This window comes from Corapipo altera, unplaced genomic scaffold, assembly GCF_003945725.1.
Source record: "Corapipo altera isolate COAL_440 unplaced genomic scaffold, ASM394572v1 255, whole genome shotgun sequence".
In the NCBI taxonomy this organism is placed as follows: domain Eukaryota; kingdom Metazoa; phylum Chordata; class Aves; order Passeriformes; family Pipridae; genus Corapipo; species Corapipo altera.
In genome coordinates, this window is record NW_020884929.1 from 735,641 (window position 1) to 807,053 (window position 71,413).

Here is a 71,413-nt window from a genome sequence, read left to right on the forward strand (position 1 = left end):
CCCCGTTATTACTCCCAGCAAACCTAAAGACTCCCCATTCCCACAGCCAGCCTGTATCCCCACTGGAAGCAATGCTACCCACCCCCAAGGAGAAAGAAAGGATGGATCCCATTTGAATACAAACAGTTTTTCTGATTTGTATTATTATCAACAAAATAGAAGAGAGTTTGCCTAAAAATCTGAATTCCCTGGAAGAAAGAGAACCCAGCTAAAAAATATGGTGGTGTGAGCCCTTGAGGACTGACCTCCATCCAGGCTGCTGCAGTGCTGTGAGCAATCCTGCTACTCAAGCTGCTCAGACGAGGCTCTTCCTGCTGTGCCAGCAGTTCCCGGGCCATGCATCACTGAGCTTTCACAAGGGATGTTTTTGTTGGTTTAATGTGGACCATTTGGAAACAAGGAGAACTTAAGGAATGCCATATGCATCATTTTTTCCCCTATCCTGCACACAACCAGTTGTGCTTAGAGTGCAGCTATATCTATAATTTCCTATTAACTTCACTAACACTTTTTTTAGTAACTATACAACAGTAAGAAAAGTTTCTGGACCTTATATTAATGTGAATAGCTCAGGAGTGGACAAAAAATTAAAAAGAATAAAACATTTTAATACTGCCATCTGGGATCAGAAAGCCATTTCTCACCAATGATAATTCATGTATTCCACCTAAGGTCCTTCTCTCTTTATTTCCCCTAATAATCAGTAATAAGAACACATCACCACATATAGGGGTAAGATTTCTCCTGATGGAAGCACATTGTGAAATGGTGACTTTTATACAGTTTGATTGTAAATTGTAAATACATTCCAGAGCTAGAACAAAACTCTGAAAGAACATAATTCTGATGAGCGCAGGACACAACAGGAACTGAAGCATAATTCTCCCAAACATTTGGATATCTAGTGCTCCAAAACCAATGGATACTCTGGCTATAACTCAGACATCCTAAAACTATTTTGGGAATTCCTGCTCAACTTCCAGACTTCATTGTAGAACAGCACACAATTCTTTAGGTCTTGTGCCACCTGCCAGCCCTGCCTGAATGACATTTATATTTTAGGCCATCTCAGATTTTAATAAATAACTGGAAGCACTCAGCCACATTGATATCTCTGAATATTCTTTATTTCTTTGTGACTGTTATTGTCTGCCTCTTTACTCCTGCTCTACAAGTTCAGTATCAGATCAGGGACTCAGAGCTGCCATATACAATATCAGGAATTGTACTTTGGATTTTGACTGATAGATTGATCTCTGCTACTAACCATCACATGTACAATAAGTTACTCATTAAAGTGTGATCTTCCATCTCAGGTGGAATAAACACCTCTGCTCATTAATTTCCATGCACAAACAAGTGGAAATGCAAACATCCCAAATTTACCCAGCACAGGAAAAAAAACTAATAGGAAACTAACTAAGTAGAAACATTTTAGTTTTGCCATGAGGAATCATCTTGAGTTATCTTCCTCCTTTCTTTTTACCCTCACACCTCACCCCCCCCAAAAAAAAAAAATCAAAACAAACCCCAAGGAAAAACATAGGTTTCCAACTGAAAGATATGCAGGGCACCATCAGCAAGAAAAATGTCTTGCTCTACAGCTCACCTGTCTGAAGCACTGCATTGCTAAAGTCTTTGCGCCCTCTGGTTATTATTTAATCTTTTCCCAAGATCATATAATTTCACTGTAATTAACCCACATATCTGGTTTCCCTTCTGGAAGAAAACTGCAGGCAAACCTCCCCTCCCTTTAGGATGAGGTCACCTCTGATGTGCCAAGAGCAGGGAGGTGGCAGCAGTTTCCAACTTCCTCTCGTAAAACAAACACCTCTGGAGGGTTATCCCTAATGGTGCCGTGGATCTGGAACTCCCACAGGAGATGAGAGGCAGGCCCTGCACACAGCTTGCCTGGGGCTATAGCAGCATGCCCTCAGTGAGCCCTGGCAGCTCACAGGAATGCACTAACTCCCTAAGCTGCAGATTCCATGCCCTTGAGCCCTGGGCTAACAGCTTCTGCTCCACACACACACACACACACACACACACACACACACGCGGGAGTGGATTACAAACCCCATTTAGTCACCCATAAAAGTGGGTGGGTTTTTTTCCAGCCCCACCTCCCTGTACTGTTGTACCTCTGGAATCAGCCTTGCCCTGGTTTGCCTCTGATAAACAAAGGCAAGATAACAAACAGCATCCGGTGACAAGCTTCATGTCACAATACTCTGGCACTTTTTAAAACAGTTTAGGGGCCCAGGAAGCGTCGCCACCTTTTTAAAAACAGATTCTGAGCATATTCACAGGAGGTAAAAACCCAAATCAGGTGACCTCTTACTTAATTCTGCATAGTCCTTTTTAATGTTTTTCCCACCAAACAATATCTAGAAAGGGCATTTTGCAACAGCCTAGAGTTCTCCAGAGCTCATTAGCACCTGCCTGGCCACTGTGGGATCAGAGTAGAGGGGACAGACTCGGTCTCCTATTGCTGTTAGAAGGCATGAACAAAAAAATTGCTCCTGCAACATAAACAGTACTTTGTTTGCACAGCAACAAGTCAAAGTGAGAGGTACAGTATTCAGAAAAAAACCCAAAACACTCCAAGTACAGCTTATTCTACTAGATGTGCCTGTCCTGCTCATCAAATCACGCTCCAACATATTTTTAGGACTACGAAGAATAACAAAGAAGTCCTCAGCAACTACAGGTGTAACAGCAAAACAGTGCAAGCCAAGAGCACATTAAGCTTTCCAGCCTAACTACACTGAAATGAAAGGTGATCTGTAGTTCCTTCATTTGCTTCACAGGAAATCAGAGGGGACTGAGGTCCCCGATCCCACCATCTGTATCCAGTATCTCACTCATCTCAGTCCCTACAGCAGATCAGTTCAAGTCTAACTATACTCAACCAACAGTCCAGAGAGTTTCCCCTCCTCCACTGCAGAGGTAAAGTTCCCCTGACAAATAAAACCTTTTAACAGGAATAATCCCATAAAGATGAACTTTTGGCTTGGTTTATATGGATGTAAATCAGATTCCAATCAGCTACTGTCAAAGTTTTGTGCCCGTACAACCTCACGGGGCTTGTTCCTTCTCTGACACACGTGGTTACCAGGTGTTAGACAAAGGATCATAGATTCATCTGTCTTCAGGTATGTATATATACATAGATATAATTCTGTGAGGAAGTTAACAAGAAACACAGCAGGATTTACAAGGTAACCAGGGCAGACTATCAGTTACTCTGCAGAGAGAAATGCAAAAGAAGCAGGAGCACAGCAGAGCTCTGAGCCCTGACCTCAGGGGAACACCAACATCTTTAACAACAAGTGGAAGTAACATCAGCCTTTTATCACCAATTTCTACTTTTCCATCTTCCAAGTACATTTCCAGATAGTGGTATCTCAAAAGCTCGTAGGACTAGACCTGAAAATGCAAATCTGTGCAGAACAGAGCTGGACACAGTTGGGTAAGAACGAAGTGTGTGAGATAAGAGAATATCCCTCAGGGAGTTACTGAGCTGTGTAGAGGCAACACCCATGAAAGTACAGTTTATGAATAGTCAAATTCCATTTACACCTTGGAAACTCCAGTTTGCTTTGCTTGCAACGGGTCCAAATTCAAGGTAGGGCAGGGTAACTGCAGGTTAACTGAGATATTCAGAGGTTTGTATCAAAAACAGCCACTTGCTAAAAACCACGCTCTGACACTGGACCTGCAGAGGCTTTGGAATGAGGTGGGATTCTTAATGATTTTTTTTTAACCATTTGGACAACTCACATCTAGATCTGTTCCCAGACTGCTCCTTTTACTTCCAGCTTACTACCCCAAGCCTCTTAAGAGTAAGAGGTCTACAGTCAGGTTATCCAATTTTTCTCTGAACATATGTAATACTTTAATTAGAAAGGGACCTGGTCATACAGACCTCACATGAGAAGCTGATTTGTTGGGGAGAAGTAGATGTTTCTTCTTTTGTTTGTTTTCAACTCATCTGACAAATCCTTCACCATTTTAACAGTCATTCCATTTCACAAATCTTTCCTGAACATGTATTTCTTTAGTGCACCCAGAGTATTTGAAACTACAGTATGTGTGTAAATACATATGTTTATCTATATAGACAGATAAAACATTCAAGTCAACATTCTTAGATGCTTTTTCCTACTACAGAGTTAAAAAGAGTTAATGCAAGGCAGAGACAGAGCTGTAAAAAAAAAAAAAATCATACAGCATAGGCCTAAAGAAATCAAGAATTTCAAGATAATGTAACACCTCTCTCTCTGATACTTTGCTACTAAAATCAACTCTTCATTTGTGCCTAGACCAAAAGTACTTGTGTTCTTATGTGAGCTGAACACTAAAGTAAAATCAGGTAGGCAGTTACTAAATATGCTGAAAGAATGGGAGTTTACAGTCATAAGATTAAAAAAAAAAATAAGGACTATGAACTTTATGACCCAAGTTTTGCTGTCATAAAGTCTCTTGGTAAACACAATTCTCTGTAGCATAGTCAACAATTCATCACTACCAAAGCACCCCAAGGTTTTAGTTGCTTGACTTTGACCCCCATCACTTGCCTCAGCTAACACTGGAGTCTTCTCTGGTGAGTTCTGAGGAGCAAAGAGAATCTGTAAAACTTTCTAGTGTTTCATCTCATTGTTTGGATTGTTCATCCTCCCATTAAGTGTACCTTTCAAACTGAACAGGTTTTGAAGAAGCTGCTAATACCTCATCTGTATTCACACACATTTGGAAGCCTTCAGGGCTGCTAGTTCACAGCTGTTCCATGGAAAAGTTTTATTAGACCAGCTGAGTGTGATCTCATAGTTTCCCAAAGTGAAAAAAAAAAAAAAAAACCTTTTTCCCCCCCATGTATGTTCTCTTCTATCTCAGAAAATACCAAAGCACCATCAACTTGAGATCTGTGCAAGTGTGAAGCACTTCCTGGAAAACAGGAGCAAAATCAGCTCTTAGACTTGCCAAATTTGTTAGTAACAGAAACCTACTCCCTAAGAAGCAACATGAGCATGAAATCACAAACCCAGGCACCTGAGGCAGCAGTACCACAATACTCCTTTAGAGACAACTGCCCTAAGGAAAACAATAGTCTTCATTATTTCCCAACAGTCTGGCTAAACTGTGCTTTCTGGGGTCTTCCTAGTCAGAACAATAATATATGTATTAATATGAAATAATATGTATTATTTCTTATGTTCATAAATATATTTGGAGTTTTAGTCTTGACTTAACAACCTGTCATTGACCAGGCCCAAACATCATATACTGCTCTACAGAGCCATAGCTAGGGGAGATTCAAGGGTTCTCAGAGTCCTGCTTGGGAGGAGCAGTGCTGTGTAAGTGGCAAGTGGGCTTTTAATGGTTCATATGACTGGTTAATCAGTGACATTAGAATACAACTTGCTGTTTGGTAAACCTTGACAAGTGTTATTTCCTGATATCTAGTAAGGAGTGCTCAGTGTTTGACAAAATAGAGTCACAGACAAAGAACAGATACAACAAAAGCCTTATAGATTAGTATGAAAATCCCATTGGGGTTTTAGATTTCAATTGCACATTGGATTATTAATCCTTATCTTTAGAGGTCTAGACAATGCATACATGTCAAATTAACAGGGAAAACCAGAATTCTCATAAGTTAAGCAAAGAGAAAGCTTGCAGAGCTCCACAGAGAGAAGTTACTTGTATTTCCCTAACATCAGCCCGCTTCGCCAAAAGAATAATTTCATTCTTTGTATCTGATAAGCTTCACAAAAGAAGTGTTTATCCAAAAATACACCAAGTAACTGACTTAGAGACCCATCAAGGTGAGATAAGTAGACATTCCCAGCCCCAGTACTGTTTTAACTATGGGTAATGCCTAAGTCACACTTCCCTACACTAATGTATCAGTTTAGTAGAGTTATGTCAGAGAGTCAGAGCTTAAGCCTTTAAAGCATAACTAATTTGGTCCTGCAGTGTCCCAGTTCATGAATCATTAACATCATCACAGAACGGCTGAGGTTGGAAGGAACTCCAAAAGTTACACTGGTGCCTTTTGAGCAGAGTAGTCCCAGGCTCACTCACACATCTGACTCCAACTCAGTCTCTCTGGTCAACCTCTGCCAGTGCTCAATAACCTCACCTTGAAGAGGTTTCCTGTTCAGAAGGAACCCCCCATGTTTCAGTTTGTGTCCATGGGCCCTGGTGCAGGCACTGTGCAGCACAGGAGAGAGCCTGGCTCTGTCTGCTCTGCACCTTCTCTGCAGGTGTTTGTACATGGGTGAGATCCCCTTCAAGCTGAACAGCCACTGTACTCTCAGCCTTTCCCTACAGATCAGTTGGGGCAGTTCCCTGAACCTCTGTCTGACCCTTCCCTGCCCTCTCTCCAGTGTGTCCATGTCTCTCCTGCCCACAACCAGACACACAACCCCAGGTGTGGCCTCACCAGCGTTTAGCACTTTGGAAAGAGCTGCTACAAGGTCAGCAGTGACTCTGTACTGGAAACGTGTAAAGCAAAGTCAACTTTCCTTAAAACATTCCATCAGAGAGAGTTTCCTAACACCACATTACCATTGTCTGACTTGGCTTTAAAGACACTTGACCACATTCTTGATCAGGCTTTTAAATATGTTTAAAACAAATCATTCCTTAACTGTATAGTTCCATAGACAAACTCTACAACCTTATGACATTAAGTTTCTTTCCAATAAACTTCTAAAGCCTTGGATTCTCAGTTTTGGTCACCTTATATTTTAAGCAAATAAATGCCATTTTAATAGTGAAAATACTTAGTAGTTACATATCTAGAACCATCTTCTAACGTTCAAAGCAGATCTCTAAGAGGTCAATTCCATGAAGTTTACATAACCTTTGTTTGTCTGGGGATCTCTCATTCCTATCTCACACTGAGGAGAATCACTGTTCAATATACAGATGAAGACACCATCTCTATTTTGAGCTGAATCTTTGGCCTTTCCCTCCTCAACAGTTTCTCCAAATGACACTCAAGCTAACAGCACTCCTTCCCAACTCTGCTAAGGAGAACATCTGAAATTAATCCTTGTCTTTTATGCCTCAAAGATGGTTGGAAAAAGTTTAATGAAGAAATAGGTGGGTTTGTGTTCATCTGACTTGACTGAGTTATGATTGCATTGCAGTAACACTTTGGGAGCGGGGAGCAAGTAAGCACAGTTCTTCTGTGAAGTTCTCAAAAATATATTGCCAGAACAGTTTCTAAAATTATTTCCTTGACTACAGTTTTGCAGAGGAGAATTAAAAAGCCAATATCAACCCAATAAGGGTAAATCAGCTTTGTAAACAAGCTGCTTACAACACAAGACTTGGGTTTCACTTGACAAATCCCAATACAGATCATATACTTCTCTTACCTAAGATTGCAGTGACTAAGCAAAGGGCACCATGTTGGGAAGACAGTGTCTGATTTATCACATTACTCTAATTACCTTGACTTACTCATTGTTAGGATCACTTTACTGTTGAGAAACTTCGGGCAGCCTCAAGCTTGGCAGACCTTAACAAGTGTGCAAGGACTAACTCAATACATTATTAAAAATTGAAGTTCAATGCTTTTTTTAAAAACATTTCTAGCACAGCACAACATCGATGGGTGTATATTCACTGGGAATACGTGATGGTGGGGATTCTCACTCTTATTAGTCTCATGTTTATTTCTTATGAATCAAAACACTTGGCCTTACAGAATTTCCATAGGATTCTCACAAACCACCGTTTTCAGATTTCTCCCAGGTCAGTAACAGTAAAAAAACTCCAGACTAAACGCTACAGCAATCCCAGTCACTACAATCTTGCTTTGTTGGCTTGCTTGTAGCCCAATAACTTGAATGAACACCTGCTGTTTTACTTGTATTTACAGAACCACATTGACTCAACTGTTTCATTCTCTCGTGGGGAGGCAAAGCAGCCTTTTAGCTGACTTCTCTACCTGATTAAGGTGGATCTTTAGCACTTCTGGTTCACAAGAATGAAAGAAGACAGAAAACAGGTTGATTTGTCCTGATCTTATCACATTTGTCATCAGCCACACCTCTGCAACTCCATTGAACTTAAATCTGTTAGGGACACCACATCTCCCAGCGTGATTTAAAGTGACCCTTCCCCCAAGAGTTTGTTCTGTACTTTTCTTTGTATATTTATGCTCAACACAAAACATCTTTTGTCATACACTGACTTATTAATAGTAAGATACAACGTAATGCTCACTCATACTCATCCCATGACAAGCCTCAGCATGCACCTGAGAGTCATTTAACATTCACAGGCATTCAATACACAGGAAGACTCCAGGTTTATCGATCAAGCAGCACAGCACAGACTTTTACCTAAAACACATATTGAAATCAAGTCCAAGAGTAATTTATCCAACCCAAACTTTCACTTGTACAATAGGAGGACACTACAGTCATGTTCTGAGCCAAAATTTAGATAGTGTTCTCTGATATACTGATACTTTTGGAATATTCTGCTTCAGCAGAGGTCCCCAGTTCACTGCTTATACCTTTTCAAGATGTCCCTCAAAAGACAAGAGGAACCAACTTCCTATGTCAAGGAAGGCAAGAAAGAAGATATTCTTGCCAGGAAAAAAAAGGTACTAGGAAATGTATGTATCTTTTTATTTAAAAAGTTTCCTATAACTTCTTTGGACTCATTATATTACTGTGATGGAGCCATGATGTTTCCCTACTAGGATGACTGGCCCATTTGGTGACTTGGAGAGTTATTTCAGACCCAGAGAAAGTTCTGTGGCACCCAGTGCCTGATGTCCTTGGATTTTGTACAGGAAACCTGAATGCTCAGCATGGCTCACATCACATGAGCTTGTTACTGTAGGATTCCTTACACAGTATCACATATCAACCCTTCCCTTGCCTTGCAGAGCCCAAGAGGTAATATTTAAAACATTGGAATATAGCAGGAAGTTCACCCCTCTGCAGAGCCACTCAAGCCTCTATTTAAGCCTCACTCAAGTCTTTGCAGTATCACACTAAAAAAGTCACTATTAATGTCACAGTTCTGTGTTTAAATTCTCATTCTAATTTCACTCAATGTTTCAGAATTAAGGGGAGAGAAGGATTGAACATTTAGGTCCAGCTCTTAAATATATATATACATTAATACTTACATGTACTGTTATAATTTTAATTGTATGATTACAAGTAATCATAAGTTAAAACAGCACCAATAGCAAGATGGGCTAAGCCGGAAGGCAAGTAATGAAAAAACAGACCAAGTAAAAAGCAAGTTGCACAGATATCCTGAGTATAACAGAAAGAAATTGCACAGGAATAGAAAAAAAACCCCCATGGACAACGCTTAGCATTTTCCAGTTCTACTTAAGAGGTTTCTACAAACACATTCAGTGTTTCCCCAAAGCTTGTCATGTGCCTTGAAGGGCAGATGACCATATTTTTCCTTATTTATACCAATGTATTACCAACAACTCTGAAGTGATTCTGAAAAAAGGTGAAATAACCAAAGTTGATATATTTTTATAAACACATGCAAGCATCTTACACCAGAGACATAAATATGGAGCTACAACTTATCTGGAGAACTACATAAATCCATAAATCCATTTTAGTGCTCTGTTCCCAAAAATCACTGCAAGGAGGCAAGCTCATTCCCTAAAATCTTATCATGCCCCGAATCCTTAGGTTGAACCTCATAAAATTTCTAAAATCAACTTTTGTGTTCTCTGTAACAATTGCCGTGCACTTGTGAGGCACCACCTCAGACACCTAATCGGCTGTTCAGAGCAAGATACCAGGAGCTGTGCTAGTTAAAGACTTTCACAATAATTCAGATAAATCATCACAGCAACACAACTAAGAGAGGCAAGGCTGGTAGGGACAGGTAGTCAGGCTATTATGCAAGCCTTTGGGCAGGCAATCACACGAGGCTCAGTAAAGTGTCACCCCTGAACTCATACAGACTGTAAAATACCAGAATAAGATGACTGAGCACAAAAATCTCTTGCCTAATGTGAAGCTTTATAATGGGGCCACACAGGAGTTCTGCCCTGTCTGTTAAGGGGAACATCATCATTACAGCACATTTACAGACTCCTACATGTAGATGTGCTGCAAGATGGAAAGTGAAACAGTTTGCATGCAATGATACATGTGCAAGATCTCGTCTATATGATGAGGCTTTCAGGTACAGAAGCTCAAACTGCTTCAGGAGCTTACAATTGAGAAAATCATACTTTTGTTCCCATATAATTTCTTTCAACATAAATCCTGCTTTCTTGTTTGGCAGGTACATGTTTTCAGTGCATTATACAGCAGACAATGTCAAGGTATTTCTGGAGGTTCATCAATTTTTGAATGGACATGTATAGATACATTGTTTAACTACTCTTTGAAATATCATTAATGCTCCTTTTATGTCAGTCTAAACAAAACCACCACTAAACACACATTTGGGAAGACCTCTGACAGTAATCTTGCTGTTCTAAGAGCCATCAGCACACACAGTCAGATCTGTGGACAGTTAGCATTTGTTAGTCTGGTTGCATTATAGCGGACTGGGACTCATGGGAATGAGTCACATCCTTCCCTTCTAAAGGAAGAAGAGCAGCATTATGGAAAATAAAGAAAATCCCACTTAATTTGACAGGTATTACACAAAACAATCCAAGAAAGAGCAAGCAAAAAGAAGGCACCAATGCCACTAGGATTGGGAAATCTGGTTATTCATTAACCACCACGCTATGACATGAGCCACAGTCAGGTATTGCAAACACCAGCACAGAGATGAAAATCAACTCAGACTACATAAGAAATTGCACAAAATTAATTGACTGATTTGCAAACATACAGAACCCAAGACAGCACCAGTGGTCACTCCACCTCCACCTTGTTGACCCACAAGGCCTTAAGTGAATTACCTGCTCTTATTTAGTCTTTAACCTGGTCAGAACCTGCAAGTCTATGAAATGTTAGCGAGAACAAGTGATTCTGCTTTACAAAAGCAGGGATTTTTTACCCCTCTGGTGTTTGGTTGGTTGGCCAGCCAATTTTGGGGGGTATTGTTTGGGTTGGGTTTATTGGTTGTATGGGATTTTTGTTTGTGTTTCTAATGTTTGTTTTTATTTGTTGTTTGGGGTTTTTGGTGGAGGGTTTTTGTGTGTGTGGTGTACACAGAGCAGAACATCAGTACAATGCCAGGACAGCTCCTTGATTTTCAGGGCTAACCTGCATTGCTGCAGGCCCCAAATGTTCTCACACTTGACCAGGTAAATATAACCTGTCTACAAGAGGAGGTTCAGAGCATTAACTGTCACTCCTGGTCTCATATAGCTGGTACATACAGTAACATGCTATCTTAGCTTCCAACCTTTATCAATAATTCACTGGAACAGACGTTCATTCATTTCAAAGTCTTCTATGGTAATGTATGAACATTTTAGTTTTGAAACCTAGACTGAAAGGGAATTTACCTGACTGTCAGAGGGCAAAGAGCACAGATTTTCTTTCACCCTTATGCCTACAGTGTGGGACCAGAGGGTTTACAATTTTTACCCATGGTAAGAAGCCTTGAAGGTCTAAATCCAAGAGTCATTATATTCATATACACTCCTTATTAAAATGCCCTGTTAGACTAAAGAGTTCATCAATATGTCAGAGTTAGGGAAACTTGCCTTTCCTGCCCTTTGAATGTTTGGTGATCTAGCAAAACATGCAATATAATTTCAAAATGGAGCCAGTTATTATACAAGATTTGTTTGGAGCCCCAGTAACACTGAGCATACTGAGTTATATGAGGCACACAGCCAGTCACCAGGCACGAGATAGAGGAGTGCTACTAACTGCAAACATTTCCAGCTAAGTAGAAGCAGGAGACTGTCCAAGTTCTCATCCCTGCCACTCAAGAAACAAAAGGCTTTCTTACTGTTTGCTCAGCTCCACATAAACACTTTGACCAACATAAATTAGAACCCATATTATACATCCCAAGTCACAGGTAACAAGTTCAATTTCATTTTTATATGCAACTCCAAAACATCTCAGCAGCTCTTGTCTGCAACTCACAACACAATCACCACATTAATCATCACTCTTGCAGAGTGTTTCACAGATGCCTTCAGGTTTGTGTGATAATTCACACCTAATCATCATTTGGAATCAAGTTTGAGAATTATTTCTAAATCAACACTTACAGTGCACCAGCCGTTGCAAAAGAATTTTAGTCATTATCAATATTGTGTCCTTACCTAAGAGATAGTTTCACTACCTGCTTTGACCTTAACCTTACTGATTCACCTTTTGCCTCTGTCATGTCTGCTCTGGCAAGAAAGGAGGGATCCTCTCCGAGAGCTAAACCAAGAATTAAGATCTGGTGATAGCTCCTAGTTTCGTGCTGTGAGGATACACCCTCTTAAGACTTTAAACTGCATGGCAATAGAAACAACACCAGCAGGGCAGTTTGTTTGGTCTGGAAAAAAATCTCAAATGTTGTTTTAAGACAAGTCACTGCACTCTCCTCAAGCAGCAGGCAGTACCTCCAGCTGTCTGTCACACTTGTTCACCCCTGTGCCTGAGAGACACATGCCAGCCCAGTTCTGTGGCACAACTCCGTGAAGTCTTCATGCTAACAATCTCTGCATTAACACAGAAGTGACTCTGCAATCAACAGCTCTGATATCTAAGCATAAAACTGAGAAGTGCTTTGGCTCCCTAAATTTTAAATGTAGTGTGTGCAGCACAATACTAAGAACACAGCAACTTCTTTTCTTTCACTTTTGATTCTTGATTTTACCAGAAACCTGGTATCAGTTGGTTCAAAACTGAACGCAGGTTAGGCTGAAAATATTTCCAGAATCAACAACATTAAAGCTACTATATTAATCTTGGTAGTTATGTGTCATTTCTATGGGTCAAAAAAAGACTAGATTTCAAACTTCTGCCTATTTAAAACTGTTCAAGCTCATTTTCTCTCCAAATACTAAAAAAAAAAAAAATCCAATGATACCATGGTATAGGACAGGCCCATAATGATTTATCTGTTAAGATGTTGCACTTACATACGTGCATACTCACTGGTCACCAATAAACATCTTTTCCTTGATAGTTTTAAGGAAATTGGAAGACACCTCTGGTGCTCTATAATATGGTGATGAAGAGGGAAGGTAGTGCTATTCTGGGAGGGAGATATTTTCAAAGACCATTAGTCAGAGGGAGTATTTGATGCAGGCAAGACAGCAAGGTGTGACACCATCTGTTCATCACTGTGGTTATCAGTGATAATGGAATTTAGTTGTTCATAACCACTTCGGTTTTGTTAAAAGAACACTAATTTTTGTCTTTAAGGAGTCAAAATACAATAATGCTCATTTCACCGTGTTGGATGTATTTATGTTTTGTTCAGTGACCAGAACAGATCAGTTACTGGCCAATGTCCATCCTGTTCAATCCAGGCTGTCATATGGATACATTAAAGCAGCTACTGCCAACCTTGTCACCAACATGTGCAAGTCACTTCACAAATTCCTTGGTGGTTGTCCTGAATTCTCAATGGATGCTCCACAATTAGCTTCCAAGTCTCAACTAGGCTGGAGAGGAATCTGCTAAAAATAAGGCTCAAGAGCATTTTTGCAAAAGAGAAGCAGGAGACATTTACCACGGAAAGCAGCACCGAAGCAGGAACAGAACCTGTTCCTACATTTCTTGGTGAGCTTTTACCACTAGATGGTGCTTTCCAAGAGAGTCAAACAGTAAGAGTCAGAACAACAGGCAAGGTCAACATGCCAGAATGGAGAAAAAAAACACAAAATCACAACAAAACTAACTAGCAACATGCTCTTACATTATTGAACTTGCAATCTGGGCCACGTTGGGTTCTCTGACAGAGAAAGGAAGCCCTAACACACCCTGGCATCACAACAGGGACATGACAAACAGTGACGTATTAGCAAGTATTCCCAGCTCTTAATTGCTTCCAGCAAACGATACTGGGGCATGGAGAGAAGAAAATAGACTGGAGCAGCCTCTGGGCAAGCAGATGTCATTTTGAGAACACAGATGAGTTACATTGCAAGCGACCTACAGGCATCTCAGTTACCACCTGGCATAGTCCCTCCAAGTATAACACTGGATCACTGGGCTCAGTGGGCTGGGAAAAAAAGAAAAAGTTGCTGTTTGTCCTTGTGAAGAGGCATCAACTTAGAGAGCTTCGCTGGTTATTTCCATCATTTAGAAGCTCGTTAAACAAGCACTATGAAAAGCTTGGCAACTGCCCTTTGAATGTTGCAGGATGTTTTAAGACTGGTGGAAGACTGCTGTACAGACAAAACTCATGGGGTTGGAAGCTTTAAGATGAGTTGTTTTGCCTCATGCTCTAATCAGGTAATGAATAGAACATGGCACAGAACAAATATATACATTTTAATGTCAGTCTTTGCACTGTTTTATTGTTTGTTTAAGCCTGCCCAACTGAGACTCCTTGCACTATACGCCCCTGGTTGCATTCCACTGGAAACAAAGGCATATTTCAGGGAAGTACCTCTCACAAAGAGGTATTGATGAACCAGAAATCAGAGTCTGGACAAATGACCATTTTTCTATAAACACAGCTCTATTGTTTCAGCTTTTCTTCTTGCAGGGAATAAATATTTCATTATTCAAAGCAGCGGCTGAAAAGCAAACGACTCCTCCTCCTTCTACCAATAATCTTTCCCTCTCCACTCTAGAAAAACCCAACTCCATGGTTTCCACAGTCCCCATCTTGCAATATTTCTATTCATTTTCTCCACTCTTGTCCACAAATACATGACTGTGGAGTTAAAAAGGGAAAGCCTCAGCCTATTGAGATGCACACAGTGATTTCTGTAGTCACTTGCCCACCACGTAGGAATTCTAGTTTGCTCTTTGCATGTGCATCATCTACACCTAACACTTATCCCACTACTACCAGTGCCTTGGTTTTCACTAATCCTGTCCCTGTTTTTACTCTGTCCCTCAAGCTGCCTCCTCTGCAATGAGTTCTTTCCCAAGGAAGTGTTCTCAGCCATTTCACTGACATGAAATCAAAGGGAAGAACCAATTCTGTCTTCCCCCTACCCTTTGCAGATTTCAAGATCTGATCCAAGTCAGGAACATGAAGTTCAATTCAGCCTCCAAACTTCTGGGAATCACCTTCTGTTCCACACGAACCCCACTGCACTGAGATTTACACAACAGGCCCAGAGTTGAGTACATGTGAAGGGATATTTGCAGGCTCTCACCTAAAATCCACTCTCCAGCCAAGATGGAAAGAGTACAGGTGAATATCTTCCCTGATGTCCTTACCTAAAGAAAAAGCTGAGGGGAGATCTCATTGGTCTCTCCAGCTATCCAGTGGGATTGTATCAAGGAAGAGCAAAGCTCTTTTGGAAAGTGTACAGTGATAGCATGAAAGGCATTGGACACAAAGGCCAAGACTGGAAGAGCTGACTACATACTTGAACAAAACCACTGCTGTGAGGGTTGTCAAACTGGCTGTGGAATCCACAGCCTCAGACACGTTCCAGACTCAAGCCATCAGGCACCCAAGACTAATACAGGTGGTTCTGGGATTAGACCTCCAGACAGATCTTCCAACCTAAACTATATTTCAAGATTCCCATGCTCAAGGATCTCTTACTGGCTGGAGCTACTCCAGATACACAATCTCCAGAACCGTGTTCCCAAACTTCTACAGGGGCAACGTTAAGCAGCAGACCCCTCTTCTGCAGAAGGATGACTCATTAAGGCTCCCTAACATCCCAATCTAGATATGACAGTTCTGTAATGGTTTTGCTACAGTTCTCCATTCACAGCACAGAAAATCAAAAATCTCAGTTAATAATCAGTTACTAAGTCTCGGTTCATAATCATACATAGAAAAAAAGTCCAGAAGAGGACCAACCACAATTCTCAGCACAGAAAAATGAAATATTACATTAAACTTGCAACTGACCATGCTTTGTTATTTGCTACCAACCGCAGAACCAACCTCCCAAAACTGCTGGTAAAACTACTTTGTAGAAGGAGAAATTAATCATTACATAACAGATTTTTCTTTCCTAAACATGCATTTCTGATTGGCTGGAGTTCAGTCATTACTCCTGCAGTAACAGGAAAATGGGACAAATCTAAGTGTAACAGGTCACTGCTCCAAACATCTTGATGCTTTTGCATATATTTAACACAGTCTGGGTATGAAACTACGACAAACTGATTTCCCTAAGCAAGGTATTTAATATATTATTCAAGGTTCCTGAGAGGGCTTTAATATAAATGTACTCAGTGAAAGACACTTAATACCTCCTGTTCCATCACTGAAGGTTTGGTGAAGGACAAGGTCCTGAGGAAGATCATTCACTGAGGAGGCAAACCCAGGAAATGCATCATTATATGATAACATCAACACAGGACTGCAGAGACAGAAGATTTCTGTGCTGACAAACAGTGTCTGCTCTCTCCTGCATCACAAGTTAGGGCCAACATATCTGCCTGCAATTATGCTATTCCTATCCAATTTTGGTTTTCCTAGGAGATCATAAGCACAGATGGGATTACACAGATATCCACAGATACAAGCTAATTAGTTCCATAGCCAGCCGACTCCATTTGAGAATGTGTTAACCCAAAAACAAGGCAAGGAAAATAAACAGAAGATTAATACAAGGCAAACTTCCCCTCCAGGAGAAGAAAGGAAGAAAAGAGTCTTGGAAAGTAAATGCAGACAAAATGCTTATTTGAAAAGGAGAGAGAGCACTTGGTGATATTAAAAATGTGTTATTTTCTGCAATTGTTTAAAACCAGTTTCCTCGAGTTCGTTTGTATAGAATATCAGCATCGTGATTCATACATTGTACCTGTTTAAAAATATTTTCCTTTATCTATTTAATACTCAATTTTAATGCAGTCCTGTCATCGTGCTGTTAAAAATTACTTCACTCACTGAACAATTCTGATATAAGTTCAAGGGTTAGTACACGGGAAATTCATTAAAAACTCAGACTAATACACATATGATTACTCATTTGAGACTTTTGACTTGAAAGAAGCATGAATGCCACCAGGGACATGGAACACCAACAGGTTTCTAACATGTACCCCTAAGTTAGGTATATAATTAAAAACTTCAAGTATCTTTATGGTTTGTTAGAGCTCTGATTTGTTAAGGCTACTCCTTTCTCTAGTTTTGAGAGAACTGGAAATGGATTCTTGCTTTTCTTAAAAGTTTCTTTCCCATCCTTCTCTTGATATTTAGCTCTTGTTCTAAATAAAAGGGAAGATGGCTACACTGAAAACTAAGAAGAGCAGCTGGGAGAGAAAATGCCTTTTGATTTGTTCTTTCAAAGCCCATCACCTGCTCTAAATGATTCTCTCTATACATTCAGGCCTCCAGGCTTTCTGTTGCCTTAAGCCCAGGGACAGCATGAAATAGTTAAAAGAAGAAGAGGGAAAAAACTTGGCATTTTAGGAAATGGTCTCAGATACACTCCAAAAAACAGATAAATCAGTATAGAACTAGTATTTGAGTAATTACATGCTGTATTTGTAAGAAGGGACAACGTAAAATTACACAGCAGGTGTCCCAAAAGGGGTAGCTATAAAAGTAAGACCAGCCTCAGTTGCAAAAGGTTGTGGTCTCTTAAACAGATTTTGATGGTGCATTTCTTAGATCTGAGTGGAAGAAGTGACACCTACTGTGAAAAAAAAATAATTTCTGCAGCATTTAAAAGAGAGCTTGATATACAGTTTTTATTATCAGGGCTGCTTGCAATCAAGGAAGAAGGGAAAATAGTTCATAAGATGTACAGGAATGGACAAAGATGAAATAGGGATAAGGAAATTCTGTGAATATGCCTATTAGAACAAAACAGAACTGCTTCCTGAAAATACTGCTTCTCTAACTGAAGCACAGACCTCTCCCCTGGGATTTAAAGCAGTGGATGGCAGTAATTTCAGCATGACATTCTAAGAGCATATCAACGCTTGCAAAATGCAGACAGACATGCAAGTGAGGAACTCATTTGGAAAATGTGGCATGAGGATGTGGTGGTGGCTACCCAGACATTGGGAAACAACTTCTTGGCCTGGGGTAGGTACACACAGTGATTTGGGCACACTTCCCATCACACCCAGCACAGGAGCTATAACGAGATGAACCAGCATTGCTGCTGAAGGCCCACAGCTGCTGCAGTAAGTTCAGTACTGGAAGTTACTGACTTCTCAAAGCACTGCAGAGTTGTTGAGATCAGCTCATGGCACTTGAAACACCACGTTCCCTCCATGCTCTGTGGACTCACATCAGTGGCCACACTTTATTCCCTCGGCAGTTTTGATCAGTCATGCTGGTGGGTTATTTTGTTTCACATCAGTCGCTGGAAATCACTGTCCCCTACTCTTCCCAGCTTTGTATAGAAATAAATTGATATTGAATAGACACCTGGCACTGGAGCTTGTACTCAGGATCTTTGCCTGTACCCCTGGCAAGCATCCCAAAATCAAGGCTGGAGAGCCCTGTTCTGTTTTTTAATCTCTTGCTTCTTATAAATCTATAGTCACAAATTCAGGGTTGAAAGGGATCTCCTAGGTTGGGACTATTATCCTACCACTGAAGGAACTCAGTCCTACCATGTCTTTCACAGACTTACCAAGCTCATATTAAAGTCAGGGTACTTCCATAACATGGAAGAAGATAAAACAGGTTACAGTCAGTAGCTTACAATCACAGCCCAGCAGTACCTGAGGAGACAGGAGACATCTTCAGACATCTAAATGAAGGGTGTCAGTTCTCTGCAGACTCTACTGTTTAGCACGTTTTGAGACCACGACTTAGTGTTGTCTTTAACTACAAAGACTTCAAAACACTGAGCTCAATATGACCTACTCAAGTTATCTTACCTCTGAGAAGAGGAGGAAAAAAGAGAAGTAGCCACCTGAACAAGACTCCAGGGAAAGATCCCCAACTATTTGTTTTATCAAGCTTTTGCCACTCTACATGCAAGGCTATGAATCCTGTTACAAACCACTTCTAAAACAGAGAATTGAACGCACACACCCCGTATCACACCCTTGTCACTTGTGCCAGTATCCAGTGGCCACCTAGATGTCAGTTCAATTCACTATTTCCTTGAAGCCCTGTTGAGGTGCTCTGTTGCTCACTCCTGCCTCTCGGCTGAGGTAAGGAGAACAAACAAGATGAACAGTGTTTCTCACATTTGGTGGTTTTTTTTAGTAGGTGTGGTAAGACCTCTGTTATTAATGAGAAATGTTGCAAGAACCAAGTACAATAAAATACTGCTAGAGCAACACATTTGTTTGTTGCCCTTTCTTCCCCTTCAAACAGAAACATATTTTATTGGAGTATCCAAGCACTATTAATTGTCTTGTTTATGGTCATACACAAGTAACTTTACAGGGGAAAAATACACCAACCACAGCTGACCATCGTGCATGAATTAAGTTATAACCATAACTACAAACCTCAGCAGCACTTCCTGAAGTCACTTACAGGTGTAAAAACAAAGCACAATCAGGAATCCTGTTGGATGGGTTCACTCCCTCTGCAGCCACACTTTGAACTCAGTACTTGTTACAATATGGAGATAGTGTCAGTGGGTTCTTAAAAAACCACTTGCAAGGGCCAGGTATGGAATTAGTACTAACTTCAAGCTCTGGTATTTCATGGATTTTTTTTCCTTCTAAAAAGGAGACTTTATTGTAGTACCACTTTGTAATTGCTTCTTCCTGACTAACAAACTAACTACAACAAGCTCTATCAGGTAACAGACTTGAAATATCTTTTGATACGTAAACTGAAAAAAAAAAGACTACCACTAATATCTATTATGTGGTTTTCCTTAAGCTTAAAGACATGAAATTACAGCTCTTCTCTTTGAGGAGGGACAAGGACGGCTACACAGGGCACTATTTGCATGAGATATAACAACCTGCAAGGTAACAAATTACACTTACAAACGTTTTTAACCACAACTAAACGCACCATGTTTTAACCAGATTAAATCCACGCAGATAGTTTTTGAGCTTGTACCAATCTGGCATTTGAACCTCCCTGTCAATGACACCAATGGCTTCTCAGTTGTCAGCTCCCGAAGAGTTAAGAACAACATCTTAACTGAAAAGTCAAGTTTCTGGATAGAAACAGTAGTCTAAATAAAACCTCATAAATGACTTTTCATATGCAGGGGGTTTTCTTAAAGACTTAATGACTTTTTCTTAAATTGAATGGAAAAACATCAATTTCTGTGATAATGTGAACACAAACATCCATCTTGCTATTGTTACATTTCTTTTCAAATGTATAACGAGGAAGATGTTACCCCACAATTCTAAGAGCAACTAAAGATGCAGTGTCAGAAGAGCAATATTAGAACACAGCAATGCTACAGAGAGTTGCACAGGTTTTGAATTGACTTCAGTGAATCACAGTTAAGCACAAAAAAAAAAAAAACAACAAAGGAACAAAGAGTCACCAGAATAGGTAACATAAACAAAACTCGACTCAATCAACAAAAACCTACACCACACCTTATTGCCTGTTTGTATTTCAGCCTAACATCGATACCACCCAAAGATTTACAAATACTCTGAAGAGACAGTTGAGTCTTCCAGACCCAAGTTTCACAGAAACAAATTAATCTCCACGTGGTAACAAGAAAAAACAGAAAAAAAGTATCGTAATTTTCCAATTACACCCTAATATACAGAGTTCTGCTTAAACCAGTACAAAAAATAAGAAGAAAGCTTAATTAATATGCTACTCTACTGTCTATTTTAAGAGCTCCCAGTACAACATAAACCACATGGGTGACCAAAGTCCTTCTAAGCCACTATTCAGTTTCTAACACCAGGAAAAAATAAAAAACCTTTCAGAGATAGCACAATCACTTGGCATAATCAAAACCTTTATTACTTACCCAGAATACTCAGGTACTGTACTTGCACACTCCCAGAGTCAAACTCAGCCCTTGGAGCAGGTTCACAAAGCTACTGGCCACAAAACTCCTCACTGCCTCCTTACCCTGCTCACACAGCCTGCTTTTAAACTTCCTGGGGTAATCAAGGAAATCAAGGTCAGCTGCTTTTCATGAAGAGCTTTCTTTCATCTCTTTCACCTGTTTTGATACTTGCTGCAGTTACTGTCACCTGTTCTTGGATTACAACGAATAGCAGCTGTGCAGTTGCCATCTCTACCCACTTCGTGGTTTCACAGACTTTGACCAAATCCTCCCTCAGCTTTTCCCTTTCCACACAGAAGAGTTCCAGCTTCTTTAGACTCTCCATCCCCCTAAATACTCTTAAGTGTTCTTCCCTGTACCTCCTCCAACCACATAATGTGAAGTGGGATTAATGGTTTTAACACTTTTGTACATGAAAGTGTTCTGACCCCGTGGTCAACAAACCCCCTCAGAAAGATCCAGTACTGCCAGACAAGGAATAATAAAGAGATGAGATCTCACTTGAATTTGTTCAGAAATGATTCCTTCTTTCTTTGTTACAATTTTTGCTCAAGGTAACAGCACACTGTGTTTTGTGATCACGCAGGCTGCACTGAGAGAACAACTGAAGGTGCATCACAGGTTTCTCAACCGGGAGAAAAAGTGATCGAGGCACTTGACATTCTGCCGCTGCCCAAATACACAGCAGTTAACTGCAAATTAACATTTCACACCTAAATGATCCTCAAAATACAGGGTGATCACACAGGACTTATCTTCTCTTGGGCACCACCACTTACAGGTGTAATATACAGTTCTGGGAGTCACCTAACACAGGCAGAATTAACATCACTTCTGTGTTAGTGTCTGTTATGTGAGATAATAATGCCAGCAATCACCTGCAGCAAAGGCAGGCTCTTCTGGACATCTTTCTTGTTTTTATGGGGATCTGCGAACAAGTTCCCAAGATGTGGCAAGCAGATCTAGAAGAGCTGGTTGTCTGGTAACACTGCAGTTAAATTAGGTAATATACATTTCAGATGATTAGTTCCATCTGGCATATCGGAAAGGCAAAAGAACTCCAAACCACAGTTAAATAAATAAGTTTGGCCGATCACATACCACTGAACAAGCAAAGTCATCTAACACTGTCTCAGATGAGCTACAAGGAGGTTTGTACTTCTACTTTGCTCTGTAAAAACTCTTGAGGTATGTGCACGTATAGCCAAAACAATCAAGGCAGGGGGGAAAACAACCCAAAGAACAGGGTGTGAATCATCACGATGCAGAAATCTACCGGAGAAATTACTTTCTCTTTTGCCAACAGACCTGTGCAAATCAGGAGGAAAGCACAAGGGACATAATCTTCAACTTAACTTGCATACATTGAACAGTTCAACCAACCAGCTTTGAAGAATCACAGATCTAGAATATTCCTTGATTCTTATGAGCATGATGAAAAGTCCACAAGGAAGAAAATGCAACAGGGAACAGTTGCCTTCGTCCAACGGAGTCAAGTTAGAACTTGATTCTTTTGGGTGAAGGCACACTACAACCTCAGAGAAACACTTCATGTCAAGCAGCATTTCCTTGTTCCTCAGCCAGTAAAAATAACTTTGAGACATCACTGTCCAACTTACAAACAAATTTTCATTAACTATTCCTCTCTTTAAAAATAATATGAAGGTGTCCTTTGGACAACAATAGAAAGTTCTTCAAAAACACTTTTAAAGTGTTTATTAGCTCTGCAAAACTTTAACTGAAATTAAGAATGGTTCAGATTCGTAGCATTTTGTGAATTTTTATCATTTTATTTGAATCCAATTTTCTTATCACGATTTCGAATTCCAAGATTCCAATTCCACTGACTTTCTGGGTTACATTCTGGAATTTACCAGAGAATAAAAAAAAAAATCCCTGTTTCAGGGTTGGGCTCTACAACTTATACACCTTAGAAATATAATAATAGCTTAGTTAATAACGAACACTTCACACTTACCTTGAAAGAAACACAAAATTGTTAAACACGAAATTTTTAGGCATATCTGGATCTTGAAATAGAAGCAAATTTGCAATAGCATGTACCCATAACAGGACAGTATCACGTTCTTGGAGTTGAAGTGTTTGCACAAGGAAAGATCACTACATGCTGTTACAGCAAATGTATGATGTTCTGAGGAAATCATTAACTCTGAACACAATAATTTGTGTCTGACCCATGCTTGCCTGCTGAATAAGATAGGACACTGGCAAGGCAGAACAATGATCAAATCAAGCAACTATGAAGTGCTGACAGGAAAGATAGAATGTGTGGGAAATAATACAAAAGCCTGTAGAAGTACCATTCTCTCCTGAGTTAGAATTAAATAGTACACAGCAAATTCAAAACACTACCACCACTGTGAGATGTTTTCGGTACCACACTCCATGAAGAAACCCTTAAACTGATTTTTTACCAAGGTCTGATAAGCAACTTAATAAAAATCCCCAGGTAATTGCACCAATTGCTGCTTTCACAGCAAGAGCCCCTTTATTAAAGCCGAGAGAGAGAAATAAAGAGAATATTGATAAACGTACAGGAGATCTCAGCATAGCTCAGGGAGCTCTGCACAAAACCTACACTTGGTTCAAATCCAGACTTATGCCCATTGTTACCCCAAGAATGGTTCTGCTGGGTTTGGATTTCCTACATCAGTTGTCACTGGAATAAGGAGGTCACTTAGATATGCAGAGAAGCTGAATTTATTCAATTGTTACCTATTGCCTTCCATTGGCATTACAGTTTGAAATGTATTTTGCCCAGAAGGAACTACAACCTTTGACACAACAGTGTGAATATGCTTGATTTTGAGACATTTAACTTCAGAACCTCATTTTGAGAGCTCAGTATTTACCTCAGAGCCAAAGGCCACTATTAGCTTGTAGGATTTCAGTGTCACCCACTAAAGCTTAACACGTGATTTAATGTTAACTAGACGTCAGTTGGGGCATATGGGACTTGAGAAGCTTTAATGATTTGTTTTATATGTGAGAAACGCAAGAGCTTTCAAAAGGCTCTATAATGAATATCAGGAGAAGTTCTATGTCCCAAATAAATTGGATTAATTTGAATGAAAGTGAAGTTTCATTTTCTTTTCCAAGCCATCTGGACTAGAATGGGGATCAATCTAAAGCTTATGTTCATTTCTCTTATCGTGCACGTCATTAACTTACCATTCCAGTTTCATTAACTTTCTTGTTTTGTCTGATGAAACTCAAACCTTCACTTTTATTAAAGGAGTAACTTGATCTGTCCAATCTGAAAGAGAGACTGACACTTCCTTAGAGTTCACTGTAAAAAGTTTCAATGAAACGGTGGGTCCATAAAACACTTTTGAACTTAAAGTGTAAAGCAAGCAGACGGAAAGTTTGGATTTTAGAGTGTGAGATGAGGGACAAACTTTATTGTTTCAGAGAACTTTATTGTCTGTCCGCTGTGAAAATACACTTTTATTATACTTTATTGTTACGTTGTTATTATTACAGAAGTGAATAGCAGGAAAAAAACCCACCCAAAAACCAAATCCACACCCACCCAAACCACACGCAGCGCAAAACCAATTGGAGAATTAGCGTCAGTATTTAAAGTCTGTCAGGTCAGGGCCTTAAAAGCTGCTTTCCCAGGACGACGGAGGATGGGGTAACTTCGTTGCTTAGCCGACGTTTAGTCAGTTGGACGGACCTGGTTTAGAGGCAGGTGCCTCTGCCTCCGGTGGGGGTTGGCACTGAAGAGGTTGGGGCTAAACCCCATGGGCGCTGGGGCTGATTGGCGGAGGCGGCCGCGGCCCCTCCCGCCAGAGGCGGGCACGGGGGACCTGCCCTGTTGCCGGGAGCTGCCCGCTGTCCCGGGAGCGGGGCAGTGCATGGGGCGGCAGGGCAGCCGAGCCTTTCCCCGGAGCCGGGGGCGGACGGCAGCGCCGGTGTATGCGGCGGCGCGGAGCGGGGGCAGCCCGGAGTGATGCGAAGTTGAGGGAGGACGGAGCGAGGGAGCCTCCTCTGCTCGCAGGGCAGCCCAGCCCCGCAGCAGGTGCAGCAGAGCCCGGGCGGAGGCACCGGCGGGCCCGGCGCTCCCGGCGCCGCAGCAGCGCCGCAGCCCGGGCCGGGCGGACCCGGCTGAAGGACGAGAGCCCCGAGCGGAGCTGCGGCCATCGGCTCCTCACCACAGGCAGCGACGCGGAGGAGCGGCCCTGAAGGGACAGCGGTGAGGGCGCTCGGCGGGACCGAGCGGGGCGAGGCGGTCCCGGCTCCGGCGGGGGGTCCGTGCCCGGGCGGGGCGGCGGAGAGGGAGGCTCTCGTTCCGCCTCGCCGCTTGCTGAGGGGGGGCTCTCGTTCCATCTTGGTCCTTGCTGTACCCCTCCCCCCCCCCCCCCCCCCCCCCCCCCCTTTTCCCGTTTCCCTCTTTCCCTGCCGTAACCCAAGGAGAAGCCTTGGGCGCCTTGCATCACCCCGCGGCGGAGGGGTGATGGTGGGGGCGGGAGGGCTGAGAGGTGGGAGCTGAGGGGAACAGTCATGGCTGGAGGTGGGGGGTAAGAGCCGGGGGGCTGAGGGGAACAGCCATGGTGTGTGTGGGGGGGTAAGAGCCGGGGGGCTGAGGGGAACAGCCATGGTGTGTGTGTTGGTGAAGAGCCGGGGGGCTGAGGGGAACAGCCATGGTGTGTGTGTGTGGGGGTAAGAGCCGGGGGGCTGAGGGGAACAGCCGTGTCAGGGGGCGGTAGGAACCCCCAGAGGGGCTGAGGGGAAGAGCCGCAGGGGAGCCGCGGCGATGCGGTGTCCCCGAGCGAGGGGACGGTGTGACCTGAGGAGGGACGGGCAGGGGGGGCGCGCCGCGCCACGTCCTGAGGGGCACCAGAAGGACACGTCCCTTCCCGCCCTTTTCCAGGGCGCTCGGGCAGGAAGAGAAGAGGGGCCCGGGGACGGCGGGCAGGGCACCTGTGTGGCACGGCAGTCGGGCGGTTGGCAGGCGGGCTCGGGCTTGGGCGTCCTCCGGCGCCGCAGCGGTGAGTGCGGGGAAGCCCGGCAGGTGCCGGCGCTGCGCCTTGAGGAAGTTTGGGTTCCGTGAGGGAAGAGGAGGAGGAGGAAGGCTGAGGGGGGGTCCCTCAGCGGCGGCTCCTCAGCCCTGAGGGAGCGGGGGGGGGGGGGGGGGCGGGGCGGGCGGGCCGGCCCGGGGGGGGGGGGGGGCGGGGCCCCCCCCCCCCCCCATCCTCCATGTTGCGTTGTCACCCTGGGGCCGCGGTGTGAGGGACATCGTCGAGCCGGGGTGACTCCCCGAGGGCCTGGGACGCAGTGCCCTCCCTGGATATTCCCGGAGTTTCCATCCCGGCCGCCTCCGAAGGAGCAGCGTTGCGTAATTGCTGCCGCGCCTCCCCGCTGGGCTCAAAAAAAAAAGGAGGAAAAAAAGGGCCAAGCGTGAACTTTTCGGGCCGCGCGTCAATAAAGTTGCGGTCTTTAAGCGGATATCGGGTGGCATCTTGTCCTTCGTGGCTTGTTTACGCGCTGGCTTCAGCACCGACTGTGGAACAATAGGGAATGGTTGGGAATTGCGCAGCCCGCTGTGCATGCTCATCAGAGTTCCCTGGGGATGAATAGGGAGTAATTCCTGTAGTAGACATCCTTGAAGGTCTCCTCCCCCGAAGCAAACACCTTGAAAACAGTATTTTGTTTTCTGGGTTTGTTTTTTTTTTTTTTTTAATGCTGCGACCAGGTGACTTAAGTTTTGCGAATAATTCACACGATATCACTTGTTTCCGCGTTTCTATCCCAGAAATTCTCAGCTATGTTTCCGAACTGAAGCCGCCTGCCTGCTTTTCCCAGCAATTATCGTACAAGGTCACTTATATATTTTAGCTGAGCTGGTTTTTAAAGCACCAACACAATGTAGTGTGCAATTAACCTTTGCTTCACGTTTCCTCGGTTTTGTTCTTGTGTTTCGGTCATCGATCCAGGCCGAACACTGGATACTACAGCAGCTTTTTTTTTTTTTTTTTTTTTATTTTTCCAAAAGACTAACCAGTTTGTTATGCTGGAGTCTTGCACTCTGAGACGGCTTTCATGCTATTGTGAAAATATTATTGTTGAAAAACAAGGAAATGAGGACTTGGCCTGAAATGCCTGTGTTGTGTTTTTGCCACTTGGTAAACTTCCTGTCAACGAAAGCTCTGCGGGAAGCCGTGAGAAAAGAAAATATGTACATTTTGTAGTGTCTGTTACAAATATTTTGCTTCTGAGGTGAGAAAAACGTCAGCGTTTTGTAAACGTCCCTTACATTTGATTCTCTTAGAGTGCTGGAAGCAGTTGGGTTGTTCTGAAGCAGGATTTGGATGGAGAAACCCGTGGGACTAACCCAGGCTGGAGGAGAGGACATCTGAAATGATCCCTGCATCCTTGCTCTGGTGATGTCACCTGAGCTCTGGGAGAGTCCTGTCCTTGCCCCTGTGAGTGGATCATAGGGAAGTGACTCGCAGAGGAAGTGGACACGAAGCAGTGGGTTGGTTTTCCACACTGGTGGCAACTTAAACTTGGTGAATGGCTACTAGCTGTTGTAGTTCACTGGTGGTCAGTCACTGCAGACAGGCAACTCTGTCATCACTGCAGGCTGATAACCTCAGATGTCTTAGTTGCTGTTTGCAGGAATCAAAGGCAGTCAGAACTGTCATGTGCCTGAAATTTTAATGCCACATTTATCATATCTAAAGCACTTTATAGTCCTGTTATCCATCCAGGTCAACCCTTTGCAATGATAACTCTGTAGTTCTTCCAGGTATTGGGTTGGTTAGTAAATAAGTGCCAGGGCTGCTGTGGATGCTAATGAAGAAAAAGTAAGAATGTGCCATAATTCTCTGTTGTGTATAATTTACATGGTTGGTTTCTAGCAGTGTGTTTTATTTCCAGGGATGGAAAACAAATTTTCCGTGTGGTGGGTGTGTTAATACCTGTGAAAACATCGTGTGAGGAGGTACCATAATCCATAAAATAGCACTGAACTTATAGCTTTGTGTATCTTTTTCCTGTACCTGTTGAGACTTGCACAGAGGATGTGTTTTGCTGGAATACTACTCCTACCACTTCAGGAATGTTCTGCAATTAATTAGAGTTACAGATGTAACAACAGTGCCTATCCTAACTTGATTATTTTCTAATTGACTTTCTTGAGTACAAACCACATTATTTCTGACTTGAACTGCCAGGTTCAAGTCTTATTGCCTGCCCCTACTTTCCTTGGTGTTTTCCACTTTTGGGTGTTTAAAGTGCTTTTTTTCCCCCACATCACTGTTTTAACCAGGTTGCTTCCCTTAGAATAGAATAATTCATCTTGGTTTGTTCCACCTGGGTTGAGCCCCTTGCCATTTAATTATAAGAAAAATCCCACTGCAGTATGAAAAGCCACTGAGGTCTTTTTTGGTAAGATCAAATTCATGAGATGCTTAGTAACTGAAATACCTTTTCTCTCCAGATCAGGACTTTGAACAGAAATGTTTTTATTTCTGTTTCATTATTCCAGAGAGGTATTTCAGGAGAGAACAGGACTGTGTTTGAGAAAGGCTGATACTTTAGAAGGATTTGAAATCATTCTCCTCCTTTTGTTGATATTTCTAGTGTTCAGAAAAACAATCTTTTGTTGTCGTTTTAGAAAGTATCTTTGGGCTCAGAACTGACGTTCTGATACAGCTCCAAGGGTTTGTGAATAGGCATTGTAGAGAGCTCTTCTCCCTGTTTTCCAGGAAGTAAAATACACTGGGACCATTTAATATTCTGTCCTTCCCCTGGGACAACTATGCTTGGAGGGTATTTCTGAGACTTTTGCCATAAGGTTTCTTGAACCCTTTGACCAAACATTTCTGATGTTTTCTGACACTTAGATGTCTGTATTTTAAAATGCTCAGGGTGTGGGGCCCTGTTACTCCTTGTGAGAAGGAAGTGTTTCAATTGTTTGTGGCCAGAACTGTGGTTACGAGCTGGTTTGTTGGGACCATTTCTCTTAAGCAGCACACTTGTCATGCACATAACTTTTATTTGTATAGGGAAACAAGCACAGCTTTCTTCTTTGCTCTGTGCTCTTCTTTCCTCCTATGAATGGATGGGTCAGCTTCATCAAAAATAAGCAACTTAAGAGTGTTTTCCCTTCCTACTCAGGGACTGAAGGGAGAGTTAATGGGAAGCCTTGAGTCAGCTTCAGATTGTGAACTGAGCTGGAAAGGAGCAGTGATGCCCTGCTGAAACACTTACATTGAGACAAATTAAAGTTGTCTCTCTGTCTCTCTCTAAGGGGAGATAAGAGTATGAACAGCAAACCTTTTGGAGTTCCTTAATTTAAGACACTATATTGCATTAGAGGAATTGTTTTCGCCCATACATCAACACCAGTCTGGAGAAAGTTATTTAATTCATTGGTTACACCCAAGGATGGAGCACAATAACTGCAGCACAGCCTTCAAATATGAGATTTTTAAACTTCAGGGCCTTGGTGAAGATTTAGATTAAAATGCAGTTATGTATGTTGAATTTGATTTGTGCTTTTTTCACATTCAATTTGGGAGCTGTTTGAAATGAATAAGGTGCTTTAATGCCAAGAACACCAATTAATGAGACGAAAGTATTCAAAAAAGAATTGCAGAAACTTTCAACGAAATAAAATACCAGCTTTAAAAAAAAAAAAAAGTAATTATGTTGTTGCTTGCCCTTAATTTTATTTTCAGGACACCATTGTTGTCCTCCCAGTTTAGTGTTTAAACTGAAAAAACCCTTTAATCTGGAGCAAAGCGAGGCGTTGCATGGCATCAGAGAGGCATCTCTCTCTGAATGGAATCTGGGCCAGGCCCAGGAATTTTGGCCACAGTGCTGCTGTGAACCTGAGATGCACAGCTGGCTTGGGAGGTGACGTGGGAAGCGTGGAGCCCACTGCCATTATCAAACCCTTGACCTGTGGCAACAGTTTATGTTGTATCTGTTTCAGATGAGTGAGTCCTAGTGATTTTTCTTTTTTCAGAAGGGGGCAGTTGTTCCCTTGGGTGCTGTGCAGGCAGCTCAGTGTTTATTTTGTAGGTTTGCTTGGGGAGCCAGTTCTGCCAATTTATCATAATGCAAACAGCTGCTGAGAAGTATGGCATTTTATATAGCATGGGTGTGTTAAACCTTGGTAGCAGTGTCTTTCTCAAGAGCTTTCTTGGCTGTGGAGGTCTCTTAGATGAGGTTTTGCACTGGACAAAATCACTGTAGTCTAAATAAAACCTGAACAGCAGAGTGCTGTAAACACCAGCAAAGCTTTGGGGAATCAGACCTTGATGAAGCCTGGCTGGTCCTCAGAACAGTGTTATCTCCTGTCCCTTTATTTTCATTCAAGTACACTTGGAGATTGGAGTATTCCAAATAACTCCATCTCAGACTACACATTTTTTTAAACAGTGTGTTTTGCCTTGAACTCCTGACTACTGAAATAACTAAATACAGCCCTGCTACGGGCCCTCAAGTTATTTCTGTTATAAACCCCTGTCAGGTATTTGTTACTGTACAGGGATAATGTTGAGGAAGCTTTAGCTGCTTTCCAGAAGTGGAGGAAGATCTTCCCATCTCCTGGGAAGTACAGAAGCATTTGGGGGTTGTGGATTGTTTATTGTGGATTTGTTTTGGGTTTTGCACCCAGATCGTTCTGTGAATCACAGTCTTGGAGCCACCTTTATGTTGCCCCTCTGTAGCCTTTGGATCTGTTTTCTCTTTTGCTTGATATTTGTGAATGAACAGATTGTGCTGAGTCTCAGATTGTCTTTGGAAGTCCACAGATCTCCTGTCTTCAGACCATTCCTTTCTGAAGTTACACTCCAGTCTTAGTCAACCGCTGATGCCAGAAAATCGGCAGGAACTTTGCGTGTTTGCAAATTTACGGAGCTACTGCAAAAAAAAAACAACCCCAAACTGACCCTTACTGGAGTGTTTTACACGTCTTAAATGAAGCCTAAGTTGATTTCTGTCCCCTCTTGCTCTAGTAAGTGATGTGGTCTTGCCCTTAAAATCAGTCTAAGCATTAAACTACATAGCAAAGCTGTTACATACACCACTTCTGTCCTTACTCTAGGCCCACATTCTGCCAGGAGGTGCTTCAAAGCAGACACCCCAAAACACAAATCTGAACGTAATAGAGAGGAGTCGACTTCAAAGAAAACCCACCTGTACATTTCAAAACAGAGCCTAATGATTAACAGACTGAACAAGCTGAATGTTTCTGGAGTGTGTGTGGTGCTGCTGCAATTATTTTAATTGAGCCTGAATAAGAACAAAACCTTATTAAATCGAGTATTTTAACTTTTTTCCCGAGTCGTATTTCCCGCTGCAGAGACAAGCCTGCCACAGTTTCCCTTTGTGGGTTCTGTTTGTGTGGCTTGTTAAAATGTGCTTATTTGCTATAGCATGAAGTCAGAAATGGAACAAAGAAATTCATTGAGTGCTTCTGGGTGTCATGTGATGGCGTGACCGGGGGGGAGCTCGTACCAAGCTGGAGCCAACTGGAGTGAGAGATGAAGCATCCCCCCAAATAATTACTGAAGTTGAAGGAAAATCCCAGTAAAATGGGCTGAAGTTTAAAAGTAATGTTGTTTCAGATCCCGAGGCTTGCTCATGAGGCGAAATTCATGCTTGGGTGATGGCAGCATGTAATTACAGGCAGTGCTTGTTGCACCAACAAATTAAGCTCACTATGGAGCTCCGTGATTTCTTCCAGCCCCTTCTTCAGAGAGTCATTTTATCAAAGGAGATTCAGTCGCTGATCAAAGCCTTGAAAATCAGAGTCAGGTTGTTTTTCTTTTTTTTTCTCCATTTTTTTCCCCCCTTTTTCTGTTTGGTACTTCATCCAGCTGCTATTTCAGCCTGTCTTTTGATGCCAGCGTGACAGCAAAGACCTCCTGGGCGGCTCTGACCCCTCGGTGGAGACATCTTTGTCTCCATCAGCTGCCTGTGGCACTCGTGCCTCCTGCTCTCTTGCAGGTAGGAGGCTTCCTCTCATTTTCTTGCTCTGTTCCTGGGCTCTTCAGGGCAGTGTGGCCACACAGCAGGAGCAGGGCCGGTGAATAACCTCTTACACAGCGCTGGTGTCCCTGGGAAACGTGGGGGAACCTGTTGGCTTCTCTCTGGTAGCGCTGCCCTGGCTGCCACAGCAATATTCCTGGGTGCTTCCTGGTGCAAAATGGCTGCAGCAGGTGGGGAAACTTTGCCCTCAGGTCTTGGTGCCTGGAGAGGGAGTCTCCAGGAGTCGAGGGGACTCTCTCAAGGGACTTGTGTGTCGGTGCCAAACTGCTGCGTGTTCTGTGAGCTCCCGGGAGCTCTGAGGGAGGTGAGCAATTTGTCCCGTCCGTCCAGCGCCACGGGAGAGCCTTTCCTGACAAATCCCTCCGCCAGGAATGTACGTGTCCTGCTTGCAAGCAGATGGCTCTCTCGCTGTGTGCAGTCAGCAGTTACCTTTCCAAGGTGCTGGGGGGTGGGCTAAGCACGGGTAGCAGGAACAGAGCTGCAGAATGGAGAGTGCCAATGCCGAGAAATCCGAGTCCCTGGCACACGGAGTCGGGTTCCTTCAGTCGCACGGGGTTTGGAGCGGTGCCTTAAGTGGGGGGCTCTGCTCATCCCCACTGTGTAAAGTGAAATTATAAGGATCTGGAAACGCCCCATTTGGGTTGCCCCATGCACAGCAGGACGAAAGAAAAGAACTTGCTGTTCTTGTTCTTTTTGCTTTTATTCGGGTTATTAAAATACCTGAAGAATACATCTTGGTTTGTTTCTGCTCCCCTGCCTGAGATGTCTGCAAAGGTTAATGTTTCACAGGCTGTAAAATCTTCATGGAACTCACTTTAATGCAGTTAGTTGGGCTGAACTTTGCTACTACTGTACCTAGTATCTATGTTCATTCAATAAAGTTTATATTTTGACCTATATACTGTTTGCTCACTGTTTTTTAGCGCATGGGATGTTAAGAATGGTAGGTCCTGTCGAGTGAAAGGTGCCTTTGCCGTGTTGTAACTTCAGGTTGTGAAAATATTTAATCAGACTTTAAACCTTTACTCTCAGGTGAATCAGTTCTTGAGTGCTGTCAGTACTGCAGTGTTAAAATCTCACAGTGTGCAGGGACTTGATGTAAAAGATCAAATCTGACTTGAGAAACTTAAATGGGTTTAGAACCTACTCAATGATAGTCTTGGTGGATTTTTAATCTTCTTAGATATGATTGGTGTTTTCAGAAGCTTAGGACAGTTTTCCACAGCCACGAGGACTCAAAGTTATTACTTCAGGAAGCCAGTGGCAAAGTGTTGCCAAGAACGTGGTACTTTGGCCACTTGCTATAAACTCATCTTAATAGGACGTGATGCCCTGCACGAGAGTTTTATTCCCATGGAAGTCCTGGAAGATCTGCCTACTAGCATGTCTACTGAAGATATTTGTGTATCAGCTGTAAAACCTGTGTGTTGAAGGAGAAGTGCCTCTGGTACCTTGCTGCCTTTGGAAGAGAGGATTTCTAAAATTGTTTTTCCAACGCTGTTCAGTCCAAAAGCTCAGGTAAAATCCTTCAGTGTTCGATAAAACCTGTTGCACAAATTAATGAAAGCAGTTTCATAAATTGCATGTCCTTTTGACTCACTCTTGACAGCTCCTTTGCTGTTTGCACAGCTGACACAGTAAGTCAGGATTGCATTGACACTGTCATGCCTATAAATCTTCCTCTTTTATCTGTGGATGAGATGTTCTTGTACTCACTGAAGCGCTTCAGTGATTGGATAGAGGGTGTAATTGTTTGGGAGACTGTACAAAGTAAGTTGAAAAGCCTATTCTTGTTCATGCACTCAGGATTTCTTACTAATTTCTTCATTTATCAGTTGAAAACGGAGCCTGTGGTTAAAAGCCAAATCTTACCACTCATCTACAACGTTGCAACACAGAGGAACAATCACATCACAGGCTTCCCTCAGCAATTAGTAACAAGATGTGCGACAGGAAAAACTTCAGGTTCTGAATCTGAAGGCTGTACAATACCTGTTAGGGGAGTGTCTTCCTAGCTGATATCCTGCCTTGTTGCCCCAAGGCTCTGTGCATTCCCACATTTCTGCTGCTTTGTGTGTTGTTGAGTAGCAACCGGTTCCTCACCTTTAAACTGCCTGAAGTCAGCTTATGGGCCTGACTTATTTAATGCTCCTAAAGGATTGTGGAGCAGCATTTCCTATTGCCTAGGGAATATGTACAGCAGAGTAGGCAGTATTAGGGGTTAAGAACATACTTCACCATTGCTGGCTTAAAGGGTTTAGGAGGCGAGTTGCGCTTGGAGCTTGAGGGTTGTGGTCTGTCTTACTGTCACGTGTTATGCCACTAATTAAAATCTTCCTGGGTCTGACAACTGGAGCCTCTGCTGGGATTTGCTGTCAGACATGATGTGGTCGGTGCATTGCCTCACTCGGAATTTCCAGAATCAATGCATCACATTATTGCTTCTGTATGTATTATTAATCTTTGCTATCAACTGTTTGCCTGTGGCTGACACTGCTAAGATTTGGGTTGAGTACACGGTTTATCCCCTGAATCAAACTGTAACCAGTGTTAGTGAACCTCTGGTTTGTCCTGGAATATTTTCTTCCTCTTTCAGCGTTATACTCACCCTGTACGTGCTTTATGTCAGTCATTCCTGGCTATCTTGGGCTTGATAAAAGGCTTTGCTTACAGGGCCTTTGGTCATGCAACCTGCGTTGTAGGGCTTGGTTCTGTGTTTGGCCGAGGTGTTTACAAGCCAGTGGAGGCTGGAGACCGGGTTTTATCTGTAAGGCTGTGTTTAATAACAGCTAAAGGAACCAGATTTGCACATGAAATAAGTTTTGTCCGTGGGAGTTCGAGTAGCAGGGCAGGACTGCGGCTTCAGTTCGTCGGGTTGTTAACAGCACGTGGTCACGGGTGGCATTTTGTGGTACTCACAGTTTGCTTAAAAGCGCACAGATCTCACCTTTCCCCTCCTTTCTTTTTGGTCATCGTACTCCTGTGGTGCGCCTCGTTAGCTTTTCACTTGGGCACAGTCATTTCGGTGCTAATTAGCATCCCCGGCTCGGTGAGCCCCTCTTATAACGTGGGCCCGTCTCTGCTAAATTGTAATGAGTAATTCGAGCCCTTTGGGAAAGGTGAGAGCGATCAGCAGCTCGGAGATTGCTCCTCCGCTGCTGTCTGGGATGAAGGGCACCTTTCCCGGCAGAGATTCTGCTCAAGGTAAGCTCGTCAAACCTTAACAAACCTGAAGGGAAGAACTTTAAAAAACCAAGTGGCATCGCTGAACCCAAGCTCTGTAAAGCCTCCCTTGCTGCTTTAAAGCCGGGAGCGTTGTGTGTTGCTAGTGAATAAAAAGGACTTTTTATATCCTGAGGTGTAAGTGCCTGGGAACTGTTGACTCTTCTCAGAGTGATACAAACACTGGAGCAGTTTGAATTCAAGCTGTGCTGTGTATGGAGGTGCTGGAGAGCCTCTTCTGCTTCTAGACCTGTCTACAGCAGAGGAAAACATCAGTGATTATACTGCTGGCTTGGAAATGGTTATTTCTGAGGCATTCAGAAATAGCAGGTAGGCAGCCAGTGGTATAAAGCAGAAAAAAAAACCAAAACCCAAACGTGCTTGTAACTTTTAATTATGGAGTGATTAGCAGCTTATTAAGGATTGGCAGCAAATCTAAATCTCACTTTGGGTATGTGTTCCAGCACTGTAACTGACTGTTACACGAATTAATTGGAATTAATCTAAAATAGTGCCACTTAATTCTTATAGTAATAATTTAAGCATTAAGACTTTTTAATGTCATTTATATAAACCTAAATGTCATTCAGTTTATTTCTACACTGCCCAGCTCTCAGGTGTCATCACTGATAGGATGATAGGGGAAGGATCCTCCCTCTTATTTTTCCCTTGGAAGTCACTATTTTCTATGTAGTCACACTTCTTGTTCTGGATCCTGCTTGGTCCTCCTGAGTGAATGGAAAAATAACTTCCTTAAAAAAATAAATCAGGATTTATAAGTATTTTGGTCAGCTGTCTTGTAGAGTATGTCTGGTGTTCTCTAACACTTTAAAAACTCACACTTTCCCTTTCATTTGAATGTAGGTCATTAACTTAATGAGCAGCTGTTGGAGTAGGTTTAATGTTTGACTTGGTCTGTCTTTAATATTCAACTTTTTCTTGCTGTGCTCCAGTAGATGAACCCTTTGCAGTCAGCAGGTGCTTTCCCTCCTATAAAGCCACTCTGCATATTTATTTTTTTTTTTCCATAGCATTGCTTTTAGGGCTTTTGGGCTGAAATTAGTGGCTTTGATTCAGTGATTGTTTTGTGGGCGTTGTTGGTTGGTTGGAAGTTTTGCTGTCGTTTAAATTTTAGCAAGTTTGGGTTTTTCTTTTCACTCTCTTTGGTAAAAGGATGTTACACACCAGCTCAAACCCTGAAACAGTCTCATTTAATGGAGGCAAATCCTAAGATAGAGGTACAAAATGGCTTTATATTGTTTATGGTCGTGGAGAAACTCATCATCCTTTGTCTTTGGGCTTTCTTTTCCTTTTTTCTGCCAGGACATGTGACAGTTCTTTTTCATGCTCCAGGTGTGTGCAGAGACAGAAGGCAGCTGCATTGGCTGTTGATCCTTTTTGTTTGTTTTGGCCAATGATTTTACTGCTGGAGTGTGACTGGGAGTTAGTGGGAAGAGTCCCCGTGGCTGTGATGAGCTGGCTTCCAGCTGCCCCTCAGTGTTTTCCTGACCCCTGGGAAGCCCCCTCTGCCTGGAGGGCTTACAGAATGCTGTTGCCTATTGCCCTTGTTCCTCTTGAAGCCTTCCAAGCTCCAGCTTCTCTCTGGCCAGGGCATGAAATGATGAGGCTGCAGGTTCCTGCCAGAAGTTCGATAGAAGGTCAGTGCCATTTTTCCCAGTAAAAATGTCACTTAATCTGCATTTCTCTAATAGCATCACGTGTTTAAATATCCCTATGGCTTGGCAGGGCCTGTACATTTATTTTCCTGTCCCTGTGGAAGGTGCTTGTGTCGAAGAGGCGAGTTGCATAATAGGTTTTGGAGAAGCGATGATGGTTTCACCAGTTCTGAAGGTACCACAAGGTACAGACTGCCAGGGAGGTGTGTTGTCACCTCTTGACATTGATACACTGCAAGAAGAAAAAATTAAAAATGTGATAAATTTTTTTGTAGGTACATTATCAGATTTTCTTGTTAGGCAGGTAGTGCTTTAAAATGCCTTCACAAAGAGTAAAATATCCAATGTGATTCCTGTTTAAAATGTTTCTGGTTTTGGTGAGTGTGGGGATAGAAAGCAGTGGGGTGGTACCACCAGCATCCCAGGGAAGTACAGCTGTAATTCCCATGGCTTTTGATGGCACATGCATAACCCTGGCTGTGGAAAATACACCTTAAAGCTAAGGATTATCTTCCTGCACTGCGCTCCGGGCCTGTGTGGGGTCAGGAGACGGGAGCAGAGCCGGCATCTGGCAACCTGTTGGATCATGAGTAGCCCTTAGGCTGCTGGAGCCTTTGATTTCTGCTGCTGACAGAAACACTGATTTTTTTCCCCATCCTGCTCCTCCATTCATGGTTTTGTAATATCGCCGTTGTTGACAGGAGCAGTAACTCAATACCGTGGGAACGCTTCTGGTGTGGGGACATGGAATCAATAATGGGCTTTTTCCAAGTTTGATTAATCATTTTTCTTGGATGCTTCGTTGCTGAAGCATTACTTTGGGTTTTGGCTTTTTTAAACCACTCTTACCTAAGGAGCGTTATCCTGCAGTGGGGCCCTGTTGAAGGTGGCTGAACATGGACGAGGGAAGTGATTCTCCCTCTGTACTGGGCACTGCTGAGGCCACACCTTGAGGGCTGTGTCCAGTTCTGGGCCCCTCGCTTCAAGAAGGACATTGAGGGGCTGGAGCGTGTCCAGAGAAGGGCAACAGAGCTGGGGAAGGGTCTGGAGAGGAGCTGAGGTTGTTCAACTGGGAGAAAAGGAGGCTTGGGGTGACCTTCGCGCTCTCTGCAACTCCCTGACAGGAGGCTGTGGCAAGGTGGGGCTTGGCCTCTTCTCCCAGGCAAGCAGTGACAGTTCAAGAGGACATCAGGAAGGATTTCTTCATGGGAAGGGTTGTCAAGTGTTGGAATGGGCTCCACAGGCAGGTTGTGGAGTCAGCGACGCTGGAGGTGTTCAGGGAACCACTGGACGTGGCACTGAGTGCTCTGGTCTAGCTGACCAGGTGATGATCAGCCCAAGGTTGGACTGGACGATCTTGGAGGCCTTTTCCAGCCTAAATGATTCCATGGCTTGTTGGCACTACACCAAGCCTTGTGCCCTTCTGCACTGGCACAGCCCTCTGCTGATGTCCGTGACAGCGGTGCAGCACAGCGAGCTTCTCGGGTGCTTCTGCTGCTGTTTCCTTCAGAAACTTCATATTGTGTAGTAATAAACCTGAATTACACAATTACTGTATGGTAACCATGTAGTATATATTAAGTATAATTATAGTATTTTATATATAATTACATAAAATACGAGATGCTCTATTTGTGGGCTGGTAACCCACATAACATGAAAAAAAGACCCCAAACTAAAAAGAGTCCTGAGCAATGTGTTGTAGGACAGTTATAAGACTACAGTGTAAGGAGATAAGGCCTGAGTAGCAGCATTATCTGTTGTTCTTATTTACAAAGGACACTGCAACAGTCTCAGGTTTCTGCATGGATTGGTTTGGCACGAGGAAAGAGCAGATTGTTTGGTTTGGCGTGTGCTTGTTTCTCTGTCCTAGGAGGGTTATGGTGACTGAGGAGTTTCTGACGTGCCCTCTCTGTGCTTCATCTGGTGCCTACAGGGTTTTAAACTCCCAAAACAGGGGTGTAAGAAGTGTTTTCCCTTTCCCCAGCAGCCTGCTGCTGTCAGGAGCTGGGTTCAGGATGGCTGTTTGAGTGAGTGGAGGTTAGAGCTGGTGCTCAAGTGGGTGTTCAAGTGCTGATTTAAGTAGGTTCAGAATCAAGTGCTTGTCCAAGTGCTTCAGTGGGAGTTGAGATGTTCATGTGTGTGGTACTGCCTCCTGTTACTACATTTTGTCTCGTACACAAAGTGTAATTTTTGAAAGCTCAAAGTAAAGTCAGTTCTTACTCCGTGGTAGCCTCTTCCTGCCTGATTGTGACTTTGCATCCCTGTCTGGCTGATCAGTGTTGACACTAAAGGAAAATATTGCATGGGTTTGCATGTGCTTTTAGGAGAAAAAAAAACTACCTTAATCTTCTCTACTCCTCTTGGCTTATATGAAAAAAAAGAAAACCTCAGAAGATGTTATCCTTAAATCAGATTAGAGAGTTGCAACTTTAGGGAGGACAGCCTGAAGCCTGTGGGCAACTATCAGACAAGAGCTTGTGGCAGGAATGCTCATAACCAAGTTACCAGTGGTGTGAAGTGTGGTGTGCTCAGACTGCAAAATGGATGTACAAGTTCCAGTTGAGGAACTGAGTTGTGTTTGTACTAAGTCCTGTTATATCCTGTGCACTGGAATATGAGTGCTGGTGATTTCTTTGGGTCTCGTGTGTGTGAATAAAGTGCAGGATTTTAGCCTTTGGGTCTTTGAACTTAGCACCTTTCTTAGTCACTTAATAAATTCTAATGCCAACGACACAGTCGTACTTTTAAGTGTAATCACAAGTGTAGCAGGATGCAGCTCTCAGGGCTGACGTGACGATCTGGGAGCTGTGGGATGACGTCTGTAATTCGGAAGTGCCGCGTGTGGTAACCTGCGTGGAGGGCACCAGCCTCGCAGCCTCACTCGGCTTCCCCGCTGTTTCACGCAGGTGCCACATCGCTGTCTGCCTTGGAAGAGGTCTCTTGTTTACCCTCAGTGCCAGATGGAAAGGGAGGGGTGGGGAAAAGGCGGATCTCACTGGAAACAGGGCTCTGCCAAGTGCGCTCTGAAACGGAGTCTCTCTGGTTCCCCGTGACCACCGCGAGGACGTCTTCAAAGCGGGGAGAACGGGATGAGCTTTCGTGGGACGGCCAGATAATAATAACTGGCCTTAAATTCCCCAGCGGGTTACAAATCTGTTGTGTGTTGCTCTAATGCTTTTCCTTTCCCATTCCAGCTATGAAGCCGTACGCTCCAGCTTTCATTCTCCTGTGGAGTGCCGTCGGGATAGCGAGGGCTGCCAAAATCGTCGTCGTGCCGCCAATTATGTTTGAAAGCCATCTTTATATTTTCAAGACTCTGGCCTCAGCCTTGCATGACCAAGGTCACCAGACAGTGTTTCTCCTCTCTGAGGGCAGAGAGATTCCTCCGTCTAATCACTACAGACTTCAGCGCTACCCAGGGATCTTTAACAGCAGCACCTCGGATGATTTCCTCCAGTCCAAGATGAGGAGTATCTTCTCGGGGAGACTGACAGCCCTCGAGCTGTTCGACATCTTGGACCACTACACCAAGAACTGCGACATGATCGTCGGCAACCAAAACCTCATGCGCGCCCTGAAACAGGAGAAATTTGACCTGCTCCTGGTCGATCCCAACGAGATGTGCGGATTTGTTATAGCCCATCTTTTAGGGGTTAAGTACGCCGTGTTTTCCACTGGCCTCTGGTATCCAGCAGAAGTGGGCGCTCCGGCTCCCCTGTCCTACGTCCCCGAATTTAACTCGCTGCTCACGGATCACATGAACTTCTTCGAGAGGATTAAAAACACCGTTGTCTATCTCATTTCGAGGTTCGGAGTCAGCTTTTTGGTTCTGCCAAAGTACGAACGGATAATGCAGAAGCACAAGGTCCTTCCGGAACGGTCCATGTACGACTTGGTTCATGGATCCAGCCTGTGGATGCTTTGTACTGACGTAGCGCTGGAGTTCCCGAGACCTACGCTTCCCAACGTCGTTTACGTGGGAGGAATCCTCACCAAACCGGCCAGCCCTCTGCCAGAAGTAAGGTTTGCTGAGTTTTACAGTCGTTTCTGTGGTTTCTGGTGCACCTCACGTCACGAGTGACGGTTTTGGAGCGGTGAATTCCAAGTGGGATCTGGTGTTCTGCTGTCGTTGGGTGGAATACACTCTTGCAGTCACTGGAGGTTGCTTGGGGTGGTGGCGAGAAGGAACTGTGAGACAGAGACTCCACAAAATGAGTCTTTTGTGGCTGCAGGAAGTATTTTGCTTTTGAGTATAGAATCATAGAATCGATTGGGTTGGAAAAGACCTCAGAGATCATCGAGTCCAACCCTTGGTCCAAATCCAGTCCATTTACTAGATCATGGCACTCAGTGCCGCGTCCAATCTGCATTTAAAAATCTCCAGGGATGGTGAATCCACCACCTCTCTGGGCAGCCCATTCCAATGCCTGATTACTCTCTCTGTAAAGCATTTTCTCCTGATATCCAACTTAAATTTCCCCTGGCAGAGCTTAAGCCCGTGCCCCCTTGTCCTATTGCTGAGTGCCCGAGAGAAGAGACCAACCCCCACCTAGAACTTCCCTTCAGGTAGTTATAGACGGTGATGAGGTCACCTCTGAGCCTCCTCTTCTCCAGGCTAAACAACCCCAGCTCCCTCAGCCTCTCCCCATAGGACTTGTGCTCCAGTCCCTTCACCAGCCTTGTTGCTCTTCTCTGGACCCGCTCCAGCACCTCAATATCCCTCCTGAACTGAGGGGCCCAGAGCTGAACACAATACTCAAGGTGTGGCCTCACCAAGGATCACTTCCCCTGTAAAGTGCTTAAAGTGCATTAGAGGTGAAAAACGATGTGCTCTGTCTTGGAAATCACATCAGCAGCTTCTACCCAAACATGGTTTAGAATGGGAAGGAAGGAGGATGGATGAGTGCTGTTTGTGCTTGAACAAGCCTGCTGATATGTTATGCGACCTAACTTCATGGTATTAGTGTTCTCTGTGGTATTTTTTTGCCTCCCCTGGGTTTGATAAGTAAACGTGTCTTTTAAAACTACATGTATGTAAGCGTGGAAAAAAAAACCTCCTCAGGCCAAGATGTGGAGGTGTGAGTTGACCTAAAATGGCACCACTGCTACACTCAGATGTCAATTTGTACTGAGCACGTGCTGGCCATCAGGTACCAGAAGGGTGACAGTGATTGCACTGGCTCCAGAAATCCTGGCTGCACAGATCAATTAGTTTGATTAATTCAGTACTCTAGGTGAACTTTGATACCTGATACCTAAGAGTTGCCTCTGTTCAGTAACAGAGGTGGACAGGTGGTGAGGGACAGGCAGAACAAAATCTTATAGAACACGACGTCGTTTACAGTTTGTGTGTCCATAAAAAGGCAGATGTTGAGTTGGAGGTGTGTGTTAATCACCCAGCTTATGGCTGGGTGATAAATAGGGGGGTAGACCTGCAGTGCTCAACAATTTCCTTGTTAAAATGCCTTGTTCTGCCTTTGCTTTTGGCATGAAAACTGCTGTTGCCTGTGCTCCAGGGTATTCTCAGAGATGGCCCTAACAGTGTTGCTTCCAACATACTCTTGCTGGGTGTACACTCCTGTGTTTGGAAAGGCTCAGGCTGCACAGGTGTCCTGAGAAAGCAGGCTAAAGGTGCCCCTGTGCTGTCTACAAGTTCAGCCCTGTTCCCTCCAGGAAAACTTGGTGGGCCGGATTGAGCTTTTTCTCCCTTTTCCAAACTGATATTTTCTTGTCCTGCAAGAAGAAAAAATGTCTTTGCACCATCAAGTTGGGGCGCTAGGGTAACATTGTCTGTTTTGTCTTTCTGTTTAATGTAACCAGAGTGACAGTGACCTGAAAACAGACCTGTAGGTAGAGTACATGCTGGCAAATATTCATTGCGGCGAGGGGGGAAAAAAACCACCCGTAATTATTTGTAATATGTCTTCAGTTTCATCGGGCAATTCATTCTTTTGGAGTTGCAAGCGGGAGATTGAAGGTGCGGGAGAGAAGTAACAAAGCGAGCACGTTCCTCTTTTATCCTGTAATTTGTCCGTGCCCGAGGTGTTACACGTAATCCCCTGTGGAATGTATTGTAGGTTAATTACTGGGCGATCACTCGGTGCTTGTTGAGCAGCGAGAAAAAATTCGGAACTGTGGCGGCTCTGCTCTGGCAGATTTAAAACTGGATAGCGAGTGCTGCGGCTGTTCCCTTGCTCCTGCTGCAGCTCTGAGGCAGGAGCCTTGGCTGATTTATTTTCTGCAGCTTTGGGTTTGGTGCATTAAGGTGAGCCAGAAGCGGAGCTGGTTCACGTTCCTGTGCTGGGCTGGAACTGGTGGTGCTTCAGGAGCTCTCAGAAATTACGCTCCTGCCCAGAGGGTGATCAGGAAGGAGGGGCGTGTGTGGCTGGAGACGACAGCTTTAGCAGGCTGTTTTTAAGCTAAAATTAGAAGTTATTGGGTCTCTTACAGTCTCCAAAACTGCCCGTGAGTAGCCTAGTCCGCTTCGTCTGCTGGAGACGTATTAGGGAAAAACCAGTGGTGTTTTTTTCCAAGCCCAAAATACGTGGTCAACCCCCAGGGTATCTGCGCACCTCAGTAGCGGCACTGGAGCCTTACCGGCAGGTTTTTTTCCTTTTTTTTTTTTTACCCCTCACCCAAAATAACCTAGCAGTTTGTTTACCCAAACCAGAATGCCTGCACTTAACCGAAAAGCTCTAGTTTTCTGCTCACGAGTAGCATCTTTAAAAAAAAAAAAAAAAAAAGGCAGAGGGGAATAACTCAGCGTTCAGTGAGGAGGTGAAGGTCAGGGTGTTTTGGAGTGTTACGGGGTGGCCACTCTTTCGTTCTGGGGGGGATGCGGTAGCTCTGTTTTGTGGCTGCTCAGAACCTACAGCTTCTTTCAAGTTAGAAAAGCACGGCTGTAAAGGCAGCACGTAGCAGTGGGTGCTGAATATCCAGGTCGTGTGAAGGGGAAGGAAACATTGCTCCTGCTTCGCTCTGTCCCATCTACATTCATGCTGTAGGGCCGGGCACTGGATGGGGTGTGTAAATCCTTTCCCTTTTAGCCGCGCTTGCCGCCCGCGGGGGTCCCTGTGCTTTGTGGGATCGGGGACCTGTGCTTGGATCGGGGAGCGCAGGAGATGCAGCCAAATCCCGGCGGCTGGAGGTGTGTGCTCAGGGAGGGGGGGGTGTGTGCTCAGGGGCTCTGCCGTGCTGGCACAGCGCTCGGTGGGGCAGCTGCACGTCCCTGCGGGGACCGTGTGTTACCTGTGTAAGCCTTCCCCAGGCTCCCATCCTCCTCCTCTTTTCTCCCTCCCGGGCAGCGTCCCGCTCTGCGCTTGGCGCAGTGTCCCCGGGGCGGTCGCAGTGATGCCCGTGCCAAAGGAGCGGGAGCCAGCGGGGTGTGCTTTGGAGGTCACCGAGCTGCCCGGCTCCTGCCCGGCTCCCTGCGGCGCCCTGCGGCTCCCTCCGGCTCGGCAGGGTCGGTCTCACCGGGACGGACGGGCAGGGTGTCCGGGCAGCGGCCGCGATGCCAGGGGATGGCACAATTCCCCGCTCCCACCTCGGAGCGCTGAGCACAGCTTGTGTCGCTCCGCTCCGTGGCGGTGGGAGGGCTGATGGTCCCTTTGCAGAGCTGGGAGTAGGGCAGCGTTAATCGTCCTCTGTGGGAGCCAGCGTGACGTTTTCGCTGGTTTAAACTGGGTTTAAAGGTGCTTCTGGCGTGAGGTGTGCTGCTCTGGAAAAGGCGAGGAGATGGTGTTGTGGCTGTACCCATTATCCCTAAGGGAATCATCAAACGTTACACGCACGTGGAACGCAGTCCGGGATCAAAAACCCGGTGTGTTGAATTGCACTGAGGACGGTGGGATCGGAATTATCCCTGAAAGATCAAAAGCTAGAGACAGACCGACCACCGAGTCCTTAAGGTAATCACTGCCGTGAACTATCAAGTGCGCGGTGTTCCCTGGCAGCATTTCCCTGATAACTGTCGGTGCCCATTAGGAAAGCAAAGGGCTGCTCTGCTTCTCCCTCGCTGCGCTTCTCCAGGGGGATGCGAACGAAGCTTTGTAAAGGAACACCCGTTTGGAGAAACAAGGAAGAAACCTGCGCTCTGCCATTTATCGTGTGACTGGGTTGGTGTGTATTAGGCATTAATGAGCCCGATAAGAGTCCCTGACCCGGGAGGTGCCACAAGCAGCCGCCTGGGGGAAATACTCAGCCCGCGAGTAAACCAGATTTATGCTGTGGAGGAGGGTTGTGCACGTCTCAGAGTAAGAAGTTGGCCTTTCGGCCACAGCTGTCAACAGATGGTAATTGCAATAAGTTCCTCACTCCTCTCTGTACATCTCTTATCTGAGCTCGTTACTGTGAACATCAAAGCACGGAGCAAATTGGTGGCTCTGAAATATCTTCACCGAAAAGTGTCGGTTTGGTGTTTGTTTGTTTTCCCCTGAGCCTTGCTGACAGTTTTGTGTAGCTAATACTGATATTTAACTTTTAAAGTGAGGTGGAAGACTAAGGAGAGATGTTCTACTCCTTAAATCCGACTTTTCTCCTTCATTCCAATTCAAGGGCACGGTCTCTTGCAGGCTGTAGCAGTAGATTTTTGCCCGTGGCAGAGCCACCATCATTTTAGGTTCGTTTTTTTTTTTTTTCCAAGTCCAGGGAATAGTTCTTACAGAACTGTTTGGACAGTAAATTTCTGGTGATGTGAACCAGCTCTAGAGCTGTTCTAAAATGCGTGTGCTTGTCAGCTGGGGAGGCTGAAAGTCTTTTAAGGGTGATAGAGATGATGCAGCACTGTGTAAATTCCGTGCTGAACCGTGTGATCGTGTATTTTGGCCCTGAAATATATTTTAGGTGAAGCTTCTCCCCTCCTACCCCAGCATTCCATGTTTGGCTCCACAGGTAAGTGTTGCCTGAGCTTTGCAGGCACCCACAGGCATAAATCTGTAACCTCCAGTCTCAGCTGCCCCAGCAGGACTAGGCTGCTGAACAGCACCACGGGTTCATGAGCTGCTGCTTTCAACGGGTTTCGTGGGTTTAAATATTCTGATTTATCACATTCATCGTGCTCATACTGGAGCACACAAATCAACACCACTTACTGACTGCAACAGGCAGGGGTTTCACTGACTGTGTCACTTCCAGGTTTTGAGCAATGACCTTGGTACAGGACAAATAGTGAGCTGTGCTTTTCCCATGGTTTTTCCCATTTATAACATCCAGAAAACCCGAAGTGAGGAATTTATTTCCAAAGGCATGTGTTTTTTTTTTGTTTGTTTGTTTTTGGGGGTTTTTTTTGTTCTGTAATATTTGGATCCTGTTGCATTTGGGTACCAAGTTTCTATAATGTGGGGAGTGGGAACGTGGTCCAAGCTGAAATTTGAGAGCAGCAAGCCCTAATAACTGATATTATTGACTAACAGCAATACTTAATGAAGGCAGCTTTTTTGATGTTCCCAGTTGCTTAAAGGTTAAGTCAAGTGGATGTTTTGTGGTTAATATCCTCAGGAGAGGCATCTCCTGAACCTTCCCAGGCTGTTCACAGCCCACCTGGGGAATTCCAAGTGGAGGAGTTGCAGGGGGAGAGTAGGGAGGTCTTGGGGAGGGATGTGACTCTTACCCAGGATCAGAAGGCAGCTGATTTTAGATTTGTTAAAAGAATGGGTGGGGAGTGGCCTGTTTCTGTAACTATTATATAAAAATATATGGGTACCGTGTATATAAACTTTATATGTACTTGTAAGTGTTTAAAAAAAGAGAGAAGGGAGGAGGTAAGCCCTAGGAAGAAGGAAAAGCTGTTTTTATCTGAACAAGATACGAAGAAATTGCCATTATTAAATCAAAACTGCAGGTTGGAGTTGTATCTCCTGCCATCCCCAGAGCACAGGTGTCCCAGAACAATGAGAGACAAAATTTCCCACCTAAATTGGGTTAAAATATGGATTTATGGAAGGGGGTATATGTCAGTATCTGTAATGCAGAGGTCTGGATTTAAAATCGAGCTTCTCTTTCATTTTTTTGTTACTGTGTTGGCTGCAGTTGAATTTGACCTGATGTTCTATAGACAGAGTAAGTAAAAATAGTCTCTTAAAACTGTTTTTTTTTTTTTCTTAACAGTTGTAGAGTTTTTTGCTACATATGGAGCTAATCAAAGTGTAGAAGGGTTGGTAGAACCTTGGTTTGCATTTACATTTGCTAATCATCAACCTTCCTGTGCATGCTTGTGTGTTCACGCTTAGGAAAGTGGCTTTTTTGGGGTATTTTTTAACAGAATGTCGCCTCTGGGATAACACCAGCAAGGTTTTCAGTTTGGATCCTGGATTTGAGGATCCCTCTGCTCCATGTAGTGGTTTTATTAACCTCTCCTGAAGGACAAGCTCCTTATTTTCCACTCCTCCCATTGCATTGAGAGAGGCAAGGTTGCTTTCCCAGGGAGCTTGCCAGAGGTGTGGTGAGTAATGGATTTTTGACAGGGAGTGTTGCAGCAGGGAAGTACTTGCACTGCAGTTTCCTGGTTGACCTCTAGTTTTGGGTAGACTGTGTTCTGGAGGCTTCACTGGATACTCCTGGAACTCCAGAGAGGAGGGGCTGTATTTCCTGACTCTGTTTTTGGGAGTGAATTTTGTTGCTCTTCAAAGTTAACTGGACTTAAACACTCTGGTGTTGGATGTTCAGTGGGATAAGACAGAGGTCAGGGATAAAAAAATTACAGTATTTTAGGCATTGGAAAGCTTAAAGACTTTTTTCATTCCCTACTGTGTTTTGATAAGCTAAATATACAGTGTGTATATATCTCAAGTAATTAGATATGTATCTCAAATAGTTAGTGAAAACCATGAAAGGAAAGTCTGTATTTCAGCAGGGCTGAATCTGGGTCTGATATTGTTGAGGAAGCACTTTATCAGCAGCTTTAAATTAATATGTGGTGATGCTTGGGGTCCAGATCTCAGTTTGCTTCCCAGCTGATGGTGTTAGTGTGGCTTTAGCCAGCAAGAAAAGAGGGATTTAGTCTAATGCCATAATTTGAGGATTTTTTTTTTTTTTAGTGGGTACAGGGTATTGTTTTTGCAGTTACTGTGCTCAGTGCTAGCATGAATTCCCAAATGTGAGAGAACAGTGTGAGTGTTAACTGCATGGAGTTTTTATGTGGTAGTTGTTAATAAAATCAGTCCTTAATAAAACCCAGGGAAGAGAACTATGATCTTGCTGTTAATCCAGAGGGGAAAATGGGAGGTGGGGAGGATCTCATCCTCACTGGGAGCAGCGTGTCTGCTCCTAATTGAACTGAGGCTGATGTGGAAAGGAACGAGCCCTGATAAAATGGGATGAGCACTTTTGCCTGGTGGCCGTAGCTTTGGAAAGGCAGGAATTCCTTCATGGAAAAGAACCTCTGGAGTGTGACAGGGAGCCACCAGAAGCAGCTGGATGTGTGGAGTCAGGGAGGTGTGAGGCATCCTCTGCCTCATCCAGCCAGGAGTTTCACCGTGATGTTCCCTCTCCTTTGTTCCTTAGAGCAAATAACTCCTGTTTTTGGTTGTAAACTGAGTTACAAATTCATGGCAAGTAAAACACAAAGCCTGCTCTGCCTCAGGTGATGGTGTTTCTCTGGGTTTGCTGTGGACTGATTGGTTGTTTTGTAGCTTCCACAGTATATGATAGGATCTTGTTTGTTTTGGGAAGGTAAAGGTTGTATAATGGCACCTGTGTGACCTTTACCCACCTGTGCTGCTGAGTTGGTTTAGTAAAATTTGAAATAAAAATGTGTTCGTGGAGAAATATGTCACATAAGAAGTACTGTTTAGAAGATGCCAGGGGAGCTCAGACACCAGCACAGGAATGGTCTGTGTACCTTTCTGTGTATTTATCAGGATCTCCTTTCTAAACACTTAATGTGGCTTCTTTATTTTGAAATAGATCTCATTTTGTCTGCTCTAAGCAGCATTTAACAGGAGGAGCTGCACGGGATGCCTGTGCTCTCCCCTTGGGGGAAAGGGTGGTTTGCAACCATATTTGAAGAACAGGCATTTGTGCTCTTCCCCATTTTGAATCGAGCAGCTGAACAGGGCAAAGCTTCGGCTCTTAAACCCGGTTATGTTTGTACTTGGGTACTTTGTTTATGCGAAACAAAGCTCAGTATAAGGCACCACTGGTTACTGCCAGCTGGGCCCTCACTCTCCCCTCACAGCTGTGCCTCCAGCATCCAGCCCTGCAAAGAATGGCTAATTAGAGAACCAGGCAGAACAAAGCCCACACAGTGGGGCTGCCACAATGGCATTCCTGTCCCTGCATGCTCAAAAGATTGATTTTATTTCTTTATTCCTCCCCCCCCACCTCGTGCCTATAGCACAGCACAGATCAATAAGTGCTTCTTCTCCCTATGGAGGCTCTTCCACTATTTTTTTACCCCCTGAGAACATGCATTTGCACAGGAGTGACATGGAAATGGGCAGGGCTGGGCACAGTGTTGCAGTTGGGAGTCCTCTGAGGTGTTCATACCTTGGTATGCATTGCTTCAAGTGAAAATGGTGATTAATTAATGTGTGTCTGTGTTAGGGGATATTTTACTGTCGGTGTAGACAGAGCTGTAGGTGGGTGAAACCCAACATTCAGGTAGAAAACGTAGTTCACAATTCAGCAGAGAAGCTGAATGTGCTCTAATTAGGCTTGCCAGGTTTCCTGTCTTTCCTGTGGGCTCACCTCTTTCCAAGTGGGAAGTTCCCAGTGAGGGGAGGTGTGTGTCCAGCTAGAGGTGCTCAGTTATACTCTGAGCCTCTCCACTCACTGTCACAGCCTGGACAAAACAGCTTCCCTCACCCAGGTCATTTTGGCAAGCACCTCTGTAATCCCAGACTTCTCAGCTATATTTGTGTCTTAAAATTTCTGGAAAATCCGAGTATCCAGCTCAATGCTTCGTTAGTGTCAGCTTATTTGCAGTGTGAAATTAGAGAATAATTATACTTCTGATGGACACAAGTTCTGTGAGTGGCTGATCTAAGTTTTTATTAGAACTTCTACTGAAAGTTTTGCTTTCAAGTTCATCGAGGTTTTAAGGGGTAATAATTCCTTCTGGTTTGATTCTTGGCTTGGAAGGGGAAAGCCAGATCCCTGTTTCCTGTTTCCAAGTCACTGTGAAGTTTGTGAAGTTGGCAGAGCAGCCTCAGTGAAGCTGTTTGCTGGCTGTGCTGGGACTTAAACTGAGGCAGGGGCTTTCCTTTCGAAAGAAAATCTGCAAATACTTATATTTTTTTGGGGAAAAAAGTATTAGGTGTTCTGTTCCAGAACCTTTTAAAGAAGGGCATGTCTTGAATTAACTGCAAAATTTAAAGTTGTTTCCCCTCTGTATTCTGTTCAAGTTTGAAGCAGAGTGTGAGGAAGGTGCAGTGCAACTTGTCGTGTAGTAACCTCCCACCCCGGATTTCTCCTGTACTTTAGACCTCAGAAGTTGCAATTTCCTTTCCCCGCGTTAAAAAAAAAAAAAAAAAAAAAAATCACCCTGAGTTTACAGTAAACCTGAAAATCATTTCAAGTGGGCAAAAGGAGGTCGCTTTGCTGCACGCCAGGAGCCCGTGAAGTGCTGCCCGGCCAGGGCAGGCTGATTTTAATGAGGGCAGCTCTAATGACTCATCAGCCTGACTCAGGGCCTTTTCATACAGAGCGTAATTAGATCGGGAAGGCAGAATGAGCTGGAGGTCAAAAGTGTAAGTGGATTTAAGCAGAAGAAAGGGGTGAGCTCACAGGGGGGACGAGCTGGGTGTCTGTGAGGGTTTTTAGCGGGTGGTGGATTCGTCGGGGCTGGTGCTCGGGGTGTTTGGGTTAATAATGTGGCCCTAATGAGTGGGGTGTTTGGGTTAATAATGTGCCCCTAATGAGTGGCGAGGTGACTGAAGGCTGCTGAAATTTTAAGCAAACGAGGTTGTGCTGTGGCATCAGCGTGTGCTCTTCCAGGGTTATGGTCCTGGGGGCATCGCCCCAAGCTGACCTTTCTTGCACTTACATTCCTAATTTTGCAAAATAAAACGAACTACACGGCTGTAGTAGGAAGTAGTGCTGTCGAAGTATTCGGTCTGTTTGATGTACCAGGATCACAGCCTGCTTCTTATCTACTCTATCACTGCTGCACCTTGTATGTCACACAAAGAACAAGGAAGGTACAAGGAAATACTTGAGCCCTTGTGCCGGGGCCCAGCTAATTTGTACCAGGACGTTCAGATCTGTCTTAAAACCAAAGAGCTGTGAACGCCCCTCCTTTGGATTCGGTTTCACTTGATCTTCGGTTTAGAAAGCCCGTGCTAAAAAGCTGTCAGGAGAAATAATGATCAGAAGTTTAAAGGAACCCGAGAGTGATGGCAGTCAGTCAGTGTAAGGTCCTCGCTTTCCACTTCCTGGTTTTTCCCCAGCTCTGCGTTTCTAGTGATGCTCAGTGATCCCATTTAATCCAGGCTGTGCTGTGCCAGGAATTACACAGAAGTATGTGAGGAGAGCCCTCATCCTGACAAGTCTCTAGTTGATTTTGAGCAGTGATGTCCAGCACCCCTCTGGGGAAGCAGCTTGGAAAGGGGCTGCAGATCAGGAGGCAGGTAAGCAATTAATGTAATCCTATTTAATGCAACAAACAAATCCCATCTTTTGAGCCTGATGGCAGGATCTTGCCTCGCCTGGGAAGATATTAAGTTCACCTTTGTCCATGTGATGTTCCACTGGAAGCAGTGGGATTACCTTCAAAGGGAAGGATTACAGAGGTTTGGCTCTGAAAGCAGCCCTCATAACACAAAGCAGGTTGCTTTGCTGTTGCACAGTAATGAAATGCAAAAGCCTGCAGGTGACTCTGATTCTGTGGTACACAGTAAAATTGCCTTCTTTGCCCCATACATGAAATTCAAAGTACTTAATAGCTATTTGTTACTGTGCATGGGGATTTTTGAATGCTGTTCTAGAAGTTCCATTGCGAGGAAATATTTGACACCTCCTCTGTGTTCACATAAGGAAATGTAATTTTTGCTTTGTGAATACATCAGAGATGGGAAGTCTCACAGAATTTCTAATTAAGCACAGAGGAGCAGTAGCCTTGGGAGCAGTTTCTCAGCCAGAACAGGCTCACCTCTAGCAGCAGAAAACCACGTGTCTGACCATGCAGAAGTAGTCACAGGTAGGACCTCCTGATGCCAGGATCCTCTGGGATTATTTGCTCCACCCAAAGGCCAACCTTACCAGTCTGAGATGTTGGGCTTTCCAGAATGGTTTGTCCCAGAGCCCACAAAAAGTTATTTTCTCTTGAGCTTTAAACTGATAAGAAATGGTTTAAGATGTAACTAATTGAACCACTCCAGTTGCTGTAATTCATTGACATTTGCAGCATGCCTTAGGTCCTTAACTAAGATTCAAGGACGATCTTTAAATAAATCACAAAACCACTTGGAAACTTTTTTTGTGTCAGAAGTTCAGCCCCTAATAAATGATTCAGCTTCGAGGCAGGTCACAGCCGCTTCCCCTCCTTTCCCTCCTTCCTCTCCCTTCGCATGAATAAAAAATAGGAAGAGAGAGCACACTGGAAAAGGGTGAAGTGTGGCTTGCAGAGAAAATGGGAGTGTTTTTTGCTGCACAGCAGAGAGCAGAGTGGGTTTTGGGGCAGGTTTTGTGCTGGGATCCGATAGCACGGCGTTACTCCAGTCCTGCCCGCCCCGCTATTTATTCCCGGGACAAGAGGCACATTGTGAGCAGGGCTCTTGATTTTTTTCTCTTTGCTCACTTCCTATTGCTGTACTGATGTTGAGCAGGCTTGTGCTTACACTTGGTGAGGCCAGAATTGAACCACGTCCCGAGAAACACAAAATATTCCTCATCCCAATAAAATATCTGCACGTCTGTGGGGTCATTTTTTTTTGTTTCCCCTTCTTCACGTGCTGGAAACCGAAGGTGTTTTTTTGAAGCTCTGGCTTCTTTCAAATTGTGTTTATTACTTTCGTAGGAAAGAAAGCAAAACAAGGCTTTTGAAGTACTGTCACTTTGTTAAAAGCTGAAAATGCCACAGCCAAGCCCCAGCTTCATTCACACATTCCCTGTGCCTTGCTTCCAGGCTGATACCACGACGTGGATCTGTTTGCTGCAAAGTGGATCTCTTCGTGTTTTGCTGAGTTAAAATGTGATGTGAGAGTGTGTGTCAACTGTGAGAGTGTGTGTCAACTGTGAGAGTGTGTGTCAACTGATCAGGGAAGGGATGGATTGTCTTAAATCACTTAGGGGTTAATATGGAAGCTAAAACAAACATGGAAGGGTTTTGCTGTTCGTGGCCTGCACCATGGATTCTGAGTCATCGAGTCGTTGTTCCTGGTGATATCTGCAGTGTTTGCAACTCCTGAAACTTGGCTCATGAGGCAACCAGGGCACCCACAACTGTTCCTCCTCAGCCCTGTTTGCTCCCTGTTTGTGGTGCTCAGTGTCCATTTTCCCTTCCGCAGGATCTCCAGGCGTGGGTGAATGGTGCTAATGAGAACGGCTTCGTGCTCGTCTCCTTCGGGGCTGGAGTGAAGTACCTGTCGGAGGACGTCGCCAACAAGTTGGCACATGCCCTGGCCAGGCTGCCCCAGAGGGTTATTTGGAGGTGAGTGCAGTGGGGGGGGTGCTTTGCACCAGCCTTGTTTTCGACTGTGCCGTCTGAACCCGGAGTTGCAGATTGGCTGGATTGGCACTGCCTGGTTGGCACAGATTACCTGACTCTGCTGAAAGGCACTCCTCATGGAAATAGTGCAATTCCCCGGCAATAAAGGGGAACACTGATTTTTTTTGTGGTAGAATAAAGCATGGGTTACATTCCTGTGCCCAGTTGATATCCTGGAAGGATTGGGGACAGTGAAAAGAATCCGAGGTTGTAACATCTGTGACATACTGTCATAATATTTGATGAAAAACCCACCCTGGGGCTCAAGAGTGAATCCTGATGATTAAATCCTAGGTTTTCTTCTTCTTTCCCTTTCCCCTCACTTTTTTAGGCCCCTTTTCCACTTTCATCTGTGAACACGGGCTTTCATTATTGACTTTCTCACTTTTTTTTTTTTTTCTGTGAGAAATTGGAGGGAGAGAAATCTGCAGGAGTCAAAATCAGCAGTAAGCTTTCTCAGCTCTGAAAACATCTTGAGTGGCGCTCTCAACTCGCTGGAAAAACCCAAAACTTGTTTAGTCAGCTCTGCTTCACGTGGAGCATCAATGATTAATTTGGAGGAGTTCATGTGAACCGTTTATTTCTAAATAATCAGTGTCTTACAACGCCTGCCTTGCTGCCCTGCTGTTGGAGTTGCATTAACAGGCTATTTAGCAGCCTGTTCCCTGCCATCTCTTAAGGAATGTCCTCGCTGCTGTGTGTAATTGAAGTAGCAAACCCCACTAATGAACAGGAAAATGGGAATTCTTCAGCCTGTGGCACAGAACCTGGGGTAGTTGTAGTAAAGATTGCATCACTTTTGGTTTGGGGTAGAGCCACTATGTTTTCTCTGCTTGGCTTCCTTTCATTATGTTTTCCCTGGAATATTTCTCTGTACAGGTATCCACTTTTTGTAGAAAGTCAGTCAATTTTAACAGATTTTTTTTCTTGATGCCAAAGCAACAACTTCAACTGAAACCTTCTATTAAATGGTTTTTTTGCTAATGTTCCCTTAACATTTTTCATTGTGGTGGATTTTTCTTTTTGTTACCTGCAATCTATATTTTGCTGAATGGCTTTTTGGATAAGGGAACCCACCTGCTGTTTCTTTCCATCATGACTTATAAAATGGGAAGATGTCCCTGGGACAGGGTGCAAGACATGATCTTTATGAGGGACAGGCAGTCGATCCACCCCAGTGGGAATTTGAGATCCATAATTGAATACCTAAATATTATCAGTCAAACATGGCTTGGAGATTTTTTTGGGGGGTGGTTGGGTTCATTTTTGACATCACTGACCTATGTCTGTGTTGGACACAGGTAGATTTATACCAGATACTTCTGGGAATGAGAGAGGTGGTAGTACAGCTTGGCAGTCTTATGTCACTGTGATAAACCAAGGGAATCTTTGTAGTTCTTTGGATTATGGGAGCCCAAACTAGTAACTGTTTAGCTGCTTTTCTGTAACTTGATGTAAATAATCTTCTAATAATACATACAGAATGTACAAGCCAGTCCTAAGTAGGTGTTGCTTAATTGGGAATGAGCAATTGTTTGAGTGGTTGTTTAGGTAACTGTTCAAATGCTCTCCAGTAAACAGAATATTGAAGTGGGTCGATGGAGCTGCCACAGAACAGCTCTGTCCTACAGTACTCATTTTGGAGGTCTTGATAACTCCAGCTTCCATTTGATTTTTCACTGGTTTAGGTTTTCAGGGAACAAACCAAGGAATTTAGGCAACAACACGAAGCTGATTGAGTGGTTACCGCAGAACGACCTCCTGGGTGAGTATCTGTTTTGATCAGACACTGCCTATTCTCACTTGATTTCAGTTTGCTCTGCTAAAAACATTCTGCTGAATGAGCAGTCCTTATTAAGCCAGGATTGCTTCTGTCATGCGAGTCAGAGAGCAAGGATACAGAATTAGGATTTCAAGATGATAGCTGGGTCCCTTGGAGATACGAGAGGCCACAGAGTGTTTCTGGCTGTCTCTGGGATACCTGGATGTTTGTGTGTTCCCAAAACAGCTCCAGTGGGTGCTGATGAATGCATTAAACATCAGTGTGTGTGTGTGTGTTGTGTGTCAGCTGGAGTATTTATCCTAACGTGGTGATTAGGCAAATGACTTCTAAAGCAGGTAGATTGTTTTGGTTACAGAAGTGCTCTGAGGCAGTGTGATTTTTTATTTTTTTTTTTTTTTTCCCCCCCATTCCATGGAGCTGTTACTGTGGTTGTCAGTGTTTGCTGGCCTGAAGTAAGGCATGGGAGGCTTTAGAGAGAGCGTAACATCAGTTGTCCTGCATTTGAAGGTCTTGTATTTCATCCTCAGACGTGCTCTCCCTCGCTCACTTGTACTGCTAAACCTGCTGCGGTCACCACCTGCAGCTACTCGCCAGTGAGAAGTGCATGTTAATGACTCCATTAATCATTTTACATGACTCATATACATGAGAACTTTCTTTGCTTGGGCTGTTCCCTCTCGTAGTGTATCAGGAAGTGATTTAATGCATGAGGAATTTCAGCAGAGTGGGCTTAGGGAGAACTTTGGGACAAGTTGAACTAATTTTGCCTTGCCTGAGTGTCAACCACAGAAACACTGAGAGATATGTTGTACCCAGGTGCTTCAATAACTTTACAGTAAGGAGATATAAATGTGTCTTTTAACCTTCATGCCTCTTCTGTTTTCAGGTCACTCCAACATCAAAGCTTTCCTTAGCCATGGAGGTTTGAACAGCATTTTTGAAACCATGTACCACGGGGTCCCAGTGGTGGGGATCCCCCTTTTTGGAGACCATTACGATACCATGACCCGTGTGCAGGCCAAAGGCATGGGAATACTGCTCAACTGGAAGACTATGACTGAGAGTGCACTGTATGAAGCCCTAGTAAAAGTTATCAATGACCCCAGGTATGGCACGAGGGGTTTTCTGCGGGTTAAGTATGACTGTACCAAACCTTTGTGCAGTGTGGGGGGGGAAAAACTGCATGTTGGGTTTTATTTGTGTGTAGAGCTGGGGCAAGTCTGTGGCTGTTTGTCCCGTTTCCCAGGATTCCCCAGGGTTTCTGTGTTGCTCCCTACCAAAACTCGATGGTCACACGTGCTCTTTGGGGCAGTTGCCATGTGGAGGGCAGAGAGGTTATGGAAACAAACCTGTCCTGACTTATTCCATGTTGCAGACCAAGGTGTCCCTGTGTCTGCCTGGATTATTCCTTACTACCAGCCTGGCTGTTGTGCTGCCTCAGAGGCCTGGAGCAAGATACACATGCACAAAAAATTTCAAATGTTTTTCTGTTCTAGTTAGTAATACCTGTCTTAATCCAGGAATGTCATTTTTGCATTCACACGAATTTGTCATTTCGCAATGACAACATTTTGGCAAGTTTTTATGAATGAGGACTCCAGTCTGATTTTTTTTGTTGTTTTTTTTTGGTTACTCAGGGGATTAAGTGCAAGCCTGTGAGCTGAGTTTCAGAATTCTTTCTAATTCCAGCAAATAATTTTTTTTTTCAACAATCCTTGTGTGAGGAGAGTCGCTCCACGAGTTGGTTCTGAGCGTTCTGTTTTAAACACCTTTGATGCTGAGACCACCTTCAGATGAAAAACAGTGAGGTGTTAGCTGGCAATGTATTGTATTGTCCAACCCTGACTTTGGAGCATGGTGCTGTTGGTGGTTCTTGCTTTCCTGAGAGCAGAGTCTTCAAGTGGTGCTTGCCCTGGGGAAGGAGAATCCTGTAGGGATCGAGCAGCAGAGGGGAGGGGAGGGGGGATGTGCGGCAGGGAGGCCTCGATAACATCAGTTGCATCACCTTTCCCTTGTGCAATTACCCTCAGTGAAAAGGCAAGTCGTGTGTGAATAACCTGCTGACCCTGCAGGGAGGAGAGGAGCAATTTGACACGATGAGTCGCTGGGGTGAAAACGAAAAGTTTTAGGCGAAACTCCCGGCCGGGAGCGGAAAACGGTCCGTTGCGAAACCAGCCCCGGGTTTCTCGTCCTTCTGCATTTCTCCACTTGCACGATAAGCATAACGTGGTGATTTTTTTTTTTTTCCCCCTCCTTTCTTCCCCCTTCCTTGTTTGTTCTCCCCCCCAGCTACCGGCAGCGGGCGCAGCGGCTGTCTGAGATCCACAAGGACCAGCCTGGCCACCCCGTGAACCGGACTGTGTACTGGATTAACTACATCCTCCGCCACAACGGAGCCCAGCATCTACGTGCCGCTGTTTACAGCATCTCCCTCTTTCAGTATTTCTTACTGGATATTGCCTTTGTCCTTCTAGTGGGTGCTGCCTTACTTTACTATGTGTTGGCCAGGGTGGCCAGGTTTGTCTGCAGGCAGAGCAAGCAGCTCTGGTCGAACGACAAACACAGCGCCGTGAACGGACACTACCAGAACGGGATCCCCAACGGCAAGTACAGGAGGAACGGCCACATCAAGCACGAAAAGAAGGTGAAATGAGCCAACAGCCCCCCCCCGGTGTAAAGTAGTAACGAATCAGATCAGTAATCGAATTTTATCGCTGTAACTTAGCCTAACAACTACTTAAAAAAAAAAACAAAAACAAAAACAAAACCTCAGTAAGCAGTTCTAACACTCCCCTTCGGTATGTAATATTATGTGACAAAATTCTACGGAACTAAGAGAAGTCTTTAAAAAAAAGGAGGAAAAAAAAAAAAAAGAGCAAGCAAGCAAGCACAACCTAAAATGGAAAATGTTTTATTCTTAATACTGATGCAGAGAGGTTATTTTGGCACTGAAGTTTTTTAGAAGCCTTAATTCTCTAAAGTTCTATACGACGACCGTATTTATGAATTTTGAGTTTTTAAAAGCTCAATGTGTGTGTCCCAAATGAGGAGAGGTTTCTTTTTATTTGCAGAGGTGTTCTCCTTTTATTTTTTTATTATTTTAATATGTCCATCCTTTTAGCTGAGAGAACTCTAGTGCTAGTTCTGTGTTTCCCTCGTTGAAGGTTCAACATGTTGTGTAAGAATGCTGTTTAAAACAAAAAGTTTTTCCCAGTCTTTATGCAAGAAATAGCAAGTTGCAGACTGAGAACACAGACCTTAAAAAAAAAAAAAAAAAAGAAATAATCTTAACGAGCACTGAAGAAAAATGGCAAAAATATGTAATTGTTTTACTGATAAGCTGCATGACTCTTCTGCTCACTCCCAGTACTTTGGCGAAAAGGGTCTTGAGCAGGTCTACAGTAGGTCCTAATTTTAATTTAGACGAAATTTCATTTGTTGCCTTTCTCTGCATAATGCAATTTATGCCATGAAAATATTAGGGAGTTCTGTTCCAGTTGAAAATACGGCTGTGTGGGGAAGTAGATTTGCATAATTAAGAACAACAAATGAAACAGCAACAAAGAAAAAGATGAGAAAACGATAAGAAAATCTACCCCTGTGCTTCGTGCAGGAGGTTTTGTAATGGCCCAGAGCCGTGCAGAATCGAACCACTCCTTGGGGTCTGTTTAAAAAGGAACCAACCAACCCACAGCAAACACCCTCCCCCCCAGAGTTGAATGTCTTTCCTTGTTAATTCTCACGAAGTTCTTTCGGAATCGCAATGTTTGTAGCTGTTCTCTTTCAATGGTTGTATCTGGGAAAAAAAAAAAACCAAACAAAAAACCAAACAAAAAAAAAACCAACAAAAAAAACCCCTCACCAAAAAAACCCACCCCCTCCAACGGAAATCTTCCCTTCCATTAGCCTGGGCCACGCAATCCATGTTCCGCATAGTTGCCAATGGGAATTGCGCGCCGTGGGCGGGCGTCCGACCGCACCGCTGCCCGGGGCCGAGGCGTGAGGGATGAAGCCTGGCCGCTGCTCTGGGGAGGTGACCGTGGCCGTGTCCCCCCCCCCCTTTTCCCATCCCTGCAACAATCTCCTCCAATCACTGTCGCCGACACACGGGACGCTGGCGCCGGGCTCCGCTCCGAGGGTGGGATGCGCTCCGGGCGCGGTGGCCGCCGCCGCCGCCCTGCTCGACCAAAGTTGGCAACTATGAGTTTTTTTTTGATTTCCACGTCATTCTGTTTACTTGGAATTTTTGCACTACACACGTTGTGAGTGTACGCTTTTATTTATTTGTAGTTCGAGATCCCATTTGCCTTGAAGGAGAAAAAAGGGAGGAAATGCCCCGTTTTTTACCTGGTGTCGCTCACTAACATGGCAGGAGTTGGGAATGATGATGGGATGCTGAGATCATCTTCATACACAGTGATGCAATATTCCGCTTGTCATTCCATCAGGAGCCTCGGTCCTATAGCAATAAAATAACAGTGCAGATATGTTTCTAATACACAGTACAGCTACTTGTACTGCTTTCCGAATACTTGAAGAAAATGGTATTATAAATAAGCCTAGTAGCTATTCCTTTTTACAATCTTGCAGTTCGTGGCAACTTAAAGGAGCACACAAGAGGCGATGAACGGTGGGATGGTGAGAAGACTTCGAGTGTATGAATGACTTGGTTCAAATGTGGGGGAGGGGGGGGGGGTTTGGCATTAAAGAAGGTACAAAAGCACTGACCGGATGATTAAGCATAATTTAATCTCCACTGTGATAAAACTTAAGCAATAAACATGGATTTAATAGAGAAATTCTGTGGTTGGGAGTATGTATTTCTTCAGTTGAGTGGTGGTTGTTTGAAAGCACCTTGGGGGGGGGGGGGGGGTGTGTGCACATAAATGTGGGTGCTTACTAGGATGCACATAATTTGTCTCAATATGTACTGTGGGGGAAAATACGTATTTGAAATCAAAAGTTGTTATTTTTTTCTTTTGTGACTGTGGATCTGTTTCCTGTAGCAGCTTTGAATCCATTGAAAGGCAATATGCTTAACTAGATTTCTCTAAGGCAATTTGATTATTTAGATGTTTCTGGGCCAACCCGGCAAATTTTTTTTTTTTTTTTTTTTTTTTTTTTTTTTAACCTGTAGATGTTATTTCTTCAGAAGCAGAACTAAAAGGTTTTTCACAGTGATGCTGGATGAGATGATGGATTGTTTTGGATACTCTCCCTAGATGCAAATGTGCTGCAGTTCTATTGCAGTTGCTGCTTTAATTGTGTTACCAAATTTGTGATGGGTCTGACCCACATGATTTAAAGAAACACCAGTTGTGTTTCAGCTTTCTCGTTAAGTTCAGGTATGAGCTGATACTGTGATTTCACTTCCCTCTTTGCTATAGCAACTGAATGAATATTCCTGTGCTTTAAGACACAGAATTTAGCAGTGATTGGTGTCGGTGCCCAGCCGGTTTTGAAATCAGCCACATTGCTGAAGGAGTGTTAAAAAAAGCGTTTAAAAAATACATGTGTAACTCCAGACTGCATCACAGCAGCGAGCCTGAGGCTTTACTCACCTGTTATTGTGCACTGAACAGAGAAGACAGTCTTCTTAAAAGAAACTGGATTCACTCCTTGGTAAATACCACACCTGGGGTTTATTTATCCTAAAGAAAATTATACCTTTTGGTACTTTATTTATTTGGGGGTGGGCTGGGGTGTGTTTTCTCTCCTAAACAAAAAACCAACCAGTGCTAAATCTTTTTTCATTGTGGATGAATAACAAAAATTGCTCTCCTGCACCTCTGTCTTGGTCTTGACGTAGTTACTCTGTAAAGAAACAAAAATTGGATGGAAAAGGTTCTATTCCACGTGGAAATAGGGGCATGGAAGGCTGAAAAGTATTTAAGGGAATGTTGACCAGGATTTTAGAGTGGGGGATAGAATCCTAGAGCCATTCAAGTACACGAGGTTTATATTATTTAGGTATTATGTAGTGGCAGCTTCCTTGGGCTGTCACTGTGAGCTGATTCAGGAGTTGCTTCTTCTAAGACCAGCGTGGACTGGGGAGGTTGGGATTGAAGGATCTCTTGAGTAAAGGGTGCCAGGTGGGGTTCTGAGGCACGAACAGCAGCGTTCCGTGGGGTTAGAGGTGCTGGTCTGTGCCAAACACGAGCATCACTCCCAAACCAAGCGTAATTGCGCTGCATGGAGCGTTAATTGACTCTGTAATGTTAGTATAATTATGTTTTAATGCAATAATGGCATGTCTGGGTGTAAGAGCTGAGGCTGGTGAGCAGTGATGACTGAAGCAAGCAAGAAACAGTGGACTGGGACTCGTTGCAGGTGAACACCAGGATTTTTTTAGCAGTCAAATAATGTGAAGCCCACGGTGGTGTTTTTAAACCGGGTGTTCTTCTGGCACTCAGAGCCCTATTCCCTGTGATCCCCAGGTTATGATGCCATGGATTGTCCTGCAGATACACACTTTAAACTGGCTTTATTATGTTGCTTCTTGTAGTTTTCCGTGAATGTCACTAAAAATTTTGAATTCCAGGCAAACCTTGAATATTCCAGCTGTGCTGCAGTTGTAGTTTCAGGCGTGGGAATCCCCCTGCCTTTCTTTTTCTTTACTTTCTTTTTTTTTGTTTTTTATGAAGAAGAGAATGTTGTCACAATTCATTGTGAGCGTTTCAAAATAAATTTGCATGTCCTGGGGTGTTGTTAAAAGCTTTGGGAGGAAAGGGACCTTAAAGATCATCTAGTTCCAACTGCTTGCCATGGGAGTTGTTCTGCTGTGTCGTCTGCTGGTCATCTTTTCTTTGTGATTGATTCCTGCATAACAAAAAGTTTTACTGGAATTTAATATTATTTTAAACTTTACTGCATTCCTACGTAGTTATGAATCACCTGGGACAAGCTGAAGCTCAAAATTGTGATTTATTATCCATGCTTTTAGTCTGAAAAAAGTCCTGAGAGACCTCCTGAAACTGGCAGGTTGCTTAGTGAGATAATGGAGCTAAATACATAGGTACAGACACTTCCTCCTTTACAGAGAAGCTTTCATTGTGGAAAACAAATGATTGGAGCTGAGACTGGGAAATCACAGAGGGCTGGAGGTGAAAATGAGCTGTTCCTTTCGAAATCAGGAAGAATTCCTTGTCCCGCCTGGCCTGACACGGTGTTGAACCGATGGGGCTGTGCAATGTAATAATTAACTCGGGAGAGATATGAACAGCATGATGTGTTTTATCTGTACTGGTTTTACAGGAAAATGCAGGATTACATCAGGTAGTCCAGAAGGGGCAGAGGTGGAGAGGGAGAGAAGACAATGACAACTGCAGTTGGTGTGATGTTCAGCATCCTCTGGGATGTCTCTGTGTTATTCGTGTTGCTCACAGGGTGGCTGAAGCTTAAATTTTCCAGGTTCACTACAGAAAGATGCACTGAATTCCTGGGGTGGCTTGAAAGGAAGAAAATGTTCTCATGCCAGTCACAAACAACCTGCTTATCACATCTCTGCTGCTTAGTTTTTAAGAAGCAATCTCAGATACAGGCTTGAAATAAATTCCCCTCTTCGGCTCCCGTGAGATTTAGAGCAAGGATAAGAGTTCTTCAGCACCAGGAGATGCCCGCTGAGAAAACTCTATGTCAGAAAGACAGCAAATATTTATGTAAAAAGAAGAGTTCTGTAAGGAATTAACACATTTGCCCATATTTATGAGGCTCTTCTCTGTTGTGCCCTGCTTTTCTAACCTTAACTTTTACGCCTCTCTTTTCTAGATGTTTCTGTATCTTCCTTTTTCAGGGCAGCAGCCTTTCTTCGTGGGGTTGGTGTGTACGGTTTTTGCGGATGCCAAGTGTTGATTTGCCACATTACCAAAACCCCCTTGGTGTTTACCCACCCTTCTGATGCTCCTTTGCTGGATAACTTGCCTGGGAACACCATAACCATCCCATAGCTCCATCCTACTTCTTTTAGGGAAGGTTTGGGTTGTTCCTGTGCACCCCAGATGTCCTGCTGGGCTCTCTCGGCTCTCAGGTGGAGGTGGACCCGCCCCAGGGAACGTTTCCAAGCCGAGATCCAGTTTTGGTCCTTTGATTTCACTGCAGATAAGACCTGTCAGCACTGTGAGCTCACACATGAGCTTCCTGATGAAAGAAATGTTTATCTGGCTGTTCCTCTCTGTTGTTCTTGGCTCAGCACCTCCTGTCTGGTGGCCTGGGAGAAGGTGCAGTGTTGGGTCTCTCGGTGACGCCGAAAAAAAAACCGTGACAAGAAGATGCATGAATTAAACTCTGAACTGCTTTTACTGGGGGAAAAAATGTCGTGGTTTGTTTTTCGTAGATAAAACGATACGAATTGGAGTGTGATTGATTGTAGGGTGCAGCAAAGGGAACAGTGGTTTTTTTTCCCTGGATCTCATTACTCGGGTGCAGGAGTTTTCTCCGTTCTTTTTTAAGGCCTCCTTGCCAAGCAGGCCACCCCTTCTGCCATGGGCTGCAGCTTCCGCCTCCTCATTGTGCAGCCACGTCTCTCTTGGTGGGGCTGCACCATAAACCAAACCTGTGGGAAGAGACAGGTTAGAAATAAACCCTGTAGGTCATTCCCTGTTTGTTTGTCTCTGATTTCAGAGTGGCCTTGCAAAAGCAGATGGAGCAGTGGAGAAAGAAATGGGTAAGGAATGACACTTAATGAGGGGCAGGGACTCTATGACTCCATGTTTTTCCCAAAAAGGCAAATGAGTTCACATCTGTGCGTGGCACCTGAAAGTCTCATCAACTCTCTTAATTTTTTTTCTTTCTGTTTTCTTTGGGTTTCTTTCTTTTTTTTTTTTAAAGTATGTATTTATTGGATGTTAGGGGGTGAGCACTTGAAGCCAACAGTGGGAAACATTCCAGCCTCTGCCTGGGACCCTGATGGGATTGCTGTAGAAAATTAAGTGTGGGGATAAATTAAAAAAACCCCACCTTTTAGTTCAGAAGGTTCAAGTATTGTTATAGGTAAAACAACCTTTTAGAAATAATGAACAGATTGTCACCGAACAAATCATATAAAAGCAACTTTCTCTGGGACATGTTATTCCTGGACCTGCAACCAACTTGCCACTAGTTTCTTAGATCACTCTGTAATCCTCAGGAAATAATCCCATTCTTGGTTTACAGGGTGCTGAGAAAAGCAGGAGAATCTCTGTGCAGATGAGGCACCAAGGTTCTCCTTCCTCCACCACGTTCCGGGATCCTTTGGATGGGGAAGGGCCATGGGTGGCTCCTGCCATCAGCCCCTGGCATTCCCAGGCCTCCAGCGAGGTTCTCCTCAGGTCACACTGGTGGTGGCAGGAGGCAGCTGAGGCTCCCCTAGGTTCTCAGGAGTCAGAGGGAAGGCTGGGGATCTTCTGGATGGAACCTGTCTCTCCTTTGGGCATAGACCCAAACCGTTTCACCAGGTGTGTTCTTTGGGAGAGCTTGTGGGGCAGTCCTGCTTTCCTGGGTGTGGGAGGGAGGGTTGGGAAAGCTGGGCACCTCCGGGTGTGCGACGGAGGCCACGGCAAGTTGCCCCTGTGTGGTCTCCCGTGGGGAGGGCACACCTCTGGTGTGTTGGCAGTGCTGCTGTGTGGGTGGCCAGGGGCTGCCCAGCTGCTCGGGCCGGGTTCAAATGTTCCCAACCAGGCTGAAGGGATTTAGGGAATGCAGAATCCTGGCTGCTCTCTTAAGAATGATTTTCCCCAAGCCTTGAGCCTGTAAACTCCCCGTTTTTCAACTGTATTTGAGGCTGAGTTATCTGTATCACCGTGATCCTCCTGAAACGAAGGCCAGGTTGTAGGTGCTCCTTCAGTGTCCATTCACAATTTGGGAGCCAAGAGATAAGAGTTCCTCTGGCCTCCCGTGTCCGCGCGGTTCAGGAACTTCCCGGCACCGAACAATGAGTTCTCAGGCTGGGAGGTCTGTGAGAACGGCCCGTGCAGTCCCTGCCAAGTGCAGGACCATGGAAAGGTATGTCGGGTGCTGTGCTTGGAGATTATTATCCATTTCCACGTACCGGTCCGGCAAAGCCAACTGGTACATTCCTGGTCTCCATTTTTTGTGGAGTTCCACTGAGCTAAATACCGATATTCCTACACCTACTGAAGCACCTCTGCCCTCGCCGCCTCTGCTTGCATTTTTTTCTCCTAATGCTTGGCCTCGCTCCGTGAGAAACACGGAGACGCAACCACTTCCCAGAAAGGTCAATGCTGGGCAGGAGTTCACCTCCACCTCCCCTGAGTGTGTTCCTCAGGATTGTGTCCAGATGGCCTTGGCTGTCTCCAGGGAAGGAGACTCCACAACCCTGCTCTGGGCAGCCTGTGCAGCGCTCAGTCCTTGGAGTGCTGCTCTTTGCTCTCGGCATCGATGACCCTCTCGGCTTGTTGACACTGGAGAGGGATCGAGTTCAAGGAAGGAGAGGCCAATTCCCAGCTCATTCAGTGCAGACAAAGGCTGGGAGGAGCAAAGGTTGCACAGAATGGGGAGAAGGGCTTGGGGAAGGTGTTTTAGCCAAAGGATTATTCTGTGAGGAAAAAACCACATGGACACAAGTTGGCAGGAGAATAGGGAAGTGTCCAAGGCTGGCTTGGACTTGGCTTGGAGCAGCCTGGGCGAGTGAGTGGAAGGTGTCCCTGCCCATTGCAGGGCCTTGGAACTAGATGGTCTTTATGGTCTCTTCCCACCCAAACTATTCAGTAATTCCGTGATTTGTTCTGTGATTTAGGTTGGGAATTTTCTCATTTCATTGTGGGGGACCAGAGCAGTTGTTTTAAATGGGGTTACAGGAGCAAAATGCTGCTTTGCTTTTGCCCTGGAGCTTGATAAACTTGCAGGCAGCCCCTCCTGCCTCACATCCTGGCTGGAAATCCCTTTCCACTTCAATTCTGGGCATTTCTGGGCTTGGAAATATTTCTGTATTTCCCAGTATCACCTTGGCGTCTCTCTAACTGTTTCAAAGGATGGCTTTCCTCAGAAAATGGTGCTGTTTTGCTTTTAAAGGGCATTTTACAAGGCCTAAACTTAGACAAAACCTTCTTCTCAGTATAAGCCGGTGGCTTTTCCTTGGAATCCCAAAACCGCAGCTTATGGCAATTCTGGGAGCTTAGCGTTAATTTGTGTTTCTCATTAGAAATAAGATGATTATTTATTTTGAGGGGTCGAGGAGGAGTAACAAATGCGTGCATCCCTATCCCTGTGTCTGCATATGTGCGAGTGTCCGTGCATCCGTGTCCTCGGTGCCGGTCCCTGGAGCTGCTTTTTCCAGGTCTGGAAGCGGCATCGCCCCACGGGGGCTATTCCCGCCGCGGCACTGCTTTCCCTGCAGGCAGCCTCTCAGAGACCCGCCGCTTTTTTTCTCTCCTTCGTCTTTCTTTTTCCTCCTCTTTTTCCCCCAATCCCCCGCTCCCGCCGCGCTCCATGGCCGGGGCTGCGCTGCCACCTGGCGTCGCATCGCGGGTGGGAGCCGGGAAGGAGCATCCCACTCCCTGGGAAAAAGTGGGTTTTCTGCTGCCTCTCGGCACCGTATGACCTTCAGAAAACCCCACCAACAAACAAATATCCCCCCCAAAACGGAAAACAACTAAAGAAGGGAAGCAGACATTGTTGGTACCTCCCAGAGAGCTGGAGCTGCCTCCCTGGGAAGAGGTTTTATTGGATGTTATGTTATCTTTATTATATATTATTAGTAGAAAATTCAGTTGGGATTTGAGCCCTTCTGCAGTATCCTTTCCCTTGCCCCTGATGATCTCTATAATGAATCAAGTGGAGTCCTCCACGTGTTACCTTTCTCCCACAGGATCCCTGTGATTTAGGAGATGTGTTTTCCCACTAAACATTTGCCATGTTTACATCTCCTGGGCCATGCAAGTCTCTGGAAGCAAGAAGGCAAAGGCCACAGCCATTAATATGCCTGGCTGTGGAGTTGAAGGCTGGGGGAAGATAGGGATGCTATTCATTTTTCCTCAGGACAGTGTGAAATGTTTTTTACAGGGAATGTCCCTGGCAAATCCTAACGGGTTTGTTTGTTTCCGGGTCTAGCTGTTTTCTGGGATGGTGCTGTGTCTCCAAGGAGCGAACAGTCCTTTTTCCCTTGGCTATAACCCGGGCACAGCCTTGCTCCTGAGCAGTCGCCGCTCGGGGTGAACTTCCAGGACAGAGGGGGTGAATCGCTGAAGCATCGAAAGGGGTCATTCCTGTTTCCAGCCTGCTTCATCCCAAATAACCCGCCCGTGGCACCCTGTGACAGCCACCGCTGTCCTGCCCTGTGCCCGGGGCAGAGGGGGCCGAGCGGTGCCACCGCTGCCCGAGGGGACGGCTGAGTAACACCGGCTCCAGCTCCGCAGGAATTCTCCCCCAGCCCCCTGCCCTGGCTTTTCCCCGCAGATCCCCCTGGGAGAGGTCCGGGGTGACACTGAGCGCCGTCTGTCACCGGGAGACAAGGCGGCGATTCAGGGGCCGCGGCTGTTGATGCCCCGGAGGCAACAAAGGCGCGATTGAGGCGGGAGCAGCCCCGTCCCGGGGATGGGATTGCAGCCCGCGCGTTGTGCCCGGGCCGGGGGCCTTGTTCCCCAGAGCCGCTGCTGCCCTGCAGACCTGTCGGCTTCAAATCCCACAGAAAGGGAATCTGGATGGAAACGTGGCTGGGAGAGGAGTCGGTGATGGCCAGGGAACGAGATATGGAATTAGAGCCGGGGTGTGTGGGCAGAGGTTTATTTTGGGTGGGAGAATAGCGTCCATGTGTGCACGCATAACCCCAAATTACCAGTTCTTCTCATCTCAGCCTTGGCAAACGAGTGACCTGAGGCAGAGCTGATTGCAAGGTATGCAAGTTTAGAAGGCATACAGAGTTATATTTTACCCCTTTATTCTGTTGCATCCTCCCTCTCAAAGGTGTGCATGCTTTTGTTTTTCCAGTTGAGGAATTCCTTGTCTTCCTGGGTGGGAAAGGAATACATTTTACCAGTATGTTCCCTTGCAAGATGAACAGAGATTGTGTGGAATAAATTCCATAGGTACTGACTGCTGAGAGACAACGTGGCAGCTCAAGACTTCAGTGTGTTCCTCTCCTCTGTCCTAGCTCAGGAAAGGTGCAAATGATTCACCAAATATCACAAACAATGTGTCGTTCCTGGTAAATTAAAACAGTCCTCAAGGCAGCTTCGAAGGTCGTTCAAAGCATCAGTGGCACCGTTGAATTGCTTTTCTCTGAGACATCCATCCTCAACCCAAACGAGTTCTGCAATATTTTCAAAAAGAAATTAAAAGGTGAGTGGACACTGAAAGGTTGAAGAGGAATTCTGCTTGCCTGGACCTTGCTCCTTACGAAGGACCTGGGAATGATCCTTCTGAGGTTCTGGATGCATTTCAATGCACAAAGAGGAGGGAAGGCGCTCCAGGTTTTACAGTTTAAGCAGCACCACAGGTCTTTCCTCAGCAGAGGTGAATCAGACCCTCAGAGAAGTGAAGGGGTTTCATTCCAAATTCTTATTTCCATTTAACCCCTGTACGAACCATATCAGTGCAGGATACTGTGAGATGTGTGTTACACCACAGGGACAAAATGTTTGTGGCCTGCAGCGAGAGAGGGACTTCTCTGCAGAACTTTCAGTAAATTCTGCATTGCCTGTCGATGTTTTATTAGGCTCCAGGCTGGAAGTTGAACCCGTAAAAACGTGTGCCAGGTGGTTGATGAGTATAAATTGCTGAACAGTGTGAGGCTGGAGGATGCAGGAGAGGCACAGTTCTGTCTTCCAGGCTGAGGAACTGGACTGTGAAATTAAGCACAGGGTTTTGCAGCCTCGTCGTCTGGCCTTGCATTGCTTGGGGTTCCACCGCTGTGGGCACGTTCAGGTAATGAAGAAGCCCAAAGAGGTAAGAAATCCCCTGTGACACAGACAGAAAAAGCATGGAAAAGCTACAGGAAGGAGGTTAGAGAGTGCAGGAGCTGGTGTGGCTGCAGGAAAGCCCTTGGGGAATCCAGGTGTTATCCAAATGGCACACGGGATGAGGAGGGGATGTCCAGGAGGAGCCACAAGTGTGGCTGGGGAACACCTGAGCGGGTGTGAGGGGACAGAAACCACCCCGGGCAGCCAAATTTTCTTCCCCCATGGAGGAAAATGTGACTTACACGGGCTTTCAACTTCGGCTTGGCGTTGGCTTTGCATTAAAGCAAATGAGATGTATCATAAACAGCAATGCAGAGAGGCTGTGCTGGCCATTCCTCTGAGCTGGGAAAATGCTCTTATTGCCCTGCTTGACTGAAATCTGAAATCATTTCACCGGCCAAAGGCTCGTAGAAAAGTATTTTGTCGAAATTCCCGATTCTAACGAAGAATTTTCAATTCCAACCCCTCTTCTCCTGCGAAAAACACACTGGGAAAGACACTTGACATATCACTGAATCCAGACTTAAAGCAGAGGTTGGGTGCTGCCTGAGGAAGGGGAGAGCCCGAGGTGTTGGTGGCTGAGGGAATGGCAAAGTTTCAGCCTAGAGGGTGGTTTTGGTCATGTCCCTTTTTACAAAGTGTTCTGCCACCCCTTGGAGACGGCCCAGATGGATTAGGAGGAAAAGGTTCATTTCTTCGGGATGGATGGCGCTCTCCAAAAAAGAAAACGCTGTCGGATAGATTTTTATCTGCCACAGGTGCTGCCTTGTGGGCAAGGTCTTCACGATGGATGAGCCTGGAGCTCCGAGCCGGAGCCGTTTGGCAGGTCTCCGGGGACGACGGGAATTTGGGATATCGTGGCTGTTTTCCCGGTGCTTTAGCACATTCCACAGCTGCTCCATGACTATCCCTGCAGCACAGGTGGGCTCCCAGGGGGCCGGTGGCCTCACAGTCTGCCTGGGGTGGTTTGCCTGGTGTTTTTAGGGAGGATAGGTAAAAATATCAGGAGGTGTGTGCCTTCCTGGGGAATATTTACATGCCTGTAGTTCTTCTTCATAGAATAGGGTCTAAATGGTTGTTCTTGCAGGATCATCGACTCCTGGAATGGCCTGGGTTAGCGGGGATCTGGAAGTTCAGCTAGTTTCAGCCCCTCTGCCATGGGCAGGGACAGCTCCCACTAGCCCAGGTTGCTCCAAGCCCCATCCAACCTGGACATGAAGCCCATAGCACTGTCACTGCCGGGATTTATCCTGTGGAGCAGGTGACTGGCAGTCGGGATTGACACCTGGAGGGTGAGTTCAGTCAGTGGCTTTATTGGCAGAGAAATTAAGTGGCCAAAACCAGGAGTCAGAACTTGTGTGTGAACGAGGCCGGACGTGCCCCGTGCGCTGACCTGCGCATTCCCCAGCCCAGCTCCCAGTCTGGAGTGTCACCACATCCATCCTGCTCCCTGAGTGACTGCCTGCAGAGCAGGGACACTGGTGACATGGATAATAAATCCTCCCGGAGGATCTGGGGGTTTACTGTCAGGCAGGAGGAGGGCAGTGCCAGTGCTGGCTGGCGAAAGCTGCGCTTCCCGTCCCATTCCCCGGGGGCAGCTGACAGAGCAGTGGTGGAAAGATGACAGTTTGCCTGACTGCAAAGGGCTGCCACGGCTCAGAGTGCCTGGAAAATGGGAAATGCAGGGAGAACAAGAGCTGCAGGTGATGGGAGACTTCCTACTGCTTTCACTTCATGGAGTGTTACCTGTCAGAGCCCGCAGGGGGTGTAATGAAATCCTGTCAATGGATCCGTCTGGAACAAACAGGGCAGGTGGGAGCAGGGCTGCCCTCATGGCAAACATCCCTTCCCATGGCAAAAGCCTGATGGAGACCTGCAGGAGTGCTGGGAGCAGCTCAGGGAGCACCCCCCCCCCCCCCCCCCGGCTGCGTCTCCTGGGGGGAATCCTTGGTGACAGCTCAGGGTAAACAAAAATTCCTGTACTTCCAAGTGTCATCTCATTAATCAGGGGCCTTCCATCTGAGAGAGCCAAGGACACTCACCACCAGCTCAGGACTGAAATTCTTGATGTCTCTTTTGGAGATACCAGGAGAAGACAAATGATTCCAAGTTAGGCTTTCCCCTTCTTCCCTGTCTCTGAGAGAATTGGGAACAGTGTGGTGAACCTGG

At 44.8% G+C, this 71,413-nt stretch overlaps 1 protein-coding gene across 4 annotated transcripts; it reads left to right on the forward strand.

Annotated features, from left to right (window-relative positions):
- Positions 1 to 24,862: 24,862 nt before the first annotated feature.
- On the forward strand, positions 24,863 to 59,152 carry UGT8 (UDP glycosyltransferase 8). 4 transcript variants are annotated; one of them, XM_027658899.1, is made up of 7 exons: positions 24,885 to 25,214; positions 25,893 to 26,010; positions 40,122 to 40,945; positions 53,370 to 53,512; positions 55,258 to 55,334; positions 56,239 to 56,458; positions 57,642 to 59,152. In XM_027658899.1, the coding sequence occupies exons 3-7, from the start codon at positions 40,124 to 40,126 to the stop codon at positions 58,003 to 58,005; spliced, it is 1,626 nt and encodes a 541-aa protein (XP_027514700.1). In that variant the 5' UTR covers positions 24,885 to 25,214; positions 25,893 to 26,010; positions 40,122 to 40,123; the 3' UTR covers positions 58,006 to 59,152. The 4 variants fall into 4 exon arrangements, with proteins under 4 accessions (XP_027514701.1, XP_027514700.1, XP_027514702.1 ...); XM_027658900.1 differs by lacking the exon at positions 25,893 to 26,010 and having other exon boundaries at positions 24,863 to 25,214; XM_027658901.1 differs by lacking the exons at positions 24,885 to 25,214; positions 25,893 to 26,010 and adding an exon at positions 25,496 to 25,539.
- Positions 59,153 to 71,413: the final 12,261 nt, after the last annotated feature.

Coding starts and splice junctions, on each gene's coding strand:
- UGT8 (XM_027658898.1), top strand. CDS start 25,776: ATGCGGTGTCCCCGAGCGAGGGGACGGTGTGACCTGAGGAGGGACGGG. Junction 53,513..55,257: donor CCCCAGAGGGTTATTTGGAG/GTGAGTGCAGTG, acceptor TCACTGGTTTAG/GTTTTCAGGGAACAAACCAA. Junction 56,459..57,641: donor AAAGTTATCAATGACCCCAG/GTATGGCACGAG, acceptor TCTCCCCCCCAG/CTACCGGCAGCGGGCGCAGC.